Here is a 72,089-nt window from a genome sequence, read left to right as displayed (position 1 = left end):
CCCAAACCTCATCCCCAGGGTGGAAAGCAAGAAATGAGGGGCATATTAGCAAGAACCCTGCGTAAAATAAATTCTGTTTTATCAGCTGGAAACTGCTGATAAAACGGCGATAATGGGCTTGCTAATATGCGTTACAGAATTCCAATAGAAGCCCAGGTTAGATGTGCAGAACATCTAACCTGGGCTTGTATTGGAATTCTATAATGCATATTAGCAAGCCCATTATCGCCGTTTTCTCGGCAGTTTCCTGCCGATAAAACAGCGATAATTTTACGCAGGGTTTTTGCTAATATGCCCTGAGGTTCTGTGTGGACTTTGGAGGGCTAAACTCTGTTACCAAGACAGATGCTCATCCTATCCCAAGAGCAGATAAGTTGATAGATAAATGGGGTGCAGCTAAAGTTGTATGTACCTTTGACTTAACTGCAAGGTATTGGCAGATTGCCATGGCACCAGGAGCAAAAGAAAAGACAGCATTCTCCACACCTGATGGGCATTATCAGTTCACTGTTATGACTTTTGGTTGATAGAATGCCCCTGCCACCTTCCAAAGATTGGTGAATCAAGTCCTTGCTGGATTTGAGTCCTTTAGTGCAGCATATCTAGATGATATTGATGTCTTTAGCTCCACCTGGCAGGATCACCTGATCCTCCTGGGGAACGTTTTAAAAGCCCTGCAAATTGCAGGCCTAACTATCAAGGCATCCAAATGCCAGATAGGGCAGGGAACTGTGGTATATTTGGGCTACCTTGTTGGTGGAGGCCAAGTGCAACCCTTACAGCCCAGGATCCAATCCATCCTGGACTGGGCCGCTCCAACAACCCAGACCCAAGTCAGGGCATTCCTTGGCTTACCTGGGTACTACAGGATGTTTGTGTAGGGATATGGGTCCATTGTAACTCCCCTTACAGAATTTACCTCCAAGAAAATGCTCAAAAAGGTCAACTGGACTGTTGGCTATCAAAAGGATTTTGATACCCTGAAAGAGGAAATGTTCTCAGTACCAATTTCCAAAGCTCAAGACTATATCATGCAGTTCATTGTGCAGACTGATTCCTCTGAGCTAGGGGATAGGAGTGGTCTTATCCCAGACTTAGGATGAAGGCAAAGACAAACCTGTTGCTTTTATAAGCAGAAGGCTTCTCTCCAGGGAGCAGCATTGGAGTGCCATTGAGAGGGAGGCCTTTGCTGTGGTTTGGTCCCTGAAGAAGCTGAGACCATACTTGTTTGGTACTCACTTCCTAGTTCAAACTGATCGCAGACCTCTCAAGTGCGTAAGATGAAAGGTGAAAATCCTAATAATAATAAATCCACATTTGTAAAGCACACAATCACCTGCAAGGGTCTCTAGGCGCTGGGGGTAGTCGGGAAGATTAAGCAAGCTATTACCCCAAGTCACATGGTGCTGGGCTAATCTGCCCCCAGTGCCGGGGATCGGACCGTGATCCCCAGATTCTGGAGTCAGTCACCCTAGCTGCGGCGCCACACCTCTTTCTAAACTGTTGAGGTGTTCCATCTCCCTACAGGGAGTGGATTTTATAGTGAAACACAGACCTCGGACTGCGCATGCAAATACAGATGGACTTTCCAGGCTCTTCCACTTAGACAATAAAGACTCTCTGGGGAAAGGTAAACTGCAAATGTACATTGAGGGAGTGTGCCCTGCGGGTACCTGATTGGGCTTCTGCCAATCACGTACCCAGGGCTTATGTTCTTTCCCTAAAACTGCATTGAAGACCAAACCAACCTCCTGTCCTTCAAAAAGGCTTTAAAAACGCACTTGTTTGCAAAGATGTGCTGATCTCCCCTGAGCCCGCCACCAGTATTCAGTCTAAAGCGCTGCGAGGCCTCCGGGTAGTCACGCGCTATATAAGTGCAATTTTCATTTCATTCATTCAAACCCAATTGGCACTCTCTGGCCATAGGTCAGCCCCAAAGCATTTACTTCACTTACCTGTGCCAGGCCTGGCGTGGTTCTAGAAATAAAATAACATCAATATTTTTATACAAAGAAAATTGGTCTGAGTTCAGTCTTTGAGTATGTGACATCATTTGCTTATTGTACAACAAATGCGTAACACTACCCTCTGATACAGCCTTACTGCTCACCCATGCAACCACAAATAGAGATTAAGACGCTATCTACTTTTACCTCTTCCTACCTTTGGGATTCCATTGGACCCTGTGTACACTATACCTCGTTTTTGATTATAGTATATACAGAGCCAGCTTCCTACATGGGGTCATTGGGGAATTATCTCCTGGCCTTAAGGCAAGAGCTGTGTGTTCTGTTGATTAATAGTCTCATTGCAGTGGTTGTGAACTATGCTTGTCCTTACCTTTTGTTAGGAAAATTGTTCGCCTCCTAATCATTGTTTCTCATGTTCCTGTACCCCTAGATGATAAAGACTTACTCTTAGAGTCCTTGGTATTATTTCTAGAGGCTTTCTCCAAGAAAAAGTCAAACAAGGAATAAAATAACTTACCGCATCCTACATTAATAGGGTGTCTGATTCTCCCACCAGACCCAAGGTCTGGTAGTCCTTCTGGTGCCAAGGGTGGATCTGCTCTTGTTAAGCCAGAGCCCTGACCTGCTGCTCAGACCCCAGGTCGATTATATGATTGTGCCGGGGTTGATCCTGAATCTGTAGTATCACCAATATCATTGCCTGAGGTAATTTAAGTTGGAACACAGTCAAAATATCGAATCTTTAATTTCGACTTACACTTATATCGAGTTGCTAATATCGATGGGACAGAATATCGATGTCCAGAATATCGATGGCCGGAGTATCGACCCTAAGGTAAGTAATATCGAAATTACTTATATCGATAGCATATATATCGATGTAAGTAATTTCGATTTACTAATATGTGTTAGAAATTTTAGTTAAGTATTTAAATTAATTGTTATAATATGTGTTTAATATGTTTTTATAAATAAAAAATATATAAAAGTAAATAATATGTTTTACTACCAGAGCGGGTTGTGGGTTTTTAGGGGAATAGGGTGGGAAGTAATTTATTTGTAATTAAATAATTATTTTTTAATGATTAATTTATTTTGCAATTAAATATTAATTGGCAATGAATTATTTTAATTGATTAATTGATTAATTAAATGATAATTTATGTATATTTTTAAGTAAATTATATGTTTTACTACAGGAGCGGGTTGTGGGTTTATAGGGGAATAGGGTGGTAAGTAATTTATTTGTAATTAAATAATTATTTTTTTAATGATTAATTTATTTTGCAATTAAATATTAATTGGCAATGAATTATTTTAATTGATTAATTAATTAGTTAATTGATAATTTATGTATATTTTTAAGTAAATTATATGTTTTACTACTGGAGCGGGTTGTGGGTTTATAGGGGAATAGGGTGGGAAGTAATTTATTTGTAATTAAATAATTATTTTGTAATGATTAATTTATTTTGCAATTAAATATTAATTGGCAATGAATTATTTTAATTGATTAATTGAATAATTAATTGATAATTTATGTATATTTTTAACTAAATTATATGTTTTACTACTGGAGCGGGTTGTGGGTTTATATGGGAATAGGGTGGGAAGTAATTTAATTGTAATATTAATTAATTTTGGGTAAAGGAGTATTTTTAGGGTTCAGGGTCAGTTTTGGGTTTTTGGGTAAAGGGGTATTTTTAGGGTTCTGGGTCAGTTTTGGTTTATGGGGTAAAGGGGTATTTTTAGGGTTCAGGGTCAGTTTTCAGTTTTTGGGTAAAGGGGTATTTTTAGGGTTCAGGGTCAGTTTTGGTTTTTTGGGTAAAGGGGTATTTTTAGGGTTCAGGGTCAGTTTTCAGTTTTTGGGTAAAGGGGTATTTTTAGGGTTCAGGGTCAGTTTTCAGTTTTTGGGTAAAGGGGTATTTTTAGGGTTCAGGGTCAGTTTTCAGTTTTTGGGTAAAGGGGTATTTTTAGGGTTCAGGGTCAGTTTTCAGTTTTTGGGTAAAGGGGTATTTTTAGGGTTCAGGGTCAGTTTTCAGTTCTTGGGTAAAGGGGTATTTTTTGGGTTCAGGGTCAGTTTTCAGTTTTTGGGTAAAGGGGTATTTTTAGGGTTCAGAGTCAGTTTTCAGTTTTTGGGTAGAGGGGTATTTTTAGGGTTCAGGGTCAGTTTTCAGTTTTTGGGTAAAAGGGTATTTTTAGGGTTCAGGGTCAGTTTTCAGTTCTTGGGTAAAGGGTTTTTTTTTGGGTTCAGGGTCAGTTTTCAGTTTTTGGGTAAAGGGGTATTTTTAGGGTTCAGGGTCAGTTTTAGGTTTTTGGGTAAAGGGGTATTTTTAGGGTTCAGGGTCAGTTTTGGGTTTTTGGGTAAAGGGGTATTTTTAGGGTTCAGGGTCAGTTTTCAGTTCTTGGGTAAAGGGATATTTTTTGGGTTCAGGGTCAGTTTTCCCTACTGTTGCACCCACTGGAGTGGGAATAGTAATTATTGTTAAGTAAGTATATATTATATATGATTTTTAAATATTATTTTTTTAATTAAATATGTATTATTATTTTTTTTACCATTATTACATATATTTAAATATGTTTAAGTAATTAATAAGTATTATTTACAGTATTTTTTTATGTTATTTTAAACCCAAAAAAACCCGATATATTTGACAACGATATTTTTAACATCGATATTATTTTTTCGATATTTTGGTACTTACCATGTTGTACGTAGGGGGTCGATATTTTTGCTATCGATATAATTACGCCGATATTTGTGTAGGTCGAAATTCTGTCATAGATCCATTTAAGTTATCTGGCAATTGCCTTTATTGCCCTGTTACCCCTTATCAGACTGATTCATACTCTTCAACTAATGCACTTTGAGCCTTGTAGGGGGACTTGTAGTTCTATCCACAGCCGTAGATACCACTGTAATTACCACTATGACTTCCTGGACAGCAGGCCCACTGAGAGTAATCTCACTACTCTTGCTAAGCTCAGCCAAAATCCTACCAAGACCCTTGCTCAGAGCATGTTGCTTTCCAACCCTTGCCTATGACAGATCTGCAGTAATTTGTGAGGCAATATCTTACCTTTCTGGAGAGCCAGCAGAGGATCGGATTCATCGTTAGTCCTAGCACAACACTCTCTGCGGGCTCCCCAGTCTCCTTGAGTGTATTGCAGTAGCTTACAATGCTGTGATGCACTGCCACAGGATTTGGACTGAACTTCTCAGCAGACTGAAAGAAACCGGCTATCGAGATTCTGCCACCATCAGGTCCAGTGCCCTTGTAACATGAAGAGAAAGAGTCTCCTGAATAGCTGGTTGTCACAGAAGATCCCAGCTCACAGTGCGTCTCTCAACTCAGACCTCAAAGCCTTTGCCTCTATTTCCTGACTGGCTGTTGCTGCTTCGCTTACCATTAACATCCTCAACGTTTGTGACTGCCAGAGCCCGGCCTGGAGGGTGTCCGTAACCAGCAGCATCCATTTTTCGTTTCTCACTTGCACTAGCTCCAGCCAGATAAACAGTGATGAGCTGTTTCACAGTCCTGTTTCTACTCTTCCGCACTATTTTGACAAGACACCAAACCCTCCTGCATATGCAGGAGTAGCAGATCACAGCCCCTTTTGGGGTATCAACAACCTGTCACCAAAGAAATACCAGACACTAGTTCAGGAGGTAAATAATGGCATGCTCTTGTTAAACATGGCATGGTCAACAGCATTAGATGAGTCAGGTAAATTTCAAAATTGACTGGGGTGGCTAACACAGGGGGTACATAGTCCACACTAGCTGGCTGCCATCTTCCCCCTTCGCTTCACCATAAAGTTACGTTGACAGAAACCATTCAATATTGCAGAAATTACGGTTTGTAAAACAGGCTCACTCTAAGAACCAAATTTAGGAGCCAATGAAGCTTTTGCCCATGTACAGAGGGAAATGATATTACACTGCTAAACAATGTAAATTGATACTTGTATAGCGCACTACTCACCGCAAGGGTCTCAAGGCGCTTGTCCGAATACCGCTGTAGAACCCATCCTGGCTTTCCCTGTGAGGCGTCCACTCCTGGGCACCCCCAAGATGGGGGCCAGGCAACCTTAGCGTTGTGGGGGCCGTTTTGGAGATTAAGCAAGCTATTGCCCAGAGTTGCAGAGTGGGACTCCATGATTGGAATAGGCACCGAGGCAAGAATTATCAGGTCCGGGGAATTTTTGAACCCAAGACCTGCCGAGGCAGGGAATTGAACCCTGGTCTCGGGCTAGACCTCTGCATCAGGGTCTGCCACTCTAATCATTGATTAAATACACAAAGAGGGCATCAGTTCCTCTAGGAGAGTGAACCATATTCTAGTTCGCTCAATAGTATAAATGAAAGGAGAGAATGTTCTGAGTAATGTGGTTGTTTGCTCTGTAAGAAAATGTATAGGGCCTGGCCCCTAATGGCTGCCAGAACTCAAAAGTGCACTACTTGCAATGAACAATTACTCCTTTTTTGACATTTCAATTGTATTTAAACCATTGATATTCAGTTCATTTCCCAATCAACATTCATCTTAGCATATTTTTCATAACATGATTACAATAAAATCAATATCAACAAAATAATGACATAATCAAATCATATTCAATACATGAACCCAATGCATTTCGGGGCTAGAAAGTCTCTTCGTCGGAGGTCTCAAACTTTGAGGGAAACTTTATGCTTTTAGCGGGTTTGATTCTTGGTATTATATTGTGATCTGTTTCCTGATTCGAATTGATCTGTTGGTATCAAGATGTTGTTTCTATCTGTGGTGTTCTCCCTGCGAGCCTAAGCTGTGTAGCGTTGGTCTCGCTTGATGGGACAGTATTATCTGTTGCTTGCAAGACAAAGCTCGAAGACTTCGCTTTCGTCAGCTTCATGCTTTTTACAGTTACCTGGGGTCCTACCCTGCGGGGCTTCGGTTCCACGGTATCTGTAATATTGCAGCTGACAAATTATCTTAGCTTGTTTGTAACAAAAGCTTCTCCATGCTGCTTGTACTTCCGCTAAGGATTTTAAGTCCCTTATTTATTGTTTGTTTATTTATAGTGCAGCACCCACACACATTCATTGCTCTGTAAGAAAACCATAAGGAGGGGAGAGAGATGTAGGGTGGGTTGATTCTCCTCGGTGACCTAGTGCCCTCAGAAGACCGTACGAACGCCCTGAGTCATCATTGGGCGTTGCTCCTCGTGTGGGTGGCGCTGCAGTCCCTCACGGGATCCGCAAGGGGGCTCTTTAGCGGAGTTCTTTTGGTGGAGATGCCGCAGTTGTGCATGCGGGTCTGAGGGCCTAGTGAAAAAAATATATATTAAGTGAGTGAAAATTTAAAATGACCAGACAGTACCCGTCAATTAATTTATTCAAGGGTCTGGATAGCCAATTAAAAGAGGTGGACCCTGGAATGTCCCTATATAAACCAAATAATAGGGGGGCGTCTGTGATACTAGACGTTTGAATCAGGGTAAAAGTGTGGGTGTGGAGATAAAAAAATAAAAAATATATATATATAGATATAATTATTGGGTCAACATGTTTCGCGCATCGAGTGGTCCCTAATGGATCCAATTGTGCTTCTTCAGGACCAAACCATATTACTCAAACCAAAAAGTTGGGTTTGAAGATGCAGGTTCAGGCCTAATGCCTATGACCCTGCAGTACCTTTGTCATCAAGGTATCGAGCGTCTTGGCGCTATCCGGTACGTTCAAAGTATGTACCAAAGCCCAACCTGTAAAGAAAAGATAGTATCAACACAGAGCAGATGACTACACATTTTTAACATAATTCTCATCAGGATAATGGTAATTCGTAATCCTGACACATTTAATAAACTCAGTCCTATATCTGAGTTTAATATGTGGCTTGTAGACATGTCTGGTATCATGCATATGGCTTGTCTCACATGAAAAATCGCCATCTCTCAAGCTTTAGTAGCAACGGCCTGAGGATGGCCAGAGATATTAATAGACACCCTTTATCAGACGTTCTAGTATAGCTAGTTCAAGTGCGGGGAGTAAGCACATGCAGGAAATGGACTAGACAGGCGTCAGTGATGGAGCGATATATGGTGTTTACAGTATTGAAACTAGTTAGCTCCCTAGAATTGTGTGCTTGATAGCAGTAAAGTGGGATTAGCTCGCTGTGATTTGTGGTTAAGTTAGAGGCTCGCTGGTGGCAGTTGTGTCCTCAGAGCCTCCAATCTCACAATGCATATTCTGATTTGGCAACGTAAGCAACCAGTTACTCATGAAAACGCATGCATGTGATCTAATGTGGATTCTCCTTAGTAAAGTAGTGTGCCCAAGCGTGGGGCAAGCGTGTAGGTGACACAGACAAAACACACGTATTTCCAAGTCAACATGCCCCAGCAGTCCTAGGTATGGGCCCCCTCCGCAGCCACTTGCCCAAATAGCGAGAGAGTGCTGAAAAAACAGATAGGAGAGAACCGGTAATCTTTTAAATATAATGTATTCTCACATTCCAATGCTGCGGTGGTACAATGCATGGTAGCTATGGCCCGCTTTCCTACGCCCGATGTATAGGCACATAAACATTAATTAACTAAATTAAATAAGCAGCGTGAGGGGCGGATCCGTGTGAGCATACTCCGTTAAGTCTGCCAAACAGTATTTTAGAGCAAACGAAAAACAGCAAAGGTATCGGTATATTACGAAGCCCGGACAAAGTTCCCTGCTCTGGTACTCACTGTTGTCTCCCTCCGTAGGTGTCATTAGCTCCTACCCTCGGCAAAGTGCTGCACGGTATGGAGCCGGAGCGTCTCCGAACTGGTTCATTATGCCGTTCTCTTGTTTACGCGGAGCCGTGTAAGTTGCACCGGGTGCCCTCAGAGCACAGAGCGGAAGTGTTAGAGGTGTCAGAGACCCGTAGAACGGGGCGGCCATCTTAGAATGGTGAGAGGTTGCTCTTTCTCGGTTAATGAGATGGTACATTGCAATTTACCTGAATGATTATAAATCAATTCTAACATATTAAAAGCAATCTGCGCTACCTGCGGTGGGCCAGGCACCTAATCGGTCATAACGGTTAGCCCCTCTAGTGTAATACTGTGGAGCTCGCTCATGTCTCAGAGGATTGCTCGTGACGTCTCAGTGTGTGTATATTATAATTCTGTTCCTTACAGTATGAATCTGTGGGTCACGTCCTGCGACACCCGGGCCCATATGATCAGATTGATTGTGTATGAGGTTGACTCGTACAGTGAGACTGTGAGCACCCAGGTTGTTTAATGGTTGTACACCTGTATTAACGGTAGACCCATCTTTGTTCATATCTGAATAGGGTTTTTGTGGACCACAGGGGATTGGATTCTATCACTGTCCACTTCAAGCTGGTTGCCAAGTGTTTCTTCTCCGCAAAGTGGAGCAACATCTTCGTGTTGGTTTTGCCTGTGCGTATTCGGCTCTTGTGCTCCCCTATTCGCACTTTGACCTGACGTGTCGTCATCCCGATATATCTCATCCCGCACGGGCAGTGGATCATGTAGATATAGTTAGTGGTGTTGCAGTTCGTATGTCTCGTTTGTCGCCATGGCGTTGTCAGTCCAAGGTCTATTTCTTTAGTTGCCTGTGTCTCTGGGCATGAAGTGCATGTCCCACACGGGTAATGACCGAACACAGGGGGCAATGTCCACAGTGTAGGTTGTCCCGGCATTGATTGTCTAGGGCGGGTATGGACCAACTCATCTTTCAGGTTCCGTGTCCGTTTGAAAGCAAAGAGGGGTGGTGGTCCTGCCGTGAAGGTACCGGTTTTCAAAATATCCCAATGTTTTCTAACCATTTTCGTTATGGCATTGGAGCTGGGTGTGAAAGTCGTGACACATGTAATGACGTCTGTTGTAGGTTTGGCATTTACCTCCAGTAAGGCCTGGCGGGGGTTATTCCTTGCCCTTTTGTGAGCTTGATGTACGATTTTTGTAGGGTAATGGCGGTTCTTAAGGTTAGTGGTCAGAATCCCTGCTTGTTTCTCAAATTCGCCCAATATATCACAATTCCTGCGCAAGCGGAGGAATTGTCCTATCGGTAAGTTGTCCCGTAGTGCCTTGGGGTGGTGGCTCTCGTACACTAAGAGACTGTTCCGATCAGTGGGTTTCCTGTATTTGGTCGTGTGCAAGGTGCCATTATCGTTGGAGATTAGGAGGTCCCGAAAAGGGATCTCTGTTCGTGATCTGGTACTCGTGAACTTCAAGAAGGGGTCAAGGGTATTGACCCCATCGCAGAACCGGTCGCACACGTCCTCTTCTTCTTTCCAGAAGATGATGATGTCATCGATGAACCGGCACCAGAGGAGCACATTTTCTCTGAATGGATTTGACTCTTCCAGTATGTATTTGCCCTCAAAGTCAGCCATATACAGGCAGGCCAGACTCAGGGCAAATATGCTGCCCATGCTGGTACCCTGTGTTTGGTGATAAAACTGGATCTTGAATTGAAAAATGTTTTCTTTGAGTGCAATGGATGCGCATTCGCATATGAAGGAGACAGGTGTTTCGTATGGCCATGGCATGATGTTAAGCAGAGTAGCCTGTAGTACCTCCAGGGTAGCTTCTTGCGGAATATTTGTATATAACGCTTCCACGTCCATGGTGATAAGGAGGTCAATAGTCTCAGGGCATGGGAAATTTTCTATGAGATTGAGTACCTCCGTGGTGTCCCTTAGATATGTCGGAGTTTTACTCACTATGGGCCTCAAGTAGAAGTCACAGAATTTGTTCAGAGGCTCAAGAATTGAGTCAATGCCCGAAACGATTGGGCGCCCTGGCGGTGGGTTCACACCTTTATGAATTTTTGGTAGTGTGTAGAAATATGGCACACGTGGATCTGTATGTATCAAAAAGGCAGCTTCTTGCTTGGAGATCCATCCTTCCATGGTGGCCTCATGTACAATGCCTTTGATGTGGTTGGTTAAACGTGCGGTCGGATCCACGGAAATAGGTTGGTAATATTTTCTGTTGGACAACTGTCGCACACATTCTGCATCGTAGATGGTTATATCTTGGATTACAGTGGCGCCGCCTTTATCCGCAGGCTTCAAAATGATGGTTGAGTCCTCTGTTAGTGTCTTTAGAATCCTCCTGTCTTCATTGGACAAATTATTGTATGGATGCCTCTATTCCAGTGCAGCCACGTCCTTCAGGAAGTCTTGTTCGAACGTCATAGCAGCTGTAGGCGTAAAAGTCGAAGGTCTCTTCATTGAGCCACACTTCTCCACAATGAACTATTATATACTGAATAGGAGCACAGAACCCGCAAGCAACATAAAACTTGAGCATTTGTAACATTATGAAATGTCTGCCAGGCTTTCTTCTAATCATATTAGTTGAAACCCTGCAAATGAACACCACTTTTAATGCTCACTATTTCACATATTTTTTGGTGATTGCATTGGGTTTCCCTTATTGGATTAATAATAGGTTAAGGGGTGTGGGAGCAATGTATGAGTGCAGGGGGGCCTCTCTCTGCAGGGCGAGTGGTGCATGAATGAAGGTTGATAAGTGTCTGATTGCAGGGTGAAAGTGCCTAATTGCATGGTGATAGATGTTTGTTCAGTATGGAATGAGAATTGTGTCAGTGTACAGGGTGAGAGATGTTACCCTGTACAAGGTAAGAGGTGCACAATTATAGGGTAAGTGGTAAGTCAATAGTATAAGTGCAAGACGAGCAGTTTGAGTTCATGCTGAGAGGTGTGGGTGGGGGATGTGTAATGGGAGTGCTGGGTGAGAGGTAAGCGAATGGTGTGTGAGTGCCGAGTGTGCACTGTGTGAGTGGTGGGTGAGCAGTATCTTACTGCCAGTGCAATGTCAGGATGACTGCACATAGTAAATTGTGGGTGAGTGTGCAGGGTGAGGGTGAGGGGCATCTGAAAGTAGGTTGAGCGAAAGAAGAGATCAGAAGAGTATAGAATAGGTTGAAAGGTGATAATGTTTCATAGAAACATTTGTAGGTCCATACCCTCTCCAAATGATTAGAAGGTATAAACTGTAACCATATGCCTGGAGAGCTCATTCCCTGAGCAAGCATTGAGATCATGGGGTAACCTAGGTGAAACTTGGGGAGTGGTGGAATGTGTTCTCTGTAGCTCCCTCAAACAGATCCGGAGTTTTTAGTCAAAATACATGTGTGTTTTGGGATTTGAAATATCGCATGTCTCCATATAGCTATGACCTTCAATTCCCAGGATACTCCTAATCCTCTAATGGTGAATGGTGTGTGATAAAGCCTGTGACGTGGAGCCAGCTGGATTCCCTTTTTAGCTATATTTAACACACTAAATCTCACAAGCAGAAACCTTAAAATGAGTACAGTGATGGATGTCCCATTCTGAACAGTATACTTATGAAACACTAGTTTTGTAGATGCTTAGGGTGCTTGGGTATGGTATTATGCAATTGATACTACATAATCATACAGATGCAAAGACAGAGACTTAGGGGCTCATTACGATAGCGGTGAGGCAGACGGTTTGCTGGCGGATGGGAATTCCTTCCGCCACGGGTCCGCCGCAGGCAATCTTGGCGGACAAGGAAGGCATACTCAGAATGGTGGCGTAGCCTAGCCGGCACCGTCCACCATATTCGGCATTACTGTTTTTGATATTGGGACGCCTGACAAAACACAAGGGGCAAGATATCAATCCGCCTCAATGGTGGGTAGAAAGTCCTGGGTGGATGCTGACCTTATGTGGCAATCATAATCCTACACATCTCTGCAGTTGTATTGTACTGCAGGGGTGAGGGGGCGCCTTCTGTGCAGTCAGTTTATTCCTCATGTGTGCATGTTTCTATCCTGAATCATATAGTAAGAAGAAACTCTGTGTACAATGTCTTTTATTGCGATTAACAAGTGGTATATTGGAAAAAATGACATGTTATACTAAAATCCGTTCTAATTAATACATCGAGGTGTTTACAGCAGTAACAGTATAATCCTACTAATGATCGTACTGTGCTCCAATAAGTCTTCCCAGGGGGGCGATGTGTTACTGCAAATCACTAGGCTGCGTTTAAGTTACATGGTGGATCAAAAGACGGGGGAAGACAGTGGCAGTGTCCATACTCCGCTAGCTTGCTACTGAATGAGCTGGTAAAATTATAGAGTAACTAGAAGAGCGTTTCAGAAATATTAGCGCTTTTTAAAACATTTCAATTTTTAAAACTCCTTGTGCACGTTTTTAGCGAGTGTGCAGCTCGAAATAGTTTAATAATGTTTTAAACTTATCCGGAGTGCTGGTCTCGATTCCTGTGCCTGCCCGCCTCGGTCCGACTTGGTAATTCATTACCGTTGTGCAGAGGGCGGACAGGTGAGGGCCAGGCACTTCCGGGAGCGGTCAGCGCTCTAGTGCTCAAATGGGGGCTATTTAGGCGGAGCCTCCGGTCAGCGCAGCTGCGGGGGAAGACAGTGGCAGTGTCCATACTCCGCTAGCTTGCTACTGAATGAGCTGGTAAAATTATAGAGTAACTAGAAGAGCGTTTCAGAAATATTAGCGCTTTTTAAAACATTTCAATTTTTAAAACTCCTTGTGCACGTTTTTAGCGAGTGTGCAGCTCGAAATAGTTTAATAATGTTTTAAACTTATCCGGAGTGCTGGTCTCGATTCCTGTGCCTGCCCGCCTCGGTCCGACTCGGTAATTCATTACCGTTGTGCGGAGGGCGGACAGGTGAGGGCCAGGCACTTCCGGGAGCGGTCAGCGCTCTAGTGCTCAACTGGAGGCTATTTAGCCATCGCCTCACAGGAAGCGCGCAGCGTTTGCACGCAGCCTCATCACAGCCGAAGACCAGCCAAAGAGCTGCCCGTCTGCGCCCGTCCGCGACAGGACGAGGCGACGGGGCGGTATTTTATCATCATGCCGCCTCTCGGTACTGCCAAACATATCAGGTATGAGTCTAGCTTTCTAAATTCATTGAGGCAACTTTCCTCCCCGTGTTATTCAGAGGACAATAGACCCTGTTTTGATGGCCCGTTCTCGTGTAACAAATGCCATTATTCCTCAATGCACTTTAATAACACTCACGAACCTTGTAAATCATTTAATGATCTACAATGCATCCTCATGAACGTTCGTTCGATGCCCAAACACCAAACTGAGATCTGGGACTTAATACACTCCCTGTCCCCAGATCTATGTTTCATCACTGAAACTTGGTTAAAACCCCATACGGTATCTGCCATCACCTTGGGAGTACCTATGGGATACAAACTCCACCACTCTGATCGCCTCGATAAAATTGGCGGTGGCATCGCTATAATTCATAAAGAGTCTATTAAATTAGACATTTTAGATAAACAATGTTGCAGAGAAATGGAAACAATGGTTTTCAGAATTACCTTCCCCAACAGAAAGACCAGCAAAGGTGCACTCGTATACAGACCACTTCTTCCATGCCCCAGTTTTTCCACATCTCTTTTAGAGATGCTTGGCCCTTATATGCGGGCCAATGAAGATTTCCTTCTCCTCGGAGATTTTAATATTCACACTGACCAATTTGAATCCACAGGGGCCAAAAGTTTGTCGACTGATATGACAACCATCGGTCTCACACAAAAGAATCAGGAACCCACCCATGAAGGTGGACACTGCATCGACCTGATATACACCAACTTCGACAATATAATGTGTCATAAACCTACCCAAGTCTATTGGTCAGATCATTTTTTATTACAATTTACTATTTTTAAAGTTAATAAAGGTCCCCAAAAAAACTCCCTACCCTCCACTATACGTAGACAGTGGCACAAACTCACGCTGGACACGTTAGAAAAGGCGTGGGAAAAACCCGAGATCAGAGATACTGATGAAGTAGAACATAAGTTAACTATGTTTCAGCAATCTCTGACGGCAGCCATTGATAAAATTGCCCCCTTGAAAACCTTTAGACAGTTCCCTGTGGCTAAACAGGAAAAATGGTATACCGAAGCTCTCAGGAAAGAGAAGCAAGAATGTAGAAGGATAGAGAAGAGATGGAGGAAATCACACTCTGAGGATAACAAAAAGGCACATCGTGCAGCTCAAGCCAACTACTATAAACATATCAAGGCTGCCCGTAAAAATAACATTGCTCAACAGCTCATGGAAGCCGATAATTCTCCCAGAGAACTGTACAGGATCCTCGAAACATTTGTAAAACCTACGGCCTGTATAAGTCCAGATGACTTTTCACAAAGTCTATGTGAAGAAGTGTCATCCTACTTTGAAAATAAAATAGAATCCATCTATGGAAAAATCTTAGTAGCCCAACCAAACGGTGACTCCCTAAATGTTTCCTCCCCCAATGAAAATACCAACCTTACTCTAACTACATTCCCTCCTATTAACATTGAAGAGCTTGATACAATAATGACCCAAGTAAAATCTGGATCGCCGGATGACCTTATCCCTGTTAAAACCTTAACCCCTCTCCGTACCCTGTTAGCCCCCTACATTCAGGATATTATCAACCAGTCTCTTAAAGAGGGAAAAGTACCAACTGAATGGAAGAGAGCAGTGGTGAACCCTATCCGCAAGAATGCGGCTCTCCCATGGACGGAGCTTTCCAACCTCCGCCCTATCTCCCTGCTGCCTTACTACAGTAAGATGGTCGAGAAACATGTCAACGCACACCTGTCCAATTACATCGAGGCAACGGGCGGCCTAGACCACTCGCAATCTGGTTTTAGGCCCAACCATAGCACCGAATCAGCCCTCCTGTCAGTGACAGATAACATCAGAATGTCACTTGACAGAGGCAGCTCAGTGATTCTGGTGCTATTGGATTTGTCCGCTGCCTTCGACACGGTGTCGCACAAAATTCTTCTCGACCGTCTGAAGGGAGTAGGAGTAGAGGGGACCGCTCTTGCGTGGCTGGAAAGCTTTCTTGAAGACAGACAACAAGGTGTCAAACTAGGCTCCCATAAATCTGTCTGCAGGAAGCTTACCAAGGGGGTGCCACAGGGCTCATGTCTGAGCCCCACGTTATTCAACGTATATGTGGCCCCCTTGGCAGAGATTATAATATCTCACGGGTTCTCACCAATCTCTTACGCTGACGATACTCAGCTGCTGTTTCCCTTTCAAACCATTACACCTGCAGTCATGCAATCTTTCCAAGACGGCATGAGAGCGGTGGCAGGTTGGATGGCCCAGAATTTCCTCCAATGCAACGTGGCCAAAACGGAGGTCATGTTGTTTGGAGGGGCCACCCTGCTCTGGTCCCCGGAATGGTGGCCACCTGAGCTTGGACCTGTCCCAGCGCCCAAACAAACCATCAAAAACCTGGGGGTACGCATAGACCAAACTCTGATTATGAAAGATCATGTCAGCCAGGTCACGGGAACGTGTTTCCGTACAATTGGTCTTTTACGGCGTATCTTCCCTTTCCTACCAAACATCTATAGGAAAACGCTGGTTCAGGCACTAGTCCTTGGACGGGTAGACTATTGTAACAGTCTACTCATTTCCGCCAACCAGGAACAACTGCGCAGACTGCAGGTGGTGCAGAACACCGCGGCAAGACTCATCCTGAATGCCCCTCCCCGTACCCCCTCCCGTCCTCTCCTCTCCCACCTTCACTGGCTTCCAGTGCAACAGCGGGTAAATTTCAAACTCTGCTGCATCATGCATAAATGCATCTATGGGTCTGGTCCCAAATATCTGAAAGATATTTTCTTTCCCTACTCTCCCGGACGAACTCTACGCTCCAGCAACACTATGCTGCTATATGTACCTAAAGTTACCAGAGCGAGACAGGGTGGCCGAGCCCCCTCCCTTAAAGGTCCCTTGCTGTGGAATTCCCTCCCTCCCCAGCTAAGACAAACTCCCAACCTCTTCAACTTTAGGAAGAAACTAAAAACTTACTTGTTCACACAAGATTAATTTAGCCTTCCCTCTGCCACTCTTTAACTATAGTTTGTCCAACTCACACAGAAGCCACGCGCGGAGATACCCCTTCGGGGCTGATTCAGGCGCGCTACAAGACTATAAATAAAATAAAATAAAATAAAAACGTTTCGGCTCCAGTATTTTTTTGGAAGTGGCAACTATTATGTGCAGTGACTGTGTCAATTTAGGTTCCGTATTAAGGGGCAAGTAAGGTAAACAGCAGGTGGAAAAGAAGAACATGAATATGCTGCGTTCTACTTTCATTTCTAGTGGGACAGCGATCACTTGTAGGAGGGTTGCATTACGGTGATCGCGCTGCAGTTAAAAACATGGGGAAAGAGACTAATCTCTGTTGTTTAAAATTATTTATTACCAACCTAGATCACTCTTATCCGTCATTAAGAGAAGATATGTTGTCGAAAATCGCAGCTTTTTAAGCACTGCATAATTACTTGCTGAACTGGTATCTGGTGTGAGTTATGAGGAGGCTAACCACAAGAAAATGACCAAAAGTTTCCCCTTTCTTTGCATAGCGACTAGAATTGCTTACAAAAGTCACTGTCTTGATGATAGAAGACATAGACATAGAAGTGGCTGATGTAGTGCGATATTCTTTAAATAATGGGAAACAAAAAATAGAAGAAGCTCTGTGCATGCTAAAACATAACAAATTGTTCGACAAAAGTGGATGGCGATAGCACTTCGGCACAGGAAACTGATAACAGAAGCACATGAGGAACAACACAGCAACAACAGGAAACAATTTGCTAAAGCCAATAGAAATGGAGGGAAAGTAAGTGGCAGATGCAGGAACCAATGAAAAGCAAGGAAAGCAAGGGGGTGGGATGTAAGCCCCTTTTAAAATATATTTAATACAATAGATTTCACAAACACAGCACAAGCGCTGTCCAGGTGAAACCTAAAAAGGAAAAACACAGAATGAGACAGTCAAATCATGAATGCTAGGCAACTCTTGAAAGCCATGTTTCTTCAGCTATAAAGTTCTACTAGACCAGAGGCCCATTACATTAGATTTATTACCTAGCTGTGTGAACTTAAGAACATGAAAATGAGCATTAATCCTTAATAATATGGCTGCTTTTACACCAGACTTCCTTATGTTTGCTCCCAGTCACTGTACTGTCATAACAGCAATTTCCCACCCCTGTTCTGCTAATCGATGGCTCAAAAGGGGTAGGTGGAAGAGACTGCAATCCAAACACGAGGGACAAACATTTGGCTCTTAAAACAGTTGGCTTCTAAGACAATTTTATATTTACTTTGAGGTGGGTTAGTGTAATCTGGAAGTGAAGCCTGGCCTGACGGCTACATTTGCCATCTAGTACACCGGGTCAGGACTGTTGCAAGTAAGCATGGGCGAATTTTGCGAATCTCGCGTTCACGAATTTTGCGGATTTGCGAACTCGCAATCCGCAAAATCCGCGAATTCTCGCGAATTTGCGGATTTTATTTTGTGTGTTTGCGCGGGTTTCTGCCAGTTCGCGAGGGTTTTGTACAATTTCGCAAATGCGAAATTACCTGTCGGGTCGCAAGTTTTGCGAACTTGTTGTTTCTACGTGTCCAGCCTGTTTGGGACACTCTTCTTCATCACTGCCACTCTCTGTCACCACTGCCACTCTCTGACTACTCATGCCACCCTCTGGCCCACCCATGCCACCCTCTGTTTCATCACAGCACCCTCTGGTTGTCCAGTGTACATTATTGTGGCAAAGCAAAGCACACCTTCCCTGCCTCAAGTGACCTGAATTAATTTGGGGCTGATTAATGTGTCACAGAATATTTTTTTAGCTGGCACCTGCTTCCTTAGTGCTTCCTGATTAGTTATCTTTTGCACTTGCTAAGTGCTTTCATTGTTGCAAAATTAGTTACAACACCTGCCCTGCCCCAACTGACAATAATGAATTAGGGGCTGATTAATGTGTCACTGGATTTGAACTTCCAGCCTGGCTCCTGCTTGTCTGCCTTAGCTGTAATTCAGGACCTTTGTGTAACTATTCTGAGGGTCAGAGCAGGGTCACATAATAGTTGCAAGTAGGCAACTGAACTCTGGAGGGGCCCCTCAGGAAGCACTACAGGAAATGGCTACTAATGATGAGCTTGAACTTTTGAACCTGGTAAGTAGTTTCAGTTTTGCTAAGATCGTATTTCTGCAATTTAGCGCTTATTCGTGGGGCGCGAAGTTGAACTGGGAAGCCGCGAACTCACGCGAACAGTGCGAGCAAGCCATAAAATCCGCTGGTCGCGGATTTGCGGATTTTGCGGGAAATTCGCGAATCTCGCGGATTGCGAATTTACCAAAAATCCGCAAAATCCGCGAGCGTAACGGATTTTCCGCCCATGCTTAGTTGCAAGGTGATGCAGCCTGGCCACTTTGTCCCATGCTGTGCACTTAATGGGGGAAGTATGTTTTTTTTCAACATTTATTTGTATAATTAAAAGAAGGCCTGACCAGTTCCTTCATGGTGCAGATAATGAATGCTGCAACACAATACTAGGTGACACTAAATACAGTAGTTATCTTTTCCCCAGTTTGCTTGTTTCCTATATTTATACTCAACATCTGAGATGGGAAAGCAGAAGGGGCCTGCAACGTTTTTGGCCCTCAGCCTCACCAAACATTGCAATGCCTCATTGGGGGTAGGTAGTAAGCGCTATATGAATGCAATTACAATTACAATGGTTGTACCATGGTACTCACACAGTGGTCTCTTTATTAGCTTGGAGGTCTGTGATTTGACCCGATCGATCGGGGGCCTCTCCCTGTTTATTTGGTGGCAGTTTTGTAAACTCATTTTTCAGCTGCAGTCTAAGACTTGAGATCTTATTTCATGTGATATTCATAATTTGTTTGGGTCATATGGAAGTGATATTATGCCTTGTTTGTTGTTGTGTTTCAATGTTTATTGATGTCTACCATTTTCTCGCTTTGGAATTGTATGCACTTTGGTTTATCATGCATAAATGGTTATCGGTTACTTCCCACTGTAATATTTTGAGAATTAAAATAAGCAATTGCTCCTTTATAATCCAACTTTGATTGTATGTTTCATATAAGTTGCCTAATGCCAGGAGGCACTGACCATTGACAAACATTTTTGCCTTATGCTTTAAACTAAATAAGGGCTAATGTGATAAAACATAGCTTTCTCATATATTTAATTACAGTAAAATTATTAAATTTATGAAGATCTGAAACTAGTTGATGATTCAACAGAGAAATGCAAGCTGCTTTTCATCCTTACACTTTTCCATGCTTATACTTTAGGGAAAGTGCAGGCTGTTGTAGTGCATTGGTTTTAGGATATCTAAACCCATGCCATTGTAACACACTCACTTATTGGTTAGTGGCATCAATAGGACTTTGAAAATGAAAATATGGTATTATTGAGAACCAGATCAAGTGATGCAGAGGAGACCTTTCACAAAGCATGCTACCAATATATTCTTGCCAGGAACTTCCTCTTCACAGTGGTAACCAAAATAAGACTGCTGAATACATGTGTGTCCCTATATATTATAGCTTTGGAACGCTGATTGCTCCATTGAAGACAATGGAGCCCCAGCAGTCTATAAACATCATTAGAACATTGGAATGTTGGGAGCTCCATTGAAAACAATGGAGTGCTCTGGGCTTATAATGGCTGGTATAAGCCTGGAGCTCCAACATTCCAATGTTTCTTTTGTTCACAGCTCTGGCTGTGAACAAAGGCTTCAGGGAACCTGAGGGGATTCCAATCCACTCACACCCCAAAAAGGCTTTGTTTTTTTGTTAGAACATTCTGTCCTCAAGTGACAGAATGTTCTAATAGCCTTATAGCCCTTCGTAGATGGGCTATACCGCTATTAAAGTCCCTCTCCCTTGTTAAAGGCCTTCGCCTTCGGCTCGGGGCCTTTAACACTGGAGTGGGCCTTTAATAGCCGGTATAGCCCTCTACGGCGGGCTATAAGGCTATAGTAAAGACCTTTTTGCTGTCAACATTCCAAAGCTCTAACTTACAAACTCTGACTCGCCTTGTCCCCTGTCTCTCTTGAAGTAAGTGGATGGTGCACGGGTATGAAAGCGAGACAGAGGCTATGGGTTAGGGCACACAGTTAGCCTTCCCATCTCTCTCCTTCTTTGGTTCAAAGTGTCAATGAAGCAAAAGAAGGAGGGGTTGGGGTTTCTCCATAACTCCTTTGTCTCCCTCGGCTTTGCCAAATAAAGAAAAGAAGATTGGTAGTGTTTGTTCTTTTCTGTTTACTACCATGGCCTGCGTGTGGCAGCAACTGCCAAACACAAACACAGGGTGTAAAAAGCGCAGACGTTTTGGAGCTGTGAAGTATTTGAAACCCTGAATCTCCTGTGAGTCTTTTTATTACGACACTCTGCCCTTATAGAGCAGAACGTTATAATAACTTTATAGCCAAACATTGGGAGCTCTCCCAGCCAATAAAGACCCTCTTCTTTGTTATATGCTCTCTTCTTTGGCCTTCTTAACTCTTGCAGTAACATAGCTTTTTTTAGGCCCAGACTAAGCACTACACAAGGAATCAACATATCCCAACATTGTGTTTTTGGTATTCATGTGCATTGCAGGAACACTGGAGCTTAGAGACAGTGAAATGCCAATGCAGGTTAAGCCGTTAATTGCAGTGATTTCACCTCGAATTCATTTTGTGGTTGCACATTGTTGGTTCTCTTTTAGGAATTGCTGCTTTGGCTAATATAGATATTTAAGCTTCAATTGACATGAGGGGCGGGGGAGAGGGGGGTGGGGGTGGGAGAGGGGAAGTGAAAGGTCACAGTGTATAGTTTAAATCAAAGCAGGACGTCCAGATGAAGGAACTGTTCCTTTGACATCAAATGCAGTTACACCATAGTGTATTGTGTAAGCATTATGTGCATTTGACAATGCAGCCTTTCATTTGTAAGGAAAAGTGTAAAACTGACATTCGTACATCATGCATGTCTGTGCACTCCTCTTTTATGTTACATTGTCCAAATTTGCTGCCATTGGGTGCAAATTTGTCTAAAGTCTGTAGCTGTTTATTTCAAACAACCAAGGACTTATTGGAAATAAGTTGTAAAGCAAACAACACTTTCTTGTTGATAACATTTAAGTCAGGTATTCATAGTCCAATGTTGTGCTGAACCATAAAAGCACATTCAAGCAGTCTGTAAAGTGTTTGTTCTATTGTTACTGGCATGCCTTTGTTTGCAGACAATGCCCTTGCATTGTGAGATGCAACGTGGGAAGCTTGCCGTTGTGTGTTGTTTTGTAGGCAATAAGGGGTTCATTTATTCACTTATAGTTTGGTGGAGTAGGTGAATGACCATAAATTGGTAATTCATTTGTAGGTTCTATCTTGTGGTTTCCCGTGTTCGATATGAAATCCTTGGGTGGTAGTGCCCCAAATCATGGTATCATGCCTCCTATTTGCTGACATTGTTTTTGTTAACTTAACCCCTTGGCTGCTGGGGTAATTTTCCTGCTGTGCTGGGGGGCGAGGGCGTGCACAGCGCCCCGGTGCTCATGACGTCATGAGCTACAGTGTTCCTGTGCTCATGACGAGCTGAGCTCGTCACGGCCACACCCATTTCCTTAGAACGCTCAGCACAGCAGGGGAATTATCCCAGCGTGCAAGCGTCATAATGGCCATGACAAGCTCAGCTCGTCTTCAGCACACGTGCACTCTGGCTGAAGACGAGCAGAGCCGTCATCAGCATGGGAGGGGTTAAGGACTCTGTGCACTCTACCACTGCTAACCAGTGCTAGAGTGTTTGTGCCCTCTCCTTAAAACATGGTAAAATTAGCCTACACCTAATTGCAACATTTCATTTATTTGTAAGTCCCTGGTAAAAGCTACTACATGTACCTTGGGCCTGTGTATTAAATACTTCTGGTGGGCCTGCAGCACTCTTTGTGCCACCCACTAAAGTAACAGCCTGTAGTGCACTTTTAAAATGCAAATTTGATCAGCCAAAATAAACCTTTTGCCATAACTAACCCTTCCTCTTAAATACTCATAATTTGCACCTAAGGTAGGCACTAACATCTCCTAGGGCAAGGTGCATGGTATTTCAAAAGCTATGACAGGTGTATATACGTTTTACATGTCTGGCTGTGAAAAACTCCAAACATTGTTTTTCACTATGGTATTACTAGTCTCTCCCATTGACCAACACTGGGTTACCTCATTACATTTAACTAGTGGTAACTTTGGATTGGGAGCAGATTAAGATATATATATGAGTATATTCCTCTTAGACAGTGAGACAAAGGGGAGTAGTTTAAGACAGGATGAGCCATCACTCCAGGATGGCTGTGAGAAACACTGTACTGTGCCCCACTTACATATGCTCCCATATGCCTCCAGCAAACACAAAGGAACCTGACCCCAGCCTTTTGTCAACCCACAAAGTTTGAAGCCTTGACAGGTGAAAAGGTGTGGGCAGGACTCATGAAACTTTACTCTGCATAGCTCCACGAAGTTATATAAAAACTCCACAAGATTCCGTACAGTTCAGTCAACAGACAGAAATAGACATGTTGCGCTGCTCACGCTTTTACTAATTGTTGGTGGCGTTTTCTGCGCTGAAAACTCAGCACGAACAGCACCATGCAACAGAGAGTGCTGCTACTGGAGTTGATTTTGCTGCCACAGGATTAGATTTTCTACTCGAGCAGTAGCCTTCCGGCTGTGACGTCCGTGTTAGAAAAATCTCACGGGATGTCCTCTGGCAATCGTGCTAGCGGATGCAAAATCTCTCTCACCAACTTACCATTCCAGAGCCTTGCATTAGAAAAAAATATGTCATGTGGCAATTGACAGAATTTGGCTACACTCCCAAGATGACCGCCATGCCTCTGACTTCTGCATGACGGCGTGTTCGTCATCAAGCTCCGCCCCCGCATCGCCAGGTCTTTCGGGTTGACGACCAGGTGGGGTACATATCTGGAAGCAGTGCCGACTGCCCCGCACCGACATTTGAGTAGCTACAGGCAGGTTATAGGCTGTACCCCGGGAAGAGGCAACGTGAGTATTTTCCTTCTGGCTCTCCACTTCAGAGCAGGTATTATCTTTATCACAAGCGCATCCTGATTACTCCGAGAATATCACTCGCAGATATCTTTTTCCAGACCACGCTACCAATGCTGCCGAGGCCAGATGTTACTATTGGTTGGGTAAGAGATAATTGTTACATATTTGTGTGTCTGTACTTGCCCTGCATGACACGACCAGAAGCAGGCACTCATCGCGGAGTTACCATACACTTGATATGTGAACGAACAAACTTATTGTGATAATGTTGTTCCTTCTCCTCAGATACTCTGTATTTAATTTTCCTCATTGACCTTTATTCCAGATGGATAGAAGTATGTGCTGTTAGCGAGATTACCTCTGAATCTGTCATTAAGTTTTTGGAAGGTGTGTTCAACAAAGAAAGTTTTTCCTAATAGCTTGTTGTCCGATAATGGACCTCAATTCTGTTCAACTCTGTTTGCTGAATTCTTAAAAAAGTGTGGCATTGTACAGAAGAGGTGTTCTTTATACCACCCTGAAACAAATGGTGCTGTTGAAAGAGTCAACAAGACTCTTAAGGAGTCAATACAGTTAGCTCGGTCTTCTGGTTTGAACTGGAGGACAACTCTTCAGGACAGGATCAATGTTTATCGAGTTGCTCCTCATTCATCTACTGGGAGGTCTCCGTTTGAATTATTCAAGGGGAGGGTTCCCAATACTTTGTGGTGTCCAGGGTGGATGAAAAACAATAAAGGTCTGGTGGATAATGATATTGGTGAATGGAGAAGCAAAGAGTTAGATAAACAAATTGCTCGTAAAGAATATTTTGATAACAGAAAGTGTGTAACATATCAAGAGGTCAAAGTGGGTGATTTTGTAAAAATCAAGACACCTGTAGGACGCAAGCCGTGGTCTAAGTACACCGATGTTAGAGCTGTTATTAAGGTTTTTAAGAATGCCATTAAGACGGAAGATGGGAGGATATGGAATTTATTTATTTATTTTGGGCATTTTTAAAGCGCACTGTTACCCGGAGGTGTCCTGGCGCTGAATGATCACTAGGAGGCGTGGGAAAGAGAGTTAGTGTGAGAAAAGCCAGGTTTTAAGGGCCCTTCTGAATGTGAGCAAGTCGGGCATCTGTCTAAGGTTGGATGGAAGCGAGTTCCATGCCTTAGCGGCTCCCAGGGAGAGACTTCTGCCTCCCCAACGAGCTTTCCTAACTCTGGGGACTACTGCCAAGCCCTGTTCGGCAGATCTTAGAGCTTGGGCAGGTTTGTACCATTGGAAAAGAGGGGTCATACACTGGGGGCCTAGGCCGTGCAGAGCCTTAAAAATCACGCAGAGTGACTTAAAGGTGATTCTTTTCCTAACAGGAAGCCAGTGTAATTTCACAAGGTCCTGGGCTACTGAGGAGAACTTGGGGGTGCCTGCAATCAGGCGTGCTGCTGCATTTTGCAGGATATGAAGTTTGTTCAAGGGTCCCTGCTGAGCATTCAGCAGCAGACCATTACAATAATCCAGCCGGGACAGCACCAGACTGGTCACTACTGTCTTCTTGTGTTCTACTGGGAGAAAGGGCAGGACTTTCCGTATGGTTTTGAGAGCATAATGGGTGGTCGAGGCCAGTGCGTTGATATGTGGCCTGAAGGAGAGAGAGTCATCCATCAGGACCCATACATTTTTTACCTTCGAGACCGGAGCAGGGGGAGCCCCCATTTCTTCTGGCCACCAACGAGGGGACCAGAAGTTCTCACATGAACCAAACAGTAACACCTCTGTTTTAGCTGAATTAAGCTTCAGGCAGTTTCCTGACATCCATTTGCTCACCTCCCGCATGCAGCATCTGAACCTGTCTGAACCTGTCTGCTGTGCTATCCAATTCTCCCTGACGCAGTGACACCACAATCTGAGTGTCGTCCGCGTAGGATGTGAGATTAAATCTGAAGAATCTGATCACTGGTGCCAATGTTGAGACATAGGCATTAAAAAGAGTCAGGCTCAGGGAAGACCCCTGGGGGACTCCACTTGGGAGCACAAAAGGCTCTGATTCGAAGTCCCCCAAGGCCACCAACTGCGTCCTGCCGGATAAAAAGGCCTGCAAGATGTCAAGGGCCTTTCCCCGAATCCCACTGGCCCTCAGACGGTCCACCAAGATGTTATGATGGACCGTATCGAAGGCCGCGGATATGTCCAGCAGGATCAGGGCGGCTTTACCCCCCATGTCCAGCACCCTTCTGATGTCTTCAGCTGATTTGATCAAGGCCGATTCAGTGCTGTGTCCAGCCTTGAATCCATGCTGTGAAGAGTCCAGTCTCTCTCCTGATCTCAGGAAGGAACTGAGCTGTCTATTTAGTATGCCCTCCATGATTTTGGCTGGGAGGGGTAGTCTGGCAATGGGTCGAAAATTATTTAAATCTGTGGGATCCAAATTGTCTTTTTTTAGGAGGGGTAGGAGAGAGGCCTGTTTCCAGCGTAGGGGAAATTCTCCCCTGTCCAGCATGTTATTGAACAGGGGGGTAAGACCCGAGGCGATGGTAGAGGGAGCTAGTTTGGCAATTGCGGTTGGGCAGGGGTCATGTGGGGAGCCTGATTTTATTCTTATAAGTCCTTTGAATACCTCTTCCTCACTAATGGGTGAGAAGTTCTCTAATATGTCCAATTTACTATTGGGCTCCTTATACATATCTGGAGTGAGTGAGTCTGAGGCATTAATCCTATTTTCATTGTTCAAAGGATGAAAAATCTTCTCTACTTTATGTAGGAAGAATTTGGCTAGGTCTTCGCATAGTTGGCGACTAGGAGGTATTTCTACTGATTTGGGGGCTGCCAGGGAGGAGATTGTGTAGAATAATTCCTTAGGGGAGTTTTTCGCTTCCTTGATCCGTTTGGAAAAGAACTCACATTTAGCCATGCCAATTGTCTCCTTGTATGCTCTCAACTCTGCGTTAAGCCGTTTTTTATCCTCTACCTTGTAATTTTTTCGCCATAGTCTTTCTAGTTTTTTGCAGCGGGTTTTATGGTCTCTGACTTGTTCAGAGAACCAAGGTGCAGAGGGGCTTGTCCGAGTGGAATGTATAATAGTTGGGGGGGCAAGTTGCATACAGGCAGCCTCCAGCCAGCTCGTGTAGTCTGTGGCTGCTTCCTCTATGTTTTTTGTAGGGGGCTTTATAGAGGCTTTCAGAAGATCCTCTAAAGTCTTGCCTTCTATGTTTTTCCATTTCCTCAATATTTTAGGGGCAGATTTAGCTTTGTTTAGTCTAGGGGGGGGTAAGGCTTATGTTAAAATGAACAGCAGCATGATCCGACCAGGAGAGCGGTTGAACTGACGTAACCTCTAGGTTAGGAATATTGGAAAAGATGCCATCAAGGCTGTGCCCTGCTTTATGAGTCGGACCTCGGACTAGTTGTTTCAGTTCAACTCCCTTTAGCAGTTCTAGGAGATCTTGAGTGTCCGGGTCCCTACAATTCTCCAGATGAACATTAAAATCTCCAAGTAGTGTGAAGGAGCTGGCACAAATAGCTTCTTCTAACAGGCTACTCAAAGCTGAGGGAAAAGGTGCTTTGGCCCCAGGGGGCCTGTAGAGTAAGCAGCCTCTAAGAGTCTGATGATCAGAGAGGATAAAATTGAAAATGAGCGCTTCGTCTAGGTCAGTTACGTCTGGCTGTACTATCCCTCTAAGGGATTTATGATAAATAATGGCCAAACTACCACCTTTCTTCTTTTCTCTGTTCTGTGTAAGACAGACGTAGTTTGGGGGAGTGGCGATGACAATGTCTGGGCCTGATGCAGCGTCTGTCCAGTACTCAGTTATGAAGGCGATCATGACCTTGGAGTCAAGGATAAGCTCCGCCAGTTCAGTGCTGTGTTTTACCAGAGATCTGGCATTGAGTAGCATGAGTTTCAAGGTGGGCAGTTCATTTGTCGCTATAGTATCGTGTGGTACCTTGAGGATAGGCAAAGATTGCCAGAGTATCTCGGGGAGGGTCTGCTTGCAGTTAGAACATTGATGGGGGAGGAGCGGGAGGACATCCTCCATGGCTCTAGTAGGGCAATATTTTGTGTCAATGTTATGGCCAATCATCAATAAGGTGTCGCGGTTGTAGACAAGCCTTGATGAGGAGTTTTTAATTAGCCGGACAGGGGTTCTGGCTCTGGGCGCGGGCTCGGCGCGGACGAGCGCAGACGGGCTTGCCTTTGGCGCTCCTTCGGCACGCCGGCGGCGCGCCCGCTGCGCTCGTCCGCTGCGCTTCCTGGGCCAGGGCGTCATTTTATGCAGGTGGGGGGCGGGGCGGAGCACTAGACTGCTCGCCCAGCTCGATTTGCTGTCACTGAATGGCGGGACCGGAAAGGACGATCTCACAGGTTCGAGCCTGGGTTGTGCAAATGCGCGATTAAAAAGTATTAAAATCACTGTTAAAACACACACGCTCAGTAAAGTATTTATAGCAGCAAAATACCGGCAATGTTCTAAAACATGGGAATCTCGAGTCCCGGCTTCCGCCTCAGGACTGGTGACACACCCTACTAGCAATCAGCGGGGATGTGATAGGTTTGCGCTTTTATGCAGGTGGGGGGCGGGGCGGAGCACTAGACTGCTCGCCCAGCTCGATTTCCTCACACTGAATGGCGGGACCGGAAAAGACGATCTCATAGGTTCGAGCCTGGGTTGTGCAAATGCGCGATTAAAAAGTATTAAAATCACTGTTAAAACACACACGCTCAGTAAAGTATTTATAGCAGCAAAATACCGGCAATGTTCTAAAACATGGGAATCTCGAGTCCCGGCTTCCGCCTCAGGACTGGTGACACACCCTACTAGCAAATAAGAGTCGTGTTGTTGTGGTCGATCCTGCGTTATTTGTTTCTGATGCTTCTGTGCACAACAATGGTTCATGTAGCAAATTTCACCTTGTTAACAACAGTCCTGCTAATGGGTCCAACATATTGTTATCATACAAGAAGAGTCTAAGAGCACATAGGGCTCCTGCTTACTTGAAAGACTATGTTTAATTGTTATTGTGTAGTTTCTTCACATGAAAATTGTTCTTACTTTTGTTTCTTTCTCTCTTTTGCATTCTTTATCTTATTTCTGTTTTGTTAGGAAGGAAGATGTGTGATAATGTTGTTCCTTCTCCTTTAAGATCAAAGAACTTATGATCTGTATTCTTTCTTGGAACATGATGATTTCATCTGTCAGTTGATCTATGTCTGTTTGTGGATGAGGTTAATAAACCCACTTACCTGCTTCACAATGTCCTGTTCTCTTCTTTAATGTGGAAGACACCACACTTATTTCTACTGATTACATCACCGATCCCTGCCTTTATGCCTTTTTAAACCATTAGCAATAATGGGGTAACCCTGTGTCCCTCAGAACCTGGGTGGGTGTGATATGTAAAGAAATGGGTTCATCCAGACAGAACCACTTCTTTACAGTTTATGCGTTTTTAGACATCACGCTAATCCGTTTATAGATACACGTGTTAGTGCCTTGCACACACCAGCATGTAGCTTCTGTCCTACAGTCTCCACATGAAGAGGCACTTTTAAAATCTCACAAGGATGCAATGTGTATGAGCACTGCACCGCCGGTTCTCTCAGAGTTTGAGGTACGATTGAGATAGCATGCCTCCTTGCCCATACGGTTTGCAACATATGCACTATTATATCACTATGCATGCAAGTGCCATTTTTTCTGTTTCCAAACAACTAAAAAGAAATGTTGTTGTTTTCTCTTTCTGTATATTTTTTCTCTCATTATAGGTTGGATCAAGGGACTCCTAGTGGATGTTCCTTAAGGTGCACAGACACCTACATAAGAGCCTGAATTTAGGTACTATAGGGATACTGGGTGTTGCCGTCTCAGATTCCTCTTCTTAACATTTCCACACTTCTCCATGGTCCTGAAGAAATGCCATGTGATCCATTAGGGACCCTCTACACGTTAGAAACATGTTGGCCTAACACAGTCACTCACCACTACCACTTCTTCACTGGTTGACAACAGATCAGAAAAAAAATATTCACCCCTCAGATATAATTCCTCTTGAGACCTTTGTTGTCACTACTTTTATCTTTACCACATGGACTACTGAATAAAGGTTCTTTAGGGTACCAGAGTGTTAATTTTAATCACTCACTTTTGCTCCCACCACAGCGGTGGTACTCCTATAAAGAACTCCGACAAAGAGCCATCTCGCTGGGCCAGTGGGGGTCTGCACCAACACCCCCACGAGGAGCAACACCAGATGATGAAGCATGACACCCGCATGGGTGTGTGAGGGCACTTCTTCAAAAAGGAGGAATTCCCCCACCTCCACCCCATTCTGTTTCCAACCTACCCTGTGAGTCAGATTCTCACAGTTTCTCACAGCAACCAAACTAGGCCAGCTTGCCATTTCTTTAGGAACCATTACCCCTTTGTGAATATTATAAATATTGGACTCTCAGAACTACTCTTCAGATCACTTCTGAACCTGCAGAAGACAACTGGCCTGCTGTCTGAGGAAGCAAGACTGGACCTGTGTCTCGAATCCAGGACCATCAGAGTAACTCCAAGGGTTATTTAGCTGTCCTTTTGCATGAGATACAGGGCCACAACAAGCTCCAGAGACCCTGAAACATACCTTCCTATTGCTGCTGGTCCCTGCTGGAGTCAGTACTAGCCTCCAAGTGGTGGCCTTCTTCTACCTAAATCCAAACCCAGGGACCTAGAATATTTTTCACAAAAAACTGTTCTGAGAAATAACAGTAGACCAGGACCTGCCTGCAAGCCGATCCTATGAAGGTTCATCGCTGGTGGGATTGACTACACTGCAGCTGCCTCTATGTTCTCCTCAGCAGCAGCAAATATTCATCAGAAGAACCTCCCAGCGACAGTATCTGGCCTCATTTAGCCCTCTTTGGCTACAACCTCATCCTGCTAGGTGTATCCAAGTTTCAGAACAACTGTTAAGTACAAAGTTAGAAATCTTCAAAGGGAGTCGACGGCCAGCACCCCACTGATGGCGATGACCTCCTCTGCCTGAATATCCAGCTTTTCCCTCTCTAAGCTTTTCCCGTCCTCAACAACGCCTTACCCAAGGCCTCATCCAAAAGTTGCCCATCGTCAATGACTTATCCTCAGAAACAGCCCGGTGCTTTGCCCTGATAAGACTCTCCCTACTCAAGAACTTTTTCTGAGATTTATATTCCGACAGTAATCTGGGCTCGGGACCAATCCACCCCTTATATCTGACATGCCCTCCATCGCAGTCAGTCTTATCTTTTGACTTTAACGTAGTCTTGTACAACCAGATATTTGTGATTGACACTTTGATTTTTTAGGCTTTAGTTTCCACTAAAACTTTAAATACTTCAAAAATACATACCTTGGGTTCTACTCATTGGATATAAATCATTTTGGTGTTGATTTATTTATTAAAATTCACTCTATTTGCTATTAAATTGTTGTGTGATGTTTCTTGTGTTGTGTCTTCAATTTATTACTGTTTTGTGCTGCATATGTAGTTTACACATTGCGTCCAAATTAGGCCTAACTGCTTTTGCAAAAACATGCCAGAGGCTTAGGCACAGGTTAACTAAGTGACTTTCTGTGGTTAGCCTTTACAAGGATTGTGTTTATTATTTGATTGGGGCTTCCACTCCCCTCAACCTATAACCTGATTTCTTACACACCCATCTCATTTTGAGGTGGGAAACTATATGGTTTTGACCAGGTGAGCCTCCGCTGCATCTGCTAGTGGAAAATCTTGACCCAGTGGCATGTTCTCCATTGAGCCCCATAATGACAGTTGTCCCACTATGTTTAGTGCAAGACAATAATTTATACACTTGCTGAAAGGGTTGGTGATCTCAAGTAGGAAAATCAAATAATTCCTGACTTGCAGGAATAAACTATTTGCAGGTCTGTTCCATAGATTTTGTTAAAAAAATAAACAAACTACCATTTAAAATGTTATGGTATCCACTCATCTAACTACCTTCAGAGCAAAGACCATACCATTTGGACATAAAGTGTTAGAGATACCTGCCTGGAAGAAAGGTGATGATCTCTATATCAATCAGGCAGTTCTCTGCCAGTGGAGTAGAGGCCATGGACTACACCGACCTGGAAGGCCTGTTAGTCACCCACCAGGAACTACGCAATCCTTATACTGTTTTTAAGGTATTTAGGGAGTTGATGGCACATCAGCTCTATATGTTTTGCAGTAGTTTACAACACTGAATGGGCTGATGTTATGGTGTGTGTGTGTGTGTTTGAGACTGTGTTCTCTTTTGTGACATCATGATGTTTAAGAATCATGTACACATCTCACTAGTGATGGATATATAAATGATTTTGGACAAGGTGGTGTGGTGTTACAGTTAGTTTCTCCTTGTGGCCAACCTGCTCTCAACTTTGATCTTCAGGTACTGTAAGATATGTATTTTGAAAGCTGCCCATTTCACATTAGTTATATAGCAATACAGGGTGTGGCTCTTAATCAATAAGGCTGAGCCCTTTTAACCATGAAAACAAACCAAATGCCAGTACTGATAAATATTTCTAAATCTTAATTACCTGGCGCAAGATCAATCAGTCAATACAACCGTATGCTACTCAATAGCTTTTATTTCAATAGCACCTGTTCTTTCTAATTTATTATTTATAAAAAGCCACAGCAACATTTCATAAACAACAAAGATTTTTTTTAAATGACCATGACAAAAATGCTAAAAAAAGAAGAAAGGATAATTTTCCAACAAAGTCACACAATCATTTCACTCCCATTCATACTGATTCATTCATACCACAGTCCTCATTCACCCAAAACTATCAGCCTACACACAACAATATGTCTGCCCCATGGGCCCCTGGATTTAATCTAAAACTGACGGGCCCATATGGAGAAACCAAACAAAGCAGTGGTTGATATCCTGATTGGTTGTGCACCCAGTTTCCTCATAAAATATTCACAATTTTAGAAAACAATTTGCCACACATGCACAACACGACCATATAAATTCTACACAAACAATTGTTCGGTGAAAAACAGGGGTCTACGTGTTTCGAACCCACATATTTCTGGGGTTCTCATCAGGACCAAAAGACACTGTAGGGAAAAGAAAAAAAAAAGAATTTGTACTTTTGTAACTCATCATTAACATGAACTGCCATCGGAATTCGCAGTCCCCAGCCAAAATCTTACCAATTTAGCTCTCGTCAAAAAGTCAAAGGGGCATATTAAAAAGCAATAGCGATAAATATCGCTTTTGCTTGGTTAGCGTGAAAAATTTACCGCTGAGCTGCGGCGATTTTTACCGCAAATAAACCTTGGTATTACCAAGGTTTATCGCAAATGCGATAAAAATCGCCGCAATGCATGAATATCGCTGAAAAGCCAGCGATATTCATGCATTACCGAGCTAATGCTCTTAGCCATGTTATCCACCTCCCATTGGATAACATGGCTAAGAACTGCTCAGGGCAGGTGTTAGCTTTTGGAGATATTCGTGCTTAGCGCGAATATCTCCAAAAGTTGGTAATAGGAGATAGCGATGTTAGCGACTGTTTTCAGTCGCTAACATCTTGGCACGCCCACTTTGCATGTCATTAGTGATAAATATCACTGACATGCAAAGTGGGGCCCAAGATGGTCGCTATCTCCTACTAGCTGTCGCTAACTGGTGTTAGCGACAGCTAGGTAATAGGGAGATCATTTTATCTCCGCTTTCTTGGCTTTTAAAGCCAAAAAAGCGGAGATAAACCCCCTTGATAATATGCCCCAAAGTTTCTACAGGAGTCTAAGCTTTCATAATATTGTAGAGAAAAGGGACAGAAGAACACAGACAAACAGTCCTGTCAATATTCCAGTCTAATTTAGTTTTTCCGATCAACACTAAGAACGGGTGACACTTACATTATCTGTTTAATGCAGTAGTGTGGACAAAACCTCTGCTGTCAATGCAAGTCATTCGTTGTGCAGAGGGTTTCCGACGACGTCCCGAACAGCAAAAAAGATGGCACGATAGGCTCTAATTAAGATATTTATTCAAGGACTTCTTTCCTTCCCTTGTATTTCTGCATCTCTTTAAATGTACCTGGGACGCCATCGGGCACTGTACGAATTGCGGACAAACTTAATCCCGCAGCTCAATTCAATCCTAGGTCTTTGACACTAAACAAGAAGAAGAAGAAGGTCGCCAGTGAATAGGATCCCCGTCTTGCCATTCTCTAATGGATATCCTTTGTTGCCACTGCTTCGGTTCTTACCGTGTTTCCTGTCACCGTACTCGTCTCTGTGGCTCTCTTTGTTCATGCGCCACCGACAGAGCATGTGTTACGCTCATCTCTATTGCTCCTTTTCCACGCTCAGCGTTCGCTTGGCATTGTTGGTGATGTAGTAAATATGCCTGTAACTTCGTCAATGCCGGACTCAGAACAAATATAAATATTTCCACAGTGTATGTACCAGGCATTTCCAAATCATGCTGAAATGAATTAATGGAGACATAGTCTGATTAATACTACACGTGATGGTTCTTTTTGTTGACAAAGCGATACAAAAGGAGATGAAGGATGGAGCGTTTGAGCAAATCAAACACTAACCCCCAGTCAACTGATCTGAGTTCATTCCATCAACATTCTTTAGGTCTCTCCACCACCCCAGTCTAGACATGGCCATATGCAAATCAGTCTGACCCTGTCTCTCATGGGAACAGTCCAACCCGAACAGCTAAGCCATGCCTTCCCTGGACAGGAAACAAGCATCCTGGGACCTGTTTCGGGTTCATAACCCTCATCAGCCAGGCTATCTTGAATCCAGTGGCAGAGTGAGCAAGGGACCCACGTCTAGGCATACCCTGCCTACTTCGGGCAAACAAAGCGAAACAAAAGGGGATGATGGCCGGAGCGTTTGATCAAATCAAACACTCACCCCCAGTCAACTGTTCTGGGTTTAATCCATGATCATTCTTTAGCCCACTCCACCACCCCATTTCAGACATGGCCATATGCAAATCAGTCTGACCCTGTGCCACATGGGAACAGTCCAACCCGAACTGCCAAGCCATGTCTTCCCTGGATTGGAAACAAGCATCCTGGGACCGGTTTCGGGTTCATAACACTCATCAGATCAGCCAGGCTATCTTGAATCCAGTGGCAGAGTGAGCAAGGTACCCACGTCTGGGCATACCCTGCCAACTTAGGGCGAACAAAGCGATACAAAAGGGGATGATGGATGGAGCGTTTGAGTAAATCGAACACTCACCCCCAGTCAACTGATCTGGGTTTAATCCATCATCATTCTTTAGCTCAATCCACCACCCCAGTTCAGACATGGCCATATGCAAATCAGTCTGACCCTGTGCCTCATGGGAACAGTGCAGCCCGAACTGCTAAGCCATGTCTTCCCTGGACTGGAAACAAGCATCCTGGGACCGGTTTAGGGTTCATAACCCTCATCAGCCAGGCTATCTTGAATCCAGTGGCAGAGAGAGCAAGGGACCCACGTCTGGTCATACCCTGCCAACTTATGGTGAACAAAGAGATACAAATGGGGGTGATGGATGGAGCATTTGAGCAAATCAAACAATCACCCCCAGTCAACTGTTCTGGGTTTAATCAATCATCATTCTTTAGCTCACTCCACCACCCCAGTTCAGACATGACCATATGCAAATCAGTCTGACCCTGTGCCTCATGGGAACAGTCCAGCCCGAATTGCCAAGCCATGGTTTCCCTAAACCGGAAACAAGCATCCTGGGACCGGTTTCGGGTTCATAACTCTCATCAACCAGGCTATCTGGAATCCAGTGGCAGAGTGAGCAAGGGACCCACGTCTGGGCATACCCTGCCAACTTAGGGCGAACAAAGTGATACAAAAGGGGATGATGGACGGAGCGTTTGGGCAAATCAAACACTCACCCCCAGTCAACTGATCTGGGTTTAATCCATCATCATTCTTTAGCTCACTCCACCACCCCCTTTCAGACATGGCCATATGCAAATCAGTCTGACCCTGTGCCACATGGGAACAGTCCAACCCGAACTGCCAAGCCATGTCTTCCCTGGATCGGAAACAAGCATCCTGGGACCGGTTTCGGGTTCATAACACTCATCAGATCAGCCAGGCTATCTTGAATCCAGTGGCAGAGTGAGCAAGGTACCCACGTCTGGGCATACCCTGCCAACTTAGGGCGAACAAAGATATGCAAAAGGGGATGATGGATGGAGTGTTTGAGTAAATCGAACACTCACCCCCGGTCAACTGATCTGGGTTTATTACATCATCATTCTTTAGCTCAATCCACCACCCCATTTCAGACATGGCCATATGCAAATCAGTCTGACCCTGTGCCTCATGGGAACAGTGCAGCCCGAACTGCTAAGCCATGTCTTCCCTGGACTGGAAACAAGCATCCTGGGACCGGTTTCGGGTTCAAACCCTCATCAGCCAGGCTATCTTGAATCCAGTGGCAGAGAGAGCAAGGGACCATGTCTGGTCATACCCTGCCAACTTATGGTGAATAAAGAGATACAAATGGGGGTGATGGACGGAGCATTTGAGCAAATCAAACAAACACCCCCAGTCAACTGTTCTGGGTTTAATCAATCATCATTCTTTAGCTCACTCCACCACCCATGTTCAGACATGACCATATGCAAATCAGTCTGACCCTGTGCCTCATGGGAACAGTCCAGCCCGAACTGCCAAGCCATGGTTTCCCTAAACTGGAAACAAGCATCCTGGGACCGGTTTCGGGTTCATAACCCTCATCAACCAGGCTATCTTGAATCCAGTGGCAGAGTGAGCAAGGGACCCACGTCTGAGCATACCCTGCCAACTTAGGGCGAACAAACCGATACAAAAGGGGATGATGGACGGAGCGTTTGAGCAAATCAAACACTCACCCCCAGTCAACTGATCTGGGTTTAATCCATCATCATTCTTTAGCTCACTCCACCACCCCAGTTCATGAAATTCAGTCTGACCCTGTGCCTCATGGGAACAGTCCAGCCCGAACTGCCAAGCCATGGTTTCCCTAAACCGGAAACAAGCATCCTGGGACCGGTTTCGGGTTCATAACCCTCATCAACCAGGCTATCTTGAATCCAGTGGCAGAGTGAGCAAGGGACCCACGTCTGGGCATACCCTGCCAACTTAGGGCGAACAAAGTGATACAAAAGGGGATGATGGACGGAGCGTTTGGGCAAATCAAACACTCACCCCCAGTCAACTGATCTGGGTTTAATCCATCATCATTCTTTAGCTCACTCCACCACCCCCTTTCAGACATGGCCATATGCAAATCAGTCTGACCCTGTGCCACATGGGAACAGTCCAACCCGAACTGCCAAGCCATGTCTTCCCTGGATCGGAAACAAGCATCCTGGGACCGGTTTCGGGTTCATAACACTCATCAGATCAGCCAGGCTATCTTGAATCCAGTGGCAGAGTGAGCAAGGTACCCACGTCTGGGCATACCCTGCCAACTTAGGGCGAACAAAGATATGCAAAAGGGGATGATGGATGGAGTGTTTGAGTAAATCGAACACTCACCCCCGGTCAACTGATCTGGGTTTATTACATCATCATTCTTTAGCTCAATCCACCACCCCATTTCAGACATGGCCATATGCAAATCAGTCTGACCCTGTGCCTCATGGGAACAGTGCAGCCCGAACTGCTAAGCCATGTCTTCCCTGGACTGGAAACAAGCATCCTGGGACCGGTTTCGGGTTCAAACCCTCATCAGCCAGGCTATCTTGAATCCAGTGGCAGAGAGAGCAAGGGACCATGTCTGGTCATACCCTGCCAACTTATGGTGAATAAAGAGATACAAATGGGGGTGATGGACGGAGCATTTGAGCAAATCAAACAAACACCCCCAGTCAACTGTTCTGGGTTTAATCAATCATCATTCTTTAGCTCACTCCACCACCCATGTTCAGACATGACCATATGCAAATCAGTCTGACCCTGTGCCTCATGGGAACAGTCCAGCCCGAACTGCCAAGCCATGGTTTCCCTAAACTGGAAACAAGCATCCTGGGACCGGTTTCGGGTTCATAACCCTCATCAACCAGGCTATCTTGAATCCAGTGGCAGAGTGAGCAAGGGACCCACGTCTGAGCATACCCTGCCAACTTAGGGCGAACAAACCGATACAAAAGGGGATGATGGACGGAGCGTTTGAGCAAATCAAACACTCACCCCCAGTCAACTGATCTGGGTTTAATCCATCATCATTCTTTAGCTCACTCCACCACCCCAGTTCATGAAATTCAGTCTGACCCTGTGCCTCATGGGAACAGTCCAGCCCGAACTGCCAAGCCATGTCTTCCCTGAACCGGAAACAAGCATCCTGGGATCGGTTTCGGGTTCATAACCCTCATCAGCCAGGCTATCTTGAATCCAGTGGCAGAGTGAGCAAGGGACCCACGTCTGGGAATACCCTGCCAACTTAGGGCGTACAAAGTGATACAAAAGGGGATGATGGACGGAGCTTTGAGCAAATCAAACACTCACCCCCAGTCAACTGATCTGGGTTTAATCCATCATCATTCTTTATCTCACTCCACCATCCCAGTTCAGACATGGCCATATGCGAATCAGTCTGACCCTGTGCCTCATGGGAACAGTCCAGCCCAAACTGCCAAGTCATGTCTTCCCTGGACCGGAAACAAGCATCCTGGGACCGGTTTCGAGTTCATTACCCTCATCAGCCTGGCTATTCTTTTTTTTAAATTCGGACACCTAGGGAGACACTGATCAATAAGCATGACAAATCTACAATGCAACCCCAAGTCTGCATCACAACCTTTTGTCCAAATTCCAAAAACCTCAAAAAACTCATCACCAAAACTGGCATTTTATAAAGAACCTGGATCCTGCTTTTTCAAATGGCCCATTGTTTGCACTCAAAAAAGAAAAAGTATATCGAACCACATAGGGCAGCAGTAAAACAGATCCCCAAACCATCCTTGGGGGAATTTATGGGACTTACACCAGTAACAGGACATCATAAGTGCGGCACATGTCTATGTTGTGAACAAACAATGGAGGGAGCTCTGTTTACGCACAATGGCATTCATTGGAAACATGAGGCATTACAAACTGCAAGACGAAATACGTAATTTATGGGATTACATGTTCTTGTGCTGTGCGAACCAAGAAGCACGACAGAGGATAACTCAAAACAATTCTCGCATTAAGAGAAATGTTGAAACCGCTCCATTGGTGAATAACTGGAATAAAAAATCACATACAGAAAGAGATTTGTGGTGGAAAATTATTTCAAAGATCTAACGGGACCCCCGAGGAGGGGACATGGATTTAAAACTATCCCAAAGAGAAGCAATGCTCATTGTGAAAATTGACACGGCTGTGTCAGGTTTAAATGAATTGTCAGAACTTTATAGATTATAGAAGGCTGTTAAAAACGGGCTCTAGTTTCACATTGACAACACGTTTGACAGGTTGGACCTTGTCTGTGTTGTAGCTGTCAACTAAAAGAAACCGCTTGTGTAGTTGTAATCAGACTACGTCTCCCATAATTCATTTCAGCGTGAGTTGGAAATGCCTGGTACATACATTGTGGATATATTTATATTTGCTCCGAGTCCAGCATTGACGAAGTTACAGGCATATTTACTACATCACCAACAATGCCGAGCGAACGCTGAGCGTGGAAAAGGAGCAATAGAGATGAGCGTAATACATGCTCTGCAGGTGGCGCATGAACAAAGAGAGCCATAGAGACGAGTACAGTAATAGGAAACATGTTAAGAGCCGAAGCAGTGGTAACGCGGGAAATCCATTTAAGAATTGCGAGACAGGGATCCTGTTAAACATTGACCTTCTTCTTCTGCTTGTTTAGTGTCAAAGAGCTGGGATTGAATTGAGTGGGGGGATAAAGTTTGTCCGCAATTCATACAGCGCCCAATGGCGTCCCAGGGACATTTAAAGAGATGGGGAAATGCAAGGGAAGGAAAGAAGTCCTGGGATAAATATCTTAATTAGAGTCTATCGTGCCATCATTGTTGCATTTTGGGATGTCGTAGGAAACTCTCTGCACAACGTAAGACTTGCATTGACAGCAGAGGTTTTGTCCACACTACGATATTGAACAGCTAATGTAAGAGTCATCCGTTCTTAGTGTTGATCAGAAAAACACAAATTAGACTGGAATCTTCACAGGACTGTTTGTCTGTGTTCTTCTGTCCCTTTTCTCTACAGTATTACTAAAGCTTAGACTCCTGTAGAAACTTTGACTTTTTGACAAGAGCTAAATTGGTAAGATTTTGGCTGGGGACTGAAAATTCCGATGGCAGTGCATGTTAATGATGAGTTACAAAAGTACAAATTCTTTTTTTTTCTTTTTCATACATTGTCTTTTGGTCCTGATGAGAACCCCGGAAATATGTGGGTTTGAAACGCGTAGACCCCTGTTTTTCATCAAACAATTGTTTGTGTAGAATTTATATGGTCGTGTTGTGCATGTGTGGCAAACTGTTTTCTAAAATTGTGAATATTTTATGAGGAAACTTGGTGCACAACCAATCAGGATATCAACCACTGCTTTGTTTGGTTTCTCCATATGGGCCCATCAGTTTTAGATTAAATCCAGGGGCCCAAGGGGCGGACATATTGTTGTGTGTAGGCTGATAGTTTTGGGTGAATGAGGAATGATGTATGAATTAATCAGTATGACTGGGGTAAAATGATTGTGTGACTTTGTTGGAAAATTATCCTTTCTTCTTTTTTCTGCATTTTTTGTTGTTTATGAAATGTTGCTGTGTCTTTTTAAACATAATAAATTAAAAAGAACAGGTGCTATTGAAATAAAAGCTATTGAGTAGAATACAGTTGTATTGATTGATTGATCTTGCGCCAGGAAATTAAGATTTAGAAACGTTTATCAGTACTGGCATTTGGTTTGTTATCATCATTTCACATTAGAGCACTCTTTCATATCATGTCTTTGTTGGGCTCTTTTCTTTACTTCTACGGCAGTGTTCTGGTATCTGAAAGACGATATGTGTGAAGGGAAGACTGTGAGCATCTTTACAGCTGTTATGTCCAGATCTGTGTCTCCATGGTGTGTTTTTGCATGTAAAAGCCAGCAAACTAGTTTTGTGTAATTGAACCCAGTATGGGTTAACTTTGCTCCTTGCATGCACATCTTTTCCTCAAAGAAATAATTTTTCAGCCAATTGTTCGATATTATGTTTGGTAGTATGTAGTCCAATCTGTCTCTACAGATGAGTGCTTTGGGGGACTTACTTCCAGTGCATCTGTAGGAGATTGTATTATTGGTTGAAGGGAGTAGGAACCCACTTCAAATAATAATCACAACCATTCTCATGTTGAACCTTAAAAGTTGCTAAATAAACCTGTGCTCAACCCTTAGGTAGCTTGGCACATAACCAACCAGGCTTAAATTAGAGTCAATGTGTAATGCATTTATGTAGTACTCAAATTGTAACAAAATCAGAATATAATACAATATTTCCAAACCAATTTAGAAAGGTATGAGAATATTTCAAAATATTAAATGACATAAAATTGACAAAAATCCAATCAGTAGAAAAACAGTTATGAGGATTTAAAGTTTAAGCACACTGTGGGAATCTTGTGGCACCATACCAGGGCAAAGTTACACTTTCAGGCAGAATGCTCCGGAAACCCAGTCGGGTATGGAAACATGTGCGGTCTGCTAGGAGTTTTAACTTTTGTCCTTGGTTCGTGGCCTGAGCAGTGCTGCCAATCAGGAGCTGTGAGGTGCTGTAATGTGAGATCCTGCATCAGTCTGTGCCACACCACACTCCACTGTGTGGATCCTTTGAAGCTGTTGGTTGAGCAGGGAGGAGTACTTTCTGACTCCAGCCAAGGGTCCAGGACCTTAAGGACTGCCCATGGATGATCGGGACTCACTCCCCCAAAGGCCAGCTGAGGGGACCAGGGACCAAGACCAGTTGAGTCCAGTCAGCCTGAAAGCAGGATGGGCCTCCGGAAGCTTGTTGTGTCCCTATTGTTCAAACAGGAGGTCATCCAACTGACCTCTGGGGTCTTGGGTTCAAGGCAAGCTGGTCCAGTTTTCTTTCTTGAGACAGTAGGGCAGTCATTTTCTGAATCTTCTCAGTCCAGGAAGGCTTTATTTTCAGGTACTGGGAAGGCCACTTTTATACACAGTGCCAGCCTGAAGGTGTGGGTCACCCATTTGTCTAACCCTAAAACTAGTTCTGGCCAGCTGTTCCCTTTTCCTTGGGTGTGGCTCCAGTTTGTCTAGTAAAAGAAAGGGAAGATGCAGGTGGGAGCTGCATTGCTAGTTCAGGATAGCCATCTTCTGAAGTCAGGAAGAGGCTGGGTATATACCTCAGGCTACCCATTGAAGCTCAGAAAGGGTCTGGGTACAACCCCCAGGCCATCCTGCTCAAGAGAGCAACACCATTCCCCACATGCAGGTCCTTTGTTAACTCTATGAAAGGAATACAGACCATACCACAATAGACCCATTGACAGTCATGTGACCCTAGACACTAGCAGAAAGGCACATTTGGTTTAGACATTTGTTTTCGGTAGGAAAATGCAAACTTTCTGAAATGTTTTTTTTTCAAATTAGTAAATTAAAATCCAACATCACCATTGAAGGATTTTAAATTATAATTTAAATGAGTGAAAGAAATATTTATCTCTCTGTTTCCTAACTGAGAATAGCAATTATTAAGTACAATAAGGTAAACCCCTGTTTAAATACAAAGCGCTGTGCCCTATGAGCATTTAGAGCCTACCCTAGAGGTGGCATCTTCAGCATTAAAAAAAAAGGTTTAGGCCTGGCGACATTTAATATGGTTTATAAAAAAAATTGATAAAAGGATAGGTGTACATCCTGCTCTCATGAAGATACATTTTTATTTTGCCAGGTTAAAATGGCAGTATGAATCTGCTTAACAGGCTTCAGTGGCAGACCTGAGACATGCTTTACAGTGCTACTTTAGGGGGTGGCCCAGCACATGTTACAGTCCATTTGTAGCATTTAATTTACAGGCCTGGGTACATGTAGTGCCATGTACTGGAGGCTTATTAGTAACTCGATGTATCAATAAAGTGTATACCAATATCACCAGGTTTGGAAGAGGGAGCAGAAGCCCCTTACCACTGGTTAGCAGGAGAAAAGTGTGCCAAGTCCTAAAGCCGATTCAAAAAACGGGGTGGTGATGAACAGAGTGTCTGAATTAAGCAGACCACTCTTACCCAGTCCAAAGATCAGGGCTTGATCCATCACCGTTATTTATCTCACTGACCCTTCCCAGCTCAGAACCTGGCTATATGCAAATTAGTCTGTTCCTGGCCCAGTGCATCATGGGAACAGGGCAGACTAAACTACCAAGCCAATTCTTCACCAGAAAGGAGACAAGCTACCGGGGACCGGTTTCTGGCATTTCAGCCGTCCTCGGCCCGGCTTGCTTGAATCCTGATGGTGCAGTGAGAAAGGGACTCATGTCTGAGTATACCCTGCCACACCTATAGTGGCCAAAAACGATTTTTGTCCACCATAAGCATGGAAGGGTATACTCAGATGTGAGTCCCTTGCTCATTGCACCATCAGGATTCAAGCAAGCCGGGCAGGAGACGGCTGTAATGCCAGAAACCGGTCCCCGGAAGCTTGTTTCCTTCCCAGTGTAAGAATTGGCTTGGTAGTTTGGTTTGCCCTGTTCCCATCATGCACTGGGACAGGAACAGACTAATTTGCATATAGCCAGGTTCTGAGCTGGGATGGTGCAGTGAGCTAAAAAACGGTTTTGGATCTAGCCCTGATCTCTTGACTGGGTGAGAGTATTCTGCTTAATTCAGAAACTCTGTCCATCACCACCCCTTGTTGTTTAATATTTTGTCCACCATAAGCGTGGAAGGGTATACTCAGATGTGAGTCCCTTGCTCATTGCACCATCAGGATTCAAGCAAGCCGGGCCGAAGACGGCTGTAATGCTCTTGACTATCCTACCAGAGGCTTGCATTTGCTGTAAATGTGGCTCAACATAGTGGGTGGTCTAGCTAGGATTCTATGAGATAATTTGCGTTCTATTGAAGCTCAATGCCAGCTGCCACATCCATAAAAAATCCTAAACTTAAAGGAGCAATTAAAATATGAGTGGGACAATGTGGGTGCAGGTAGAGATTCTGGATGGGAAAAATTGACACAAAGAAAAAATTGACATTCTAGAAGATGACAGTATAGCAGATGTCAGCATTGCCCAGCAGAGGACCTATCATGGTAGCAATGTGCCTAAACTTAAGATCAATAAATCATGGCATCAGAGGCAGCAAGAGCAAAGCAAGAAGATGGAAACTTAGGTAGCTGAATGGAGTGGGCCCCTCACAGTAGAGTTGAACAGTGCTGGCCAGCCTGTGTAAACAACATTGCAACAGACCACTGCAAACTGATGGAGCACTATAAACACCAAAGACAGATTTAGTTATAAGTGAGTGCCAAGCCTAGGGTGATGAAGTACAAGAGAGCACTGCTCTAAATGTGACTGCACACCAGGGTCAACAACAAAAGGAATTCCAAGAGAGATATGCTAGGGTAATTGCATGATTTGAAACTGATTTGCTCTCTGTGTATATTGTTTCTTCTTGTTTTTTTTTTCTTATTGTGCCCTGTACATGTAAAAAAAAAAATGGGGAAAAACTGAATAAAAAATGTTTAAAAAATAAATAAAATAAAGATGCGATAACAAGCGAAAAAGGGTTACTCCTCAGTGAGCCCGTCCAAGGAGCCTTCCCACCCTGCCTCCAGCCCTCCACCCCGCATCTGTCTGCAGGGTGTAGTCACATTCACCCTCCTGCTCGGATTGGTGTCGTTACAACGCAAGCTATTACAACGCCTGCTGTTACAACGCGGTTTTTACATCGCATACCACTACAACGCATAGTGCTTTTAAGCGCTGGATAGTGATTTATTTAATTTACTATTCCAACTCCAGTCCCCGTGGATAGTAGGGAAGGTGTTGGATAGTAAATTAAATATATTCCCTATCCTAGAGCGCCCCCCAGCGCAATGCGTTGTAATGGTTTGCGTTGTAATGGTTGCGTTGTAATGGTAGTGCGTTGTAATAAATGCGTTGTAAGTGATGTTTCACTCCTGCTCTTTCCTCACCCTCCTTGAGAAATGTCTTCGATGTGCTCACAAGCATTGTTGTCCCACGCAGTCATTGTGATATGAGAGGTAAGCATGGGCGGAAAATCCGTTTCGCTCGCGGATTTTGCGGATTTTTGGGAAATTCGCAATCTGCGAGATTTGCGAATTTCCCGCAAAATCCGCAAATTCGCACGCAGCGGATTTTTTTTGCGGCGCGCGGCGTTGGTGATACAATTTTTGCGGCGCGCGGCGTTTATCATCGTTTGCCGAGTTGTTTTTCTCGATAGTTTGCGAGTGCTGCGCCATTTTGGATCTTGCTGTGTGATCCCGCGGGAATTGGCGAGCGCGATTACGTCATCGCGGCTTGCCAGCGATAGTTTGTCAACGCGAGTACGGCGAGATCACGTCTCGCGGTACTTCGCAATTGCGAGATTTGAGATGCGGCGAGCAGCAAGAATCTCGCACAAGCGAAAATATAAAATTTGCAATTCTGCACAAGAAATCCACCAGCAAGCAGCATAAACCTTCTTGAAATGATGATTTTTATCTGAATAACTCCTTAGGTTGACATTTGCCTGCACTTTTTTAGCGAGGAGTCCATTTTGGGGAGGGGGGGAGGGGGGGAGGGGGGTGGGAGGAAGGAAGTGTCCCACAGTCTTCAACTTCCTGTTCCTGTTCAGCAGGCTCCTCCCAGTGCTTTGTCCATCTCCTGGTCACTTTTCATTTGGATCTGGAGCTGGAAGGATTACTTTTTGTTGATGCTGCTGGATCTTTGGATTTGAGGCCTTTTTGACTTTCTTTGGATCACTGTTGGATTAGAAATTTTACAAGTAAGTTTGTTTGGGGCATTACAGTTGCTGCAACTAAAATTTTGGAATTTTCGATTTTTGGGCTGTTTTGGGGCCTTTTGCCCAGGGGTACTCAGTGGTGGGTGGACTGAGTCTTTCTGTGGGTTGTCTTGAACTTAAACATCATGGAGGGCATGGATGGATTGGGATTGTGCTGATTTTTCAGTGATTTTCGTTTTTTGGGGCTGTACTTGTGGCCTTTTCACCAGGGGTATTTGAGTCTAGCATGGGCCTAGTCTTTCTGTGGGCTGTCTTGAACTTAAACATCATGGAGGCCATGGATGGAATGGGATTGTGCTGATTTTTCAGTGATTTTCGTTTTTTGGGCCTGTACTTGTGGCCTTTTCACCAGGGGTAGTTGAGTCTAGCATGGGCCTAGTCTTTCTGTGGGCTGTCTTGAACTTAAACATCATGGAGGGCATGGATGGAATGGGATTGTGCTGATTTTGCAGTGTTTTTCGATTTTAGGGGGTGTTCATGGGGAGGGACAGGCCATGTGGCTGGTGGCCATTTTGAGTGCAGCTACAGGCACTGGCCATGTGCTGGCAGGCTAGTGGCCATTTTGAATGCAGGCTTTGTTGTTAGGCCTGCAACCATTTTGCCTACTTTTCAACCTTTATTTATGCCCAGGGGTAGTGAGTCTTGCATGGGCCTAGTCTTTCTGTGGGTTGTCTTGAATTTAAACATCATGGAGGCCATGGATGGAATGGGATTGTGCTGATTTTTCAGTGATTTTCGTTTTTTGGGCCTGTACTTGTGGCCTTTTCACCAGGGGTATTTGAGTCTAGCATAGGCCTAGTCTTTCTGTGGGCTGTCTTGAACTTAAACATCATGGAGGGCATGGATGGAATGGGATTGTGCTGATTTTGCAGTGTTTTTCGATTTTTGGGGGTGTTCATGGGGAGGGACAGGCCATGTGGCTGGTGGCCATTTTGAGTGCAGCTACAGGCACTGGCCATGTGCTGGCAGGCAAGTGGCCATTTTGAATGCAGGCTTTGTTGTTAGGCCTGCAACCATTTTGCCTACTTTTCAACCTTTATTTATGCCCAGGGGTAGTGAGTCTTGCATGGGCCTAGTCTTTCTGTGGGTTGTCTTGAATTTAAACATCATGGAGGCCATGGATGGAATGGGATTGTGCTGATTTTTCAGTGATTTTCGTTTTTTGGGCCTGTACTTGTGGCCTTTTCACCAGGGGTATTTGAGTCTAGCATGGGCCTAGTCTTTCTGTGGGCTGTCTTGAACTTAAACATCATGGATGGCATGGATGGAATGGGATTGTGCTGATTTTGCAGTGTTTTTCGATTTTTGGGGGTGTTCATGGGGAGGGACAGGCCATGTGGCTGGTGGCATTTTGAGTGCAGCTACAGGCACTGGCCATGTGCTGGCAGGCAAGTGGCCATTTTGAATGCAGGCTTTGTTGTTAGGCCTGCAACCATTTTGCCTACTTTTCAACCTTTATTTATGCCCAGGGGTAGTGAGTCTTGCATGGGCCTAGTCTTTCTGTGGGTTGTCTTGAATTTAAACATTATGGAGGGCAGGGATGGATTGGGATTGTGCTGATTTTGCAGTGTTTTTCGATTTTTTTGTGCTGTATAACTGAACTGATGTTCCTCTGTCTTCCATTGTTTTTAGGTGCACAAGACTCAAGAGAACCACCAGTGCCAGGAAGAAGTCCTGCAGCGGTGTGTGTGTGCAGCATAACGTCACGCGACGTCACGTCTGGCCTCAGACAACTCTACAATTCGTGCAACTGCGGCCTGCTGTCTGACCTGCTCTGAAGAAGATGGCCCCAAAAAAAGGTCTCCGTAGCTCCTCTAGCAAGAAAGTTGCTAGTAAGGAGCAGAAGAAGCAAGTTACCAAGGAGGCTGGTGTGCCAACCGCCATGTTTTTTGGGAGAAAAAAAAAAGTACGCCTGCAGCAGCAGGATCTGCTGGGGACCAAGCTGGGAGCAGCACCCCTGCTCCATTGGGTCCAGTGCCTCCACCACCACGCCAACTGAAGTCAAAGCCCTTGAGTGCTTTAGAGGCAGTCAGTGTACTTCTCCAATCACCATCGACCAGTGATGTTGGCTCATCGCAAGAAAGTAGCAGCAATGTCCCTGAATCAACACAGGTTGTTGTAACTCATCTGACAAGTGTTGAACAACCACAGCCGCAACAACAACACCATGTGCAAGTACACGCCCAAGTACATGTGGAAGGAGAGGCAGCAAAAGGAGATGCGCAAGCAAAGGTGCATGGAGGTTCACAAGTGCCCACAATAGTTGTTCCTCCCGAAGTAGGGGCACATCAGGAAATCGACAATGAAGCCGAGGTATCATTGGAAGCCACTCCTCCTGATGATCATTCATTGTCTTCCACATCCCTAGCAAGGAAAAGATCAAGGGGGGTGTCTACATCTTCTTCAAGCCCACCTCGTTCTGATGCAAGTGATCTGTCTTGGGAACCACAACTGCGGTCTGACAGTGAGGCACACCATGATCTGACACAGGTACCTAAGCGTAAAAGGAAGGTCGTCGAAAAACTCATACCTATGGAGTGTGATGAGGCTCAACAAGAAGTGACAGATACTGCTGGTGATGAAGCCTCTCACGATGACGACGAGCCCTTCATCACAAAGGTCACTGCAGCCCCACCGGGCATGCAGCAAAGAGACATTTTGACCCTATCCCGAGAAGCTGCTGAGCGTGATGATGATGTCGGCGAGGAGGCAATGGAAATGGAATCATTAGATTTGGAGTTAAGTAGTACACCAAAACCTACCGCTTCCATATTTATTCCTCACAAGAAGGTACCCACCTCGTCCTCGACCTCAATTCGTGGTGGTGAAAGTGCAAAACGTACTGAAGTTCGGCAATCCACATCCTCCACTTCATCTGGCATTAGCAGCAGGACCACCACCACCAGTATCGCCGCCTCCTCCGGCCCCCAAAGACATTTCAAGTCTCCAGTTTGGGACTTCTTTAGTGTTTGCCCAAAAATGGAAAACATAGCCATTTGTAGCCTTTGTAAGGTTCGAGTTGGTCGTGGTAAGCTTGGTTCTAACTATGGTACCGGAGGCCAGAGAGGTCACCTTAAGAGAGCGCACCCTGTCCAATGGTTTCCGCACCTAGAGGCGTTTAAGCAAGCCGGAATAGCACGTAATGAAAACGTTGATTTTTCTTCTGATGATGACGAGGAGGAAGAAGACGATTAAAACACTTCACTTACACCCAGTACCCCTGTCAGCAGCACACCCCATGTGAGGCACACTAAGAGTGTGGGAGAGAGTGAGACATCAATGCGGAAAAGTTCATCAGCGAGCGTAACTGGGTCGAAGATATCATCATCATCCCGTAAATCCTTGGTCCAGGGCAACATTAAAAAGATGTTGTTTACAGAAGCGCAATATGAACGCAACCACCCAATGACGCGTCTGTATAACACTAAGCTGGCTAAAATGCTAGCTCTGGACCTTCTCCCTTTTTTTTTTGTAGAAGGGGTTGGTTTTCTAGAATTAGTGGCAGCGCTCTGCCCTAAATGGAAGGTTCCTAGCCGGTTCTATTTTGCCCGAGTTGCGGTTCCAGCACTACATGAAGATGTTCTGAAGGTGATTGGGGCAGCTTTGCAGAAGAGTGCTGTTCACACTATACATCTGACAACAGACATGTGGACCAGTGGCGCAGGCGCTGATTACATGTGCAACACTGCACACTGGGTCTCTTTTTCAGGGGCTAAAGCAAAGCTAAACGCAGGTGTTGACACGAACATTGTTTTTAAAGCTGCTCGGAAACATGCAACACTAGCCATGTTTGGTTTGGAGAAACGTCACACAGCAGAAAACATTTTGGATGTCTTTAACACAAAGGTCCTTAACTGGCTGTCCCCACTAAAACGCAAGGTTGGTTATGTTTCCACGGACAATGGCGCCAATATAGTTAAGGCCATGAGGGACGGTTACTATTTCAGAGTGCAGTGTTTGGCGCACTGTATAAACCTGGTTGTCCAAAAATTCTTGGGTAATAAAGGCAGTGCAGCGTACAGTGTATTGGACACCTGCCGAAAAATGTGCAAGCATTTCAGCCATTCTTTTAAGGCCCGGAAGCAGCTGAGGAGCCTGCTATATCAACGTCAAATGCCAGTGAAAGCACTCATCCAGGAGGTGGTAACACGTTGGAACTCAACCTTCTACATGCTTGAGCGTCTGTATAAGCAGTATACGGAACTCGATCAATATTTCCTTACAGAGGGTACAGAGGAGCTGAGGATGGGTGGGCCGCAATGGAACATAGTTCAAAGCCTGACACGCATGCGTCGTCCTTTTGAGTTCTTCACGCGTGCAGTCAGCAAGGAGGACTCTAATTTGGGAAAAGCTATCCCATTGTTGTACATGCTGGAGGACCAACTGAAGGAGGTGTGTTCTGTGTTTGAAAAAGATGACAAAAACCAAGACTCTTTGCTTCTGGCTGAGCAATTATTAGAGCTCCTACAAGGTGATGAACGTCTTAAAAAGATCCACTCAGAAGAGCATTACATTTGTGCTACTATTCTGGATCCACGCTACAAAAAGGCGCTGGCAGGCCAAGCATTCTTTCCTTTTGATGATGAACATGTTCCAAAGTACAAACATTGGCTAGCCTTGTCAGCCAAGAGGTTTGAAAGAGAACGGCTGGAAATTGAAGGAAATGGCAGTACATCAGCAGGCCATCCCCAGTCAAAACAATCCACTTCTGCACCTGTGGCTGTGGCACAAGTGACCTCTCAGCCGTTAAAGACACCGGCAACCGGATCATCTGCACGAGACACAACAGAAACATTGGAGGCTGAAGAGGATTGGCTAGCTCTGCGTGGGTTTGGTTCTCAAAAGGTCAGAGGCACAGCAAGAGCTAAGCAAAGTGGAGGAACCTTGGAAGAGGACCTTGAGTCGATGGTGAAGGACTATCTGAATGACTCAACAGAGGTCCATGTTAATTCTGACCCATTGGCGTATTGGCATGGGAAAAAAGAATTGTGGCCACAGCTCACTAACCTGGCTTTAAACTACTTGTCTTGCCCACTCGCAAGCGTGTCTTCTGAACCGGTTTTCAGTGCGGCTGGTGGCATTGTAACTCCCAAACGGAGCCGCCTCTCGCCCCAAAATGTGGAGAGGTTAACAATGATCAAGATGAATCAGCACCTCATACCACCAGATTTCAGAGTACGAGAGAGCGTGCCGGATGAAGAGGAGGTGGCCAGCAACATAGATGAGGGAATTTCTACTCTGTCAGGTGACACTGAGCTCACCCTGCCTGAATTCGCAGAGTATGATGACGAAGCCTTATTCTTATTCCTAGACCGTGATACCGAGCCCTGAAAATGAGACAACGAATCAATAACTTTCTTTTTCGTCCCTATTCACTTTTATTCCTGTGTGTCTGTCTTTCTTGGTTGTGCACAGTTAATTAAGCATGGGCGAATTTTGCGAATCTCGCGTTCGCGAATTTTGCGGATTTGCGAATCTCGCAATCCGCAAAATCCGCGAATTCTCGCGAATTTGCGGATTTTTTTTTTTGTGTTTGCGCGGGTTTCTGCCAGTTCGCGAGGGTTTTGTACAATGTCGCAAATTGCGAACTTACCTGTCGGGTCGCAAGTTTCGCGAACTTGTTGTTTCTACGTGTCCAGCCTGTTTGGGACACTCTTCTTCATCACTGCCACTCTCTGTCACCACTGCCACTCTCTGACTACTCATGCCACCCTCTGGCCCACCCATGCCACCCTCTGTTTCATCACAGCACCCTCTGGTTGTCCAGTCAGTGTACATTATTGTGGCAACGCAAGCACACCTTCCCTGCCTCAAGTGACCTGAATTAATTTGGGGCTGATTAATGTGTCACAGAATATTTTTTTAGCTGGCACCTGCTTCCTTAGTGCTTCCTGATTAGTGAACTTTTGCACTTGCTAAGTGCTTTCATTGTTGCAAAATTAGTTACAACACCTGCCCTGCCCCAACTGACAATAATGAATTAGGGGCTGATTAATGGATTTGAACTGCCAGCCTGGCTCCTGCTTGTCTCCCTTAGCTGTAATTCAGGACCTTTGTGGCATATGTGTAACTATTCTGAGGTTCAGAGCAGGGTCACATAATAGTTGCAACTGGCAACTGAACTCTGGAGGGGCCCCTCAGCAAGCACTACAGGAAATGGCTACTAATGATGAGCCTGAACTTTTGAACCTGGTAAGTAGTTTCAGTTTTGATAAGATCGTATTTCTGCAATTTTGCACTTATTCGCGGGGCGCAAAGTTGTACTGGGAAGCCGCGAACTCACGCGAACAGTGCGAGCAGTGCGAGCAAAATCCGCTGCTCGCGGATTTGCGGATTTTGCGGGAGATTCGCGAATCTCGCGGATTGCGAATTTACCGAAAATCCGCAAAATCCGCGAGCGAAACGGATTTTCCGCCCACACCTACAGTTAATATATTTCAAACTTTAATCAGATAATCACAAAATCAAGCCCATCAGCAGAACTGTCTTCACTGGTTTGCTAATTGATTTGAAGTTGCCGCAGTCTGCATTCCTCAGGTTCACAAGTTCAGAAGAACATGCTCCTCTATCCTCCTCCTCCAGACTCCTATTTCCATCAAACCAGAGGGCTGGTGTACGCCCAATGAAGAAAGACTCAGCACTTGTGGGGGTGTTGTTGTACCTCTTTGCAGGTGAGTTGACGGCTCTGGGACCATTGTTGGGAAGCTCTAATACCGGATAAAAGTGGTTTGGACCAAATCCCAGGAAGAAATTTTTTTGTGTTTTTGATGACTTGCTTGCCTTTTAGGTGCTCTTAGGGAAGGTTCCGTCAAGTATGAGATTTTGCTTTTGGCCTGTTTGGGGGTGTTATGCTTCTTGGCGGGTGGGTTGGCGTGTCTTGGGGCATTCCTGGGAAGGTCTAATACCGGGTAGAAGTGGTTGGGACAAAATCCAGGCCGATTTTTTTTTGGGCTATTTCTGACATTTTGCTCAATGTAGCGTTTTCGGGGGCCTGTTTGGGGGGCTTCCTGGTGTTTGTGGGTGCGTTTCGTGGTCTGGGAGCACTGCTGGGACACTCTAATCTTGATTGCATTTGCTTTTCAGGAAATCCGTCGTGGCAACCCCGACTTATGGCCTAGCTACGCAGCGCGTTTGGACCGAAGGCCGAGAAATATTGCAAGTATGAGATTTTGCTTTTGGCCTGTTTGGGGGTGTTATGCTTCTTGGCGGGTGGGTTGGCGTGTCTTGGGGCATTCCTGGGAAGGTCTAATACCGGGTAGAAGTGGTTGGGACAAAATCCAGGCCGATTTTTTTTGGGCTATTTCTGACATTTTGCTCAATGTAGCGTTTTCGGGGGCCTGTTTGGGGGGCTTCCTGGGGTTTGTGGGTGGGTTTCGGGGTCTGGGCGCACTGCTGGCTATATATACTTTACTTTGCAAGAGGTTTGAAGCAAATCCATGGTGGCAGAGGGGAGTTAGGGCCTAGCTGCAGAGCGCGCGCGGAGTGATTTGGGAAATTTGTGAAAAATTTGCTAATTGATTTGAAGTTGCCGCAGTCTGCATTCCTCAGGTTCACAAGTTCAGAAGAACATGCTCCTCTATCCTCCTCCTCCAGACTCCTATTTCCATCAAACCAGAGGGCTGGTGTACGCCCAATGAAGAAAGACTCAGCACTTGTGGGGGTGTTGTTGTACCTCTTTGCAGGTGAGTTGACGGCTCTGGGACCATTGTTGGGAAGCTCTAATACCGGATAAAAGTGGTTTGGACCAAATCCCAGGAAGAAATTTTTTTGTGTTTTTGATGACTTGCTTGCCTTTTAGGTGCTCTTAGGGAAGGTTCCGTCTGTTTGTGGGTGAGTTTCGTGATCTGGGAGCACTGCTGGGACACTCTAATCTTGATTGCATTTGCTTTTCAGGAAATCCGTCGTGGCAACCCCGACTTATGGCCTAGCTACGCAGCGCGTTTGGACGGAAGGCCGAGAAATATTGCAAGTATGAGATTTTGCTTTTGGCCTGTTTGGGGGTGTTATGCTTCTTGGCGGGTGGGTTGGCGTGTCTTGGGGCATTCCTGGGAAGGTCTAATACCGGGTAGAAGTGGTTGGGACAAAATCCAGGCCGATTCTTTTTTGGCTATTTCTGACATTTTGCTCAATGTAGCGTTTTCGGGGGCCTGTTTGGGGGGCTTCCTGGTGTTTGTGGGTGGGTTTCGGGGTCTGGGCGCACTGCTGGCTATATATGATTTACTTTGCAAGAGGTTTGAAGCAAATCCATGGTGGCAGAGGGGAGTTAGGGCCTAGCTGCAGAGCGCGCGCGGAGTGATTTGGGAAATTTGTGAAAAATTGACTAAGTCCCCATTTTTGTACTTTTGCTCTTTGGCTGTTTGGGGGTCTTCTACTCGTTTTCTCCTGGGTTGACGGCTCTGGGGCCATTGCTGGGAAGCTCTAATACCGGATAAAAGTGTTTTAGACCAAATCCCAGGCGGAATTTTTTTTGTGTTTTTGATGACTTGCTTGCCTTTGAGGTGCTCTTAGGGGGGGTTCCGTCTGATTGTGGGTGAGTTTCGTGGTCTGGGAGCACTGCTGGGACACTCTAATCTTGATTGCATTTGCTTTTCAGGAAATCCGTCGTGGCAACCCCGACTTATGGCCTAGCTACGCAGCGCATTTGGACCGAAGGCCGAGAAATATTGCAAGTATGAGATTTTGCTTTTGGCCTGTTTGGGGGTGTTATGCTTCTTGGCGGGTGGGTTGGCGTGTCTTGGGGCATTCCTGGGAAGGTCTAATACCGGGTAGAAGTGGTTGGGACAAAATCCAGGCCGATCTTTTTTTTGGCTATTTCTGACATTTTGCTCAATGTAGCATTTTCGGGGGCCTGTTTGGGGGGCTTCCTGGTGTTTGTGGGTGAGTTTCGTGGTCTGGGAGCATTGCTGGGACACTCTAATCTTGATTGCATTTGCTTTTCAGGAAATCCATCGTGGCAACCCCGACTTATGGCCTAGCTACGCAGCGCGTTTGGACCGAAGGCCGAGAAATATTGCAAGTATGAGATTTTGCTTTTGGCCTGTTTGGGGGTGTTATGCTTCTTGGCGGGTGGGTTGGGTTGGCGGGTCTTGGGGCATTCCTGGGAAGGTCTAATACCGGGTAGAAGTGGTTGGGACAAAATCCTCGCGGAAAAGCCTTTTGGCACTTTTTGTAACCTAGGGTTCGTTAGGGTTAGCCCTAGCAGCAGGATTGCATGTGTTTCGGGGTGTTCTCTCTTAGAGCACTCGTGAGAATGTGTAATTTTGGTTGCAAGTCATTTGAAGAAAATCCATGGTGGGAAAGGGGGGATTTGGCATAGTTAAAGAAAGCCTTTGCCACTATTCTTAACTTAGGGTTCGTTAGGGTTAGCAGTATATCTATTGCATGTGTTTGAGTGGGGGGGATTTCGAGTCTTTGAGCGATGCTGGCTATGGCTAATTTTGCTTGGTTGCTTGCAAGTGGTTTGAATGCAATCCACGGTGGGTAAGGGGTAATTAGGAAGGGGGTACTTCGGCCTACTTTTACTTTCAAAGTAAGTTTTGTCACCAGTTTTCTGCTAGGCCTCGTTTTTTGAGATTTGATTGGGGGTCTTCTACATTTTTGCGACTGGCTTTAGTAAGGGTCTGGGTGGGAGCACTGCTAGGAAGATCTAATTTTGTTCTAAAACACAGTTTACAGTACACCTAGCTTGAGGGGAAAGATCCGCTACATTAATTTGCCCATACTTATTTATCCTTCAAAAGGTGACTCAGACAGAGTACGCACTTTCAAAAATATTGTACTGTCTACTAGGAAAATCAAATTGTGACTTTTTGCACTCCACAGCCTACATACCTTATATTTATTTATCAGTGGTGTTGTAATATTATATCACTTCCTGTTTTTCGTTGAATAATTACAGGCCGGGTTTCAGTCTCTGCAATGGGGAAAAAAGGATGGAGTCAGGCTTCACAGTAGCGAGCCACAATTCAGCATCAGGCAGGCAGTGGACAGGGTGTCTTCTGGTGACCAACATCGATGGACGAAGCGTCGGCTGCAATGGAGGAGTGCCGCTAATAAGAGGATTTTTTTTCTGCAGGCAACTTACTTACCACTTCCAACAGGACAACTACAACCACATAGATACAGTATCCCTTGCCTTTTACTCTGACTGTGACTGCATTTCTTGGATCTCTCCCTGCTTCTAAATTGATCCCTTAACACATCACTTAGTCCACTCCACTATCACATCTGCACCACACATAGTCATTTGTAAGTGCTCCTACGTAATTCGCAAGTCGCAGCACGCCCCAGGCCGTAGAGGACTGGGATGGCCCCAATGATGAAGCATGTCACCAAGGGGCAACCCTGGTGAGTGAGGGGACACCTAGAAAAAAAGCAATTTCTCCTTTTCTATCTACTATACCTTCCAGACCAACCCCATTGAGTGTTGTTGTGAATGGATTTATAGTGACCAGCAAGGCTCTCGGGTATCTGGCTACAGAGACCTTATGTTGAATATCGTTATCAATAATTCCACACAGGCCCTGTACTGTCGCATTCTTTCTTCCACAGTTGTCGAAAGTACTACTTACTTTTCACTGACATGCATGCAGTAGTGCATGCACTTTCAAAGATTGATGGATAGGTTTGTACCCAAAGAATTGTTTATGTTCAATTGTTTGTCTATGCTGTGCTTTTTTTACAGGGTGTCTTCTGGTGACCAACATCGATGGACGAAGCGTCGGCTGCAATGGAGGAGTGGCGCTAATTAGAGGATTTTTTTTCTGCAGGCAACTTACTTACCACTTCCAACAGGACCACTACAACCACATAGATACAGTATCCCTTGCCTTTTTCTCTGACTGTGACTGCATTTCTTGGATCTCTCTCTGCTTCTAAATTGATCCCTTAACACATCACTTAGTCCACTCCACTATCACATCTGCACCACACATAGTCATTTGTAAGTGCTCCTACGTAATTCGCAAGTCGCAGCACGCCCCAGGCCGTAGAGGACTGGGATGGCCCCAATGATGAAGCATGTCACCAAGGGGCAACCCTGGTGAGTGAGGGGACACCAAGAAAAAAAGCAATTTCTCCTTTTCTATCTACTATACCTTCCAGACCAACCCCATTGAGTGTTGTTGTGAATGGATTTATAGTGACCAGCAAGGCTCTCGGGTATCTGGCTACAGAGACCTTATGTTGAATATCGTTATCAATAATTCCACACAGGCCCTGTACTGTCGCATTCTTTCTTCCACAGTTGTCGAAAGTACTACTTACTTTTCACTGACATGCATGCAGTAGTGCATGCACTTTCAAAGATTGATGGATAGGTTTGTACCCAAAGATTTGTTTATGTTCACAATTGTTTGTCTATGCTGTGCTATTTTTTCTTGTCTCCCAAAACCTTTCCCAAAAACCCCCGTACCCATCCATTTTTCAAACCCTAACCCTCTTCCCCCGGGCTGTGTGGTTTTGATTGATGTGTGACTAAATTACAGCAATAAATCCACACACTTGCTGGGGAGGATAAGGTGATAGCAACAGGCTGGTGAAGAAATCCGAGGATATATTCTTACTCTGCTTGACAAAGAACCATTGCTAATGTGAAAGAACTTCAACCGAATTAGTAGTTATACTTTACGATTTGTTAGGCTACAATGTGGCACTGTTCTACTGTACTTCTGTCACCTGCTATATTCTCAGTTGTACCGTTGAATTGCTCAGGAGGACAAACCAGATTTCATTTTCTTTTTTTTCATAGGCATGCAACTGCCACTGTGTCACACCACTAGTACCTCCGCTATGAGGAAATTTTATCGGACCAAGATTGCCAACCTTATTCGCTGTTTCCCGTGGAGCCAGCCCTGGGTCTAGCCCTACTTTCAAACACAAATTACAGGTAAGATAAGCGTTTGGTGGTTTGGGGGTATAATGGAGTATTAGTAGGAGAGACGAGAGACTGAAGGTAGTACTACTAAAGTCCTTGGACTCTTGGATTCACTTCACTTAGTCTGTGAGAGGCACTTAGTGTTGAAAACATTTGGGCATTTACACTTAAAGGAAGAAAATGGAACTAAACTTTCAGGAAAACAAAGTCACTGTTAAACCCCCACCCACCAGGCAAGCAGTAAGAAACGGGTATGCTCAGATAAAGTTTGAAAAAGTATATTTATATCCCTAACAAAATAATCTCCCGCAAGACCCTCCCTAACCCCAACGATTGTCCTTCAAAAGTCCCCAAAAACCCAACTCCCAATTCCCACCCCCCAAAAGTCTCTAAAAAAGGGGCAAGGGACACTATGGGTGGATGCTGTCAACTTTTTGGGCCAGGGCATCATGCTCCTGGCGGAGCAAGGCGTGCTCTACGCGGAGCCCCTCCAACTCCTTTGAAAAGTGGTGGAGCTCCTGCTGGAGGCGGGACACCATCAGGGTACTGCGGCGCAGGCGTGCCTTCAATGCCTTGTAGGTGCAACGGCTGTGAGAGGAAGCTGTTGTCCTTGCTACTCGGCGGTGGCGTTTGGCTTTGGCAGCCCGGCTCAGTCTGGGTGGACCACTGTGCTGGGTGGCACTGGCAGCCCGTGGGAGAACGGAGGCCGATGCAGACGACGTAGTTGTTGTGGTCGACTGCACACTTTCTTCGTCCTCCAGGGCCACCAGCCGCCGATATTCGGCCACAGTGGCATCGATCCTCCGTTGCCGGGCCGCTCTAGCCAGCTCCTTCCTCCTTGTTCGTTTGGAAGGAGAACCTATATGAAGAAAGAAAGACATAGTCTGTAACCAATGCTCTTTAAGATTAACTCAATCATTCAGCAGAAATTTGTGTTGCACTACAACTAACAACTTGCAAACGCATTACATAACTATTGAGGCCAGTATCTATCTAACCTCACACTTCTTCATCCTTGCTCTAACATTAGTGGGAGTTTAAGGAACAAATTCTACGAGCACTATGGACTTCCATTGGAGTCGACTATGAAAGTACACCAGTCTTATTCTTCTTCTTGTCTCTTGTTTAGGAAAATTGGTACGTTATCTTCTGCAAGCCGGCATAATGCCAGCGCAGTAAACTTGCACCCGAGAAAAAGAGACGCACGCCATGAGGAGTGACCTAGACTTGCGTTGCGTTACTGTACCCGTCCAGTACATGCAGGTGGTGAAGCTCTTACTTTTCTATTACGGGTGGCACTGAGAATACTCTGTTACAACTCAAGGGCTACTGCTTAATTAATTTAACTTTCACCCTACAGTGGAAATGAGTACTAGAAATGGAAAATTGAAGAAGATAAATAATCTGATTATCTATCACTTCACATGGGATGTTTTTGCTTATATATGGGATGACTTTAGGTGCTTTGCTTTTTATTGAGTGACCAGTGATACATCCACACATGAATGACTGAGTACTACTAAACTTATTAAGAGAGGTAGGGAGTGGCCACCGTAATAACCGGATCTATGCAGTGCTTGCAATACAAACTACTGCTACTATTGATGGTAGTATTTGGACAAAATTAAAACTTCTTTTCCTTGCCTTTCCTACACTGGAACGGACGTGCGGGTGCAGTGTTACATGCTCTTCAAAGTTACACTTAGTTCATCCACTGACCGTCTACTCTCTCTAGATCATGGGTACTCACAAACTTTCTCTCAGGGGCTACATTTACAGTGTAGTTTGGGGCCGAGGGCCGCACTGGTGGGGGCGGAGTCAGAGGGGGCAGGGCTAAAGCAAAACGATAACTTGTGACCATGAGGTTGCACACAGGTCCCTGCAGCAGATGCCCTCATCCACTGAGCCACCAGACCCAGCATTTACATACATCTCTCTCCCTCCTGCTCTCCCTCCTGCCCTCCCTCTCCATCTCTCTCTCCCTCCTGCCCTCCCTCTCCCTCCCCCTCTGTCATCTCACTGTGTGTGTGTCTATCTGTGTCAGCCTTCAGCCCGGGTTGAGACCGCTTCCTCAACGCGCACACACAGACAACAACACCAAAGTACTTAACAGGTCTTTAAAAGACCATTAACATATTATTGAGGCTTTGTTTGTTGTAGCGCCCCTGCTTCTCCACCCTGACAATCACTGCTTGCCCGGCCCCACAGAGCAGAGGCTTTGTTCTATTTTACCTCCTTGTGGCCTTGCATCTCCACTCTGCTCTGTGGGTGCCGGGGGAGCAGTGATTGTCAGAGTGGAGATCCAGGGGCGCTAACAGGTGAAATACAAAAAAGCCTCTGCTCTGTGGGGGCCGGGGGAGCAGTGATTGTCTGCAAGGTCTGCGCACCGCCAAGGAAGGCTTGCCGGGCCACCACCGGCCCGCGGGCCGTACTATGAGTACCCCTGCTCTAGATACACATATGCTATCTAAGAGTCAGATAGTAGCATGATCCAGGTATATGGACACATACAGTTTCTGTGTCACCCACCCAGGCTGTTGTCCTTCCACCCATCATTGCTTCATCATTCACCCAGCCATGCATCTCATATTCTTGCCTTCCCAGCTAGTCTTCAATCTCAATAAGTAAGGAATATATAAGAGCTTACCTCTGGCCGCCACCACCACCGTCTCAACTCTCACAGCCGCCGCCTCCTCCCCTGAAGAATCGCCCTCCGCCTCCGTGTCGAGCACCACCACCTCCACACTGGCCCCGCCACCAGATGTTCCACCTACAAAGTACATTTAAGAATGTTAGAATAAAGCACTCACTAGTCTTTGTTCTAGGAATGAAGACATGTGAAAACAATGTAATTTGTGACTGTCTACGTTAAAGTTAAAAAAAATGTCCCTTTTTCCAGGGAAGGTTGTCTTGCTGCACTTTTTGGCACAACTGATGAAGGCTGTTCTTTTAACACGCACCATTTTTTTCCACACAGACAGAAGATGGACTTCTAACAACAAGATCAAGTTGAAACCAGGTGAGAGCTCGGCTCGACCACAAGAAATGTCTTCAATTAATCGTCAGCACTAACCACTTTTCCATTATCAGTTAAACGTTTAGTTTTATTATGACTTCATTTTAATAAATGTGTTTACTTTTAATAAAGCTTTTAAACTTAAATACAATCTGTGTTTTTTGGTCCAGACTAGAGTGACTGAGCGAAAGGTTTTGCAATTTTTGCAAGCATGAGTCCAGATAGAACACTTCAAAAGACATTATGGACAATCCCAGAGGACTGCACTAAGTTGATAGAGCTATTGCTGACTAGAATCATGGGAGTTTCGCCAACCGTGCAATCTTAGTTAGCTACACAGACAGACTAATAAGAATAATCTAGTAATACCACAGGGAGTCATAGTAGAGGCAGGATAAGAATTTAGATACAGTCTACAAGAAGATCAAAGACAATTTTGAAAAAAGTCAAATGAGGAACGCTAGGAAAAATAGGTACTAGTCTAAAATGAAAACTTACTGGGGCCAGCAGAGGAGCCCTCGCCTGCCCGATCCTGGCCCTGTTGAACAGCATCCGCCGCCTGCTGCTCCTGTGTCCTCCTCTCGCCCCTGGGGGGAGCTGACGTACAACATGAAAGAAAGAACAGAAAACATGGCTGATTGTTGCTTGTCAATGTCAACCAAATCAAACATTTCAAAAGAACAATAACAAAATATTTCCGTGAAATTATATTGATTAGGGTTAGTTTTCATTTATTTGCGGACCTGTGACTTCGAAAGTCACGTAACTCACTAAACAAAGTACTGAAACGTTCACCTAGGACTGGCAGGCAGCAGTCCGCAGGCAAGACGCAAAGTGACAGACAAACTCCATTGTGATTTCAGTCAGATCAGTGACAACACTAACAGTTGCCTGCTACATTACCAGTCATTTAAATAGTCAAACTATCAATCCACCGCCACTATTTTTCTTATTGTCAGGGGTACAAAGGAAGGGGCAGATTTAAGCCCCTTGCGGCTCTTTTGCGCCGTTCTTGCGTGACTTTTGTGACGCAGCAGCTAAACAAAAAAGGGCGCCATGGTGCGGCGTATAATATTATAACAACGTGACGCATTTGGGAGATGCATCCCGTTATAAAGCCCTGCGCCATCAGGGGGCGTTCCGGCGCAAGGGAGGGCATTCCTGCGCTGGAACACATCCTAAAAGTGGCTGAGGGAAATCTACAAAATTTCAATCAGTCACCTTTAGGACAATGATGCGTCACACAAACCCTGCACCTGCTTGAAGCAGACGTACGGCTTGACCCAGCATTGGGGAGATAGGGTACCCCAGAGCATTGCTGGAGCTGCGCCATCGTTGCGACGCAACTCCAGCAGTAAAGCTTCGGTGACGTTTTGGGCCCATGGTGCGCCGCATTGCAAATACGGCGCACCATGTTTGGTGGTGGTAGCGGGCCGCACAATTAATGGCGCATCCCTGCTACTTTGCAGGGATGCGACGGTAATTGCAATTCTGCCCCTTAGGGGCATACTTACTTACGCGTTCTGGCGCATCTCCAGAGATGCGCCAGATCAAATGCGTCACGCAAAACTACCCTTGCGACACGGCAGATGCGCCTCATTTACAATGCGGCGCGCCCTGGCGCAAGGGTAGGCACTTGCGTGACGCATCTCGTCACGTAAGAGCGGCGCATCGCTGGAGTCACGTCGCCAACGCAATGCAACTCCAGTAATGCTCAGGGCCACCCAATACTTAACATGCTGTGTCAGTCCTTTCGCCTGCTTCGAGCAGACATAAGGAATTGAATTGACGTAGCAGCGTCGCAGAAGTGCCTGCGTTAAATCTTGTAGATTTCACGCAGGCAATTTTGCGAGGCGCACAGCCGCCGGACCGCCCACCCTGCGTACTAGGAACGCACCCATTGTGGTGCAGGCCCATGGCTTTATAACGTGACGCATCTCCCTAGATGCGTCATGCTGTAAATGACTCGCAGGGATGCGGCACGTTTACGCCGCTGTTGCGTCACGCAAGGCAACGTAAACGTGGCGCAAGGGGCTTGTAAATGTAATCTGCCCCCTAGTGTCTAGCATTACGCAGTTCTGTAAAGTACACTCATACATAATAGTTACTCAGGCCAATGAGACCACGAAATAGACAACAAATAAGCATAGTAGCAACGCCACTGAGAAGGAGAGCAGTGCACCTGAAATGCACAGAAGATTTTGAAATATAATTTAACTACAATGTAATCGTCATCAGCGGCATTATTGGCTTGCTCCATGTAAAAAACAAATATTTGCAATACAACAACACAGAGCAGGAGAAAACATCATAGTAGTGAGTGATTAAATGGCTACTACTACTCACCAAGCCCGGGGATCTCCAAGCCGAGCTGGTCCAGCAGGTCGCGCTCGCGGTCCAGGAGGTCCGTCCAGCGATGGGTGACCTGGCTGTAGGTGCGCTGGACCCCGTAGAGGTGGGATATGGCCCAGCACACCTTCTCCCACCGCTTCCGGCGCTCCCGCATGTTGTAGCCGCCGGCCGCGATCCTGCCGCCTCACGCGATGGTCCGGGGCAGGTGGCGCTGGACGAAGTAGACCAGCGCGCCCACTTCCTCCGGGCTGAATATCTCCCGTCGGGTCACCTGCTCCCCCCTCAATCTCCCGCATGCTGTCCTGGCACTGGGTCCAGCACTACTCCCCGCCGCCGCTGCGGCCCTCAAGTGCCTGGGCAGCTTCACGGCGCCTGGCTTGACCATGGTCTGGGCAGGTAAGGTAGGAAGAAGTAGAAAATTAAGAAAGAATAGGATAGGGAAGAAGAAAAGAAAAGAGTTTAAAAAAGTAGTTTAAAAGTAAAGAAAAATAGCAGAAAAGACAAAAATATACAGCTAGGAAAAGAGAGGGATAGATAAGAAGCAAAATCGTAAAAAAAAACCTGAAAACAAGCAAAGGATGGCAAAGATACCAAGAGGATTAAACACCATGCCCAGACACAGGAAATGAATGAAAAACAAGATGGCCGGCGCCCGTTCACGAGCGCGAAAGTAAGTTCGCGCGAGATTTTCCTCGCGATCTCGTGCGAACCTCTAGATTTCCCGCGCAATCTCGTGCGAACCTCTACTCGCAATGCGCTTACTGCGCGAGATTATACATAGCGGGCAGAAACGGAAATACGTCACGCAAACAAAATGGCCGCGCCCGTACTTGACCTTGGGGTAAATTCGCGTGTTGCGCTGCAAGCGGCTCGCGAATACTGCAAAAAAACTCGCGAAACAACAAGCCGCAAAAAAATAAAATGCTCATTCGCACGAATTGGCGGCCTCCGCGGTCGGTTTCGCACGACGCCGCGCCCCGCGAATAGCGTGAAAAAAACGAAAAACGATTTTAGCAAAAGCAATGAGCAGGTGCAAAAGGTCAACCTCATGATTTGTAACGATTCTCTGTAGTGCTTCCTGAGGGGGCCCTCCAGAATTCGGTTGCCTGCTTGCAACTATTGTGTGACCCTGCTCTGACCTTAACTGTATGCCACAAAGGTCCTGATTTACAGCTAAAGGAGCAGACAAGCAGGTGCCAGGCTGGAACTTGAAATTCTTTCAGTGACACATTAATTAGCCCCTAATTCATTATTGTCAGTTGGGGCAGGGCAGGTGTTGTTAATAAACTAACCCCAAATTAATTCATGTCAGTTCAAGCAGGGCAGGTGGGCTTGCTTTTCCCCCCCATCTTCTACAGTGATGATGAACCAGAGGGTGGCATTGATGTAACAGAGGGTGGCATGGGTCAAAGAGAGGGTGCCAGTGGTGAAACAGAGGGTGCTGGGAGGCTGTGATGATGAACCAGACGTAGAAACAACATAGTCGCGACCGTTGCGAGCCGACAAGTAAGTTCGCAATTGCGAACTAGTACCAAATCCTCGCGAACTGGCAGAAACACTTGCGAACACAAAAAAAAAATCTGCAAATTCGCGAGAATTCGCGGATTTTGCGGATTGCGAATTCGCAAATCCGCAAAATTCGCGAACGCGAGATTCGCAAAATTCGCCCATGCTTAATGAGAGGAGCAGCGTGGTCAAGTTTGGTATGTTTGCAATAGTATTAATAAATGCTGTGCAATAGTGTGCGCAGCTTTATTATCACTATTTTAGAAATGCCAACTTCTAAAAATGGCATGCCTGATGTGTACTGCATGACTGGCTCTGGAGTGTCAGAGTCAGGGGAGGTGTGTGTGGCTTCAGGCAGGGCAGGGTGAGTCAGCGCTAGGCTGAATAGGGGATCTGCATTTGTAGTAGTGGGAGGAATAGTCCCCTGACCCTGAATAAGTCTGTGCCTCCCTGAGTGGATGCTGGCTCCGCCCCCCTGTGGTGGTCTGTGGACCGAGCCCCCATCTGACAAAGGAGGGTGTGAGCACTGTACACAGAGTGCTTCAACACCGCCAAGAACCAGTTGAGAAGGGTACCCCCAACCCCTGTGCTACGGCAGAACAAAGAAGAAATGTACTATAAGTACTGGGTCAGTGATCCCATAATGTGTGCTTTTTGTGCTTCCTTATGACTTGCTGCTGCTTGGCCTCAGGAGGAACCGCCACGAGGGACTGCCTCCCTGCTGGACGGCATACCAAAACGTGTTTTTTTAACTATTAAGGAGAACTCACCTGTAATTTTAATTACAAACACTTTAGTTAGAGATTGTCTTACAAATTTGCTTGTTTTAATAATTGTGAGTTTTTATTAACTGTGCAATAAATCTTTATACCTTTATACCTTATACCCTGCTGGAGGGCACTGTGAGCTGGCTTGGGATCAGCCTTTGCCATGAAACTGTTGAGGCCTTAGCGCCTCATGGGCACTCAATCTACTTTCACAGAGGAGCGCAAGGGCTCTGCAGCACTGAGCTGTGACATCGTCTGAGGGAATCCCGATGTGGGGATTCCCCCACATGGCTGGAGGGAAAGTGGGAGCCCACGCCGCACTGATGCCTTTTTGAGCGCGTCGCTGCCTTTGCCCGGAACCCCGGTGTGGGGATTCCCCCGCGCTTCAAGGGGAAACGGGAGCCCACCCCACACTGTGGTGATCAAGGATAAAAAGCAGGACCTACCCTGCATTGTGCCATCAAGAGAAGTTGCTGCAGCACCTGTGTGGCCTTATTGCAAGAAAGGAGGTGCCCTGCACGGCGGTGCAGCTGGGACTCTGCTACTTGGCCCCAAGCTGCTCCACAGCTCAAGAAGGGCAAGGATTCCTGGTCCGGGAAATCCTCCAAAACATTGAAGAATAGCCCTCGTCATCTGGGGTGGGGCGGCTGGAAGTCAGGCAGAATCCCTGCCTGGTTGTGGGCTGGGCCCACTGCCACAAGAGGGGTCCGCCATAGGAGACCCGCTCCGTAGAGACTGGCCCGTCAGTTTTGACCAAGGGAGTTGGAGCCTTGTCGAGGAGGCGTTGGAAAGTGCGGGCTCCTGTCTGCTGGCTGCTGGCTGCCCCCCATTGCCCCATGATTATGGGCTTTGGAGGCACATGGTTGGTGCCTTCGGGAGCTGATTGCACAGGCCAAGGGAGGTTCCGTGAGCAGGACCTGCGAGGCACTGTGAGCACGTGGGGCTTTCTACAGCTGCACCACCCTAACTACAGGCAGCCGCCACGAAGGGACATTGTTGGAGGAGTCCCAGAGGTGGGCTCCTGAGGCACTGCGGTGCCAAGGCATTTTCGCACAGCTGACCCGCCTGTTGGAGGGAAGCTGCAATGTGGGGGCAATTTTGTTTGCAAAGTCTGTGAGTGGTACCCAAGAGGTACAGTGGTGCCAGGTCTAATTTTCTCAGCTGCGAGTGAGTTATTTTCATAATGAGGAAGGGGTGAGTTGCACACCCCTGCCCCCAGTGCATGGTGCACATTGTCTCCACTGTAATGGCAGCCAGAGGGCCACTTACAAGGCTCCAGAATCACGCCCTGACATGTGGGACAAAGGGCATTTGGGGCCCCAGAGGAAGGCCAGTTGGTCTGGGGTCAGTTTTATGTTGGTAGAGTGAACGGCCATAATGTGATACCCAATGCATTATGTATTTATGCCCAAATGAGATTGCATAATGTTTTTATGCCTATATTGATTAGACATAATCTGTTTATGTTGCAGGTGATGATGCTAAGTACAGTATATTACCAGTATATTACCAGTAGTTACAGGTGGTGTTTTATATTTGCTACTTGTGCTTTGTGATGGTTCTGACAGTGGCCCGATGGGCCCTGTTCTGTTTATACAAGCCCCTGGAAATTATGACCTGATGCCGGTTGACACAGTGTATATGTGTGATTATGATTCTAATGTGCTTTGGATAATACAAAGGCTATTTTTAGATAACCTTGTGTGGAATTTATTTTGTGGTGTGCCTAGTTTGTTACTGCTGTATGTGTGTATTGCGCAAACGCTTTACACATTGCCTCTGGGATAAGCCTGACTGCTCATGCAGCATGTTACTCCGTTGCCCTGACTAGAGTCGTGGTTTCTGCCTGGCTTAGGTGCATGCCCCAGCCAACCAGAAATCCCATTTCTAACTCTGATGCCATCAAAATGAAAGGTAATAGCCAAAAACAGGACTTGCTTTTCACTGATCCTCAGGAAACATGCAACTGGCTGGAGACATATACAGCCGGCAGCGGCATATCCCAAAATAAAAACAAAGACAGAGTACAAAGGCAGAAAAGGGAAACATACTGAAAGCCCAACGTGACAGCAGGTATAGCTAGAAAGAGAATGAGCTGTGGAGGCCACCGCAAGGATTCAAAACAACTCGACAATAACCCATATGGAGACATCGGAGGAAGAAGTAATTTCAGATACCAACCACATTCTTGATTCAGAGAAGCTACAACTGTTGGGGGTTACATTGAGACCTGTTGATAATTAACTCTAGAAAGCAAATTAAGTAAAAGAAGAGATTCGAGATAAGGTCCCCCAGGTACAAGATGCAGACATTCTGATACAGTTGGCTTTCAGATGCAGCAAGTATGATGAACTTAAGCTACCTACTCCCTGGCCATTGTTGCAGGCACCTGATTCTGAGCACCAGCTGTAGCACATTGTTAGACCTGTCAGCCTTAGGGTGGTCTTCCCCTAAACATTCTGCCTTCACACAATTTTTTCTGATCTCTTTTAGTTGAACGTAGGACTCTATGTACTTTACCACTGCTAACCAATGCTAAAATGCTTGTGCTCTCTCCAAGCCCTCTTTTCTGGTAAAGTTGGATTTTTATAAAATTTCTGGAAATGCCACTTTTGGAAAGTTGACATTTTGGTGTCCCAACCATTTGGTGTCTGCTGCCTGTATTCTGGGTCACATGACTAGGTGTAGTGGCAGTTGGTCTTTGTTTAATGGTTCCAGACATTGAGACAAAAAGAAGCGTAGCGCTAGGAGGAAAGGGTACTCTGAGTTGATGAGGGTGAGTAGCTGCCGCCTACTTCCCTCGCAGATCACAAAGGCCCTGCCGGAGCACTCTAGCAAAGGGGTTTGATAATAATCCATTGGGACCCCAGACACTCTGTGACCAGGGCAGGAAGGAAGGAAATTCCAAGCACCTCTGCGGGGGGATGGAATCCTCTAGCAGCTTCTCCTACTTCAAAGTGGGCACCAAGTATAAATATTGGAACTCAGACCCCAACTCTTCAGGACACTCCTGGACCATTGGCTGTTACAGAAGAAGGACTGCTCTGCTGCTCTGCTGCCAGTAAGATTGCCACTCTGCTGCTCTGCTGCCTGCTGCCCTGCTTGCTTAGAAGGAGACTGGACCGGAACACCTTATCCCAGGCTAAAATGACTCCAAGGTTCAGTCAGCTGACCTCCTGTTTAGAGCTACAGGTACATAGCAAGCTCTAGAGGCTTCCTGCAGCTTCCCAGCTGACCTGCTGCTGCTTTGACCTGCAACTGGACTTGCCTTCGCCCTGCTGGCCTCTGCTGGAGTAGATTCCTGACTCTCCAAGTGTCCTCCCTCCGGTCCTGGACCCTTGGTTTGGCCTCAGTTAAGCATTCTTGAAGTTTTTGGCTCCTCGTGAATGGGCCCATTTGCACCAATTTCTTCTCACCTGCAGCACTCACCAACACAAACTTCCCTCTAACTATACTCTTTGCGCTACAGTGACTGCCAACGGCTCCCAGCAGCAAGGGAGCAGCACTTCATGCTACAGCAGCAGCAGCTCATGGGGACTACCAACACAAAGTCCATTTATTACCATCCGTGATGCCTAACAGAATCTTTCCACTGTAGTGATGCCTGGTGTGCTCTTTGCAGTACTTCGATGGCCATCACCACACTCTCCCTGCTCCTCATGGCCCCTTCTACCACAGTAGAATGCTTTGCACTGCACAATGAATGTAACTCTTTCATCTGGACTAACCTTGTGACTTTCATACAGTCTCACACGACCAGATAGTCACGAGTGGCACTTTGTGCTTGTTGGCGCTTTTTTCACTTAGATCCTTAAAATTGCATATCTCCGCTTTTACTGATTGGATGTTTGTTTTTTTGGGCTTAAATTATTAATACATGTTACTCTATTTTTCAAAATTTTAGGGGGGTTTTACTTCTGGTGTGTTCACTTTATTACTGTTCGAAGTGCTGCATAAATACTTTAAACATTTCACACAAAGTGGGAATGCTTTTCACGTCTCATGTTCACCATAAACTCTGAGGTGGTGCAAACTTGAGCATACCAATGACACAAAGTAAGAAAGGAGAGACGTGGTGAATATGGTAGCTGGCTTGCCCATTGAATTGGCTTTTGCATTGCTTCCTGTAATTGCTCTGGTTTCCCAATGAGGACAGGGTGTGTACCCCTTGACCCCACTTCATCACAGCTAGATTTGTGTCATAGTGGTAGACGCAACCCGCATGTCACAAATCAGGAAATAACTCCTGAAGTTAACATTTTCAGTTATTCTCAATCAATAGATCACAAGTTTGAAAATTCATAACACAATGACACAAAATAACAATCTACTCTAGATTACCTGGTTAGGAAAAACCTGTGCCACTTCCTTCAGGATCACTCCTAAAAGCTTCTTTAGACCCTCCGGAATCTACCAAAAGGTCTGCCTCTAGTGCAAGCTCCCTCGGGTCAGAAAACTTGCATTACACCAGGTGTTGGAATAGATCTGGAAATCTCCTTGCATCACACAGCCCCATGCAAGTTTTAGCCAAGCTCCTCTTTGGCTCACCATCCATTGCCTTAGGCAAGAACCCTACATCACCCTCCTGAGATTGGCAAAACAGTGTCCCCACACCCACATAACAAGGGTTCAACAATTGGGGAACCCCTCTCCCTGCACCTCTCATCTAGAGTCAGCAGAGTGTCCCTCCCACCATCAGGAATATGATCCCCTGTGCCAGTTCCCCAACCCACTTTAGGGACACTGCGCACCACTGGGGTTACCTCATAACCTGAACCTCCTGGGGTATGTCAAACCACTCCTTCAAGTCAGGCTCAACATCTCTGGGTGTGTGAACTTCTCCCTCAGCACTAAATAACACTTTTTTGCTTCCCCATCTTAGCTGGACCCCACCTCCATTCCAGCCAAGATCTATCCCTAAGCTACATACTTTTCCTTTTCCAGGGCCTCAGTCCTCTTGAGTTCTTGGAAGAACTCTTTTAGCCTCTGCTCAACATCTAGAAGCCATTTTTTCCGGTTTCCCCCTCTCTGGCAGAGAAGTCCTCCTCCTCAGAATCATCTGGTAGTGTTCCTTCCCAGAGTATGACCTCATGAGAATTCAGGCATGCCTCAAGATCCCTCATTGTGGATCTTCTCTTCACAGGCTGCCCCCTCTCCTTGCAAAATACGTTTATCTCCTTTATTGTGTTGATGTAGAGGTGGCAAAAGTTGACTTCCATTTTGTCACGACTTCACAGGTGCAACAGCTAATCAGAGTCTCTGTATCAAACAATCCTTCAGGAAGGCACCAGAAACAGTAAAAAACGGTATGTGGCTGTGTAATGGTCTGCACTACACTAGTATTGTCCAATCACTGTATGTTAGGCAAAAACGCAAGTCCTAATCCCACCGCTGCCACCAACTTTTAGAAATCGAGGTCTCTAGTTGGCAATGGTTTGCACCTTTGTCCAAGTGGGGACCCTTGCTTCAAGACAGGGTAAGGGAGTTACGCCTTCAGGCAACCCCTGCCAAACCCCTTGGTAAGTTGGCACAAGCAGGCAGGCTTACCTCAGCGGCAGTGTGTAAAGCATTTGTGCACACATACAGTAACACAGTGAAAACACTACAAATGGACACCACACCAGCTTAGAAAAATAGGTCATTTTTATCTAAAGCGAACAAAGACCAAAGCAACAAAAAATTCAACATACAATAATCAAAATTATGCACTTTGCAAGAGTATCCTTAAAAATACCGTTTCTTAAAGTCAATACCTCTGTCCTGTGCTACTGCAGTGCTGAAAACAACGAAAGCCAACAGTTCCCGCAGACCAAATCAGTGTAGGCCGGTCATCACAAACCACCACAGTTGCGGTGTGAAGTAGAGAGATGAAGCATGCAGTGCCCTCAGGCCGCGGTGCATGCAGCCGCTCGTGATGGTTGTCCAGCGGCATCGGTGAGACCAGGGTGGCAGTGCGAAGTGGGACAGTGCTTGCTGCGGTGCTGGCAGGCGGCGGTGCTGGACAATGGGTGCTGGCGTCAATGGGCCATGGCTGCGGTGTGGGATGGGGCAGTGCTTTGTGTAGCTTACGAGTGGTGCCCCCAGACCACAGTGCAGACCACAGTTGTGATGTCGGGTGGCAATGATGTTTTCGGTGGGACCAGGGCGGCAGGGTGAAGCGAGGCAGTGTGAGTGCAGTGCCCACTGGATGTGGTCCAACAAAAGCTTAGTGCAGTGGCGGATGTCATCGCTAGTGAGATCATGGTTGCAGTGCTTAGTGCAACTGAGACACGCGGTACCCAGAGGAAGGTAATGTCTTTGTTGTTTGTCACACCTCTTGCACAAGGGGTAAGCTCTACCTCAAGCCCTTGGAGAAATTCAAAAGAAGTTGCAAAAAAGTTTAGTTCAGTCTTTTCTCTGGCCAAGACAGAAGCAGCTATTGCAGGTCAACGCAACAAAGCACACAGCAAAGTGGTGGTCTCCCCTCACAGCTTCCCCAGCTCTTCTTTTTGGAAGCTTCCTTGATCCAAGAGAGTTCTGAAGTCCTGGGTTTGGGTCCAAACATGTATACCACATTTCCTTTTGTTCTATTGTGGCAGAGAGTTTCCGTGCTTAGTCCAAATGGGTTCTGTCCTCTCTGGCCCAGCTTCCTGGCAGGAGGTGGAGACTGCATTGTGTGAGGCAGACCAAGCCTATTCAGGTGCATGGCAATCTCCTCCCACTACCCT

Source organism: Lissotriton vulgaris, chromosome 4_1 (genome assembly GCF_964263255.1).
Source record: "Lissotriton vulgaris chromosome 4_1, aLisVul1.2, whole genome shotgun sequence".
Classification (NCBI taxonomy): Eukaryota; Metazoa; Chordata; class Amphibia; order Caudata; family Salamandridae; genus Lissotriton; species Lissotriton vulgaris.
The sequence above is the reverse complement of the archived record's forward strand: the minus strand, read 5'-3'. Positions refer to the sequence as shown.